Genomic DNA, 71811 nt, shown 5'->3' with positions numbered 1-71811 from the left:
AGCGGACGTCCGGACCCCCTTCTCATCCTTTTCTAAGGACTAGATCTGCTAGCATTCCAAAGTAAGCAAAGTAACCAAGGAGCTAACTTGCCGACCAAATAGATAGTGCGCTAAGTGAAACCTCAACCCTCTCTACCCATACCTTTTATCTTCTCTTGTCATTACCGCTGGACAAATTAGGTTCTTGATTAGTACACTTCTCGTTCCCCGTGGAAATCGATACTCTGGAATACTCCCGGGTGAAAGCTACATCGGTATCCGTACACATGCAGATTTATCTGTTAGGCTTAAGGAACGCCAATAGTGAACATCCTCTACAATTCCACTATCGGAGCCAACATCATCTCCAGCGAATGCGCGATGAAACTTTTTGGAGATGAGCTGTTGGGTTCCAACCAACAAAACTTTTCGGACCTCCTCTGGAGAACTCCTGAAAGGAGTTGGGATTCTACAGCACGTATTTGTTAGACATGAAGATGTCAAATCCATCCTTAACTTTCATGTTTTCGATGTCCAAAACTTTGATCTCATGATCGGGCATCCTATCGAGAAGTTGCTCATCGATGCCCCGACTCAGGATAAGCTCGATGTCCAGTTAGGGAAGGAAACCTTTTCTATCTAGATCTCTAGAGCCAAAACTCCATGATAGATCCTTCTCTTGATTCTGAACTGATCAAAGAGGTGATGGGTTGTTGACTCACCGAAATTGCTCCTTGAAGGAGACGCTGAAAATTCATCGAAGAGGAGGATGACCCTGATAAACCCATAGACATATCCAAGTTTGAGACTCGCCCTAGACCTCCGATTGAGTTAAAGCCCTTACCTGTAGGCCCCTGATACGCCTTCCTCCATGGTGACACCGAGTCTCCCGTAATCATTAGTGACAAACTCTCAGAAGAAGAATCCGCGAGACTCATCACCGTCCTAGAGAAACATCGAGCCATTCTTGGATACTCCCTCCAAGATCTCAAGGGAATTAGCCCAACTCTTTGTACACATCGCATCCCCCTAGATTCTACCATCACACCTTCTAGGGAACCTCAAAGAAGGTTAAACAATATGATGAGGGATGTCATTAAGAAGGAGGTCCTGAAACTCCTACATGTCGGGATCATCTACCTCGTGCCATATAGTGAGTGGGTTAGTCCCGTTCAGGTAGTGCCTAAGAAGGGAAGGATAACGGTCGTTCCTAACGACAAGAATGAGCTAATCACCCAATGTCTCCCCACGGGGTGGAGGATGTGCATTGACTATAGGAAGCTCAACAAGGCTACAAAGAAGGATCATTTTCTGCTGCCCTTCTTGATGAAATGTTCGAACGGCTCGCAAATCATTCCTTCTTCTGTTTCCTTGATGGGTATTCTGGTTATCATCAAATCCCCATCCATCCCAATGACCAAAGCAAGACCACCTTCACATGCACTTATGGAACGTATGCCTATCGTAGGATGTCATTCGGGTTGTGTAATGCACCCGCTCCGTTCCAAATGTGCATGATGTCTACATGATCGAGGAAATCCTTGAAGTTTTCATGGACGACTTCTCCATCTATGGAAAAACTTTAGATCATTGTCTTGAGAATTTAGACAAACTCTTGCAACGATGCCATGAGAAGGATTTGGTGCTTAATTGGGAAAAGTGCGATTTCATGGTACGCAAGGGCATTGTCTTAGGGCACCTTGTTTTTGAACGAGGGATAAAGGTCGACTGAGCCAAGATTGAAGTTATAGAAGGGCTCCCACCTCCTATCAATGTTAAGGGAATTCGTAGCTTCCTAGGCCATGCTGGGTTCTATCGCCGCTTCATCAACGACTTCTCTCAAATCTCTAGACCCCTCACAAGCCTCTTAGCTAAGGATGCACCCTTTGACTTCACCGATCAGTGCCTCGCTGCCTTTCACACCCTCAAAAAGGCACTCATCTCAGCTCCAATCATCTAACCCCCAGATTGGATGCTCCCGTTTGAGATCATGTGTGATGCTAGTGACTATGTAGTAGGGGACGTTCTAGGCCACACTAAGGATAAGAAGCATCACACGATCGCTTACGCTAGCAAGACTTTGATAGGAGCTCAACTCAATTATGCCACCACCGAAAAAGAGCTCCTTGACATTGTCTTTGCTATAGATAAGTTTAGATCTTACTTAGTAGGAGCCAAGATCATTTTTCACATCGATCATGCTGCATTGAAATATTTGCTCACTAAGAAAGATGCTAAACCCCGCTTGATATGATGGATTGTTCTACTCCAAGAATTTGACCTTGAAAAAGATAAAAAAGGGGGTAGAACTCTATTCCAGATCATTTGTTGCGTATGAATTATACTAACATGCAGGAGCTACGGATAAATGACTTCCTCCGGGATGACATGCTACTAAAGGTCATGGACTACACCCCCTGGTATGCAAATATTGTGAACTTTATGTTTACAGGTTATGTACCACTAGGAGGGAACAAAGAAGAAAATGATGTACGAAAGTAGACTTCACTTGTGGGATGATTCGTACCTCTATAGAGTTTGTTCTGATGGCTTGCTGAGGAGTTGTGTACCCGTAGCCAAAGGAATGAGGATCATTGAGAGATGCCATGTGGCACCATATGGGGGACACTATGGTGCATTTCGTACTCAAGCAAAAATCTGGCAGAGTGGATTCTTTTGGCCAACCATGTATTAAGACACCAAAGATTTTGTTCAAAAGTGCCGGAGAAGCCAACAGCATGGAGGAATCACCGCACGAGATGCAATGCCCCTACAGAACAACCTCCAAATAGAATTATTTGATGTATGGGGCATTAACTTCATGGGACCCTTCCCAAAGTCCTATGACAGCGAGTACATCTTGGTGGTGGTTGATTATGTGTCGAAGTGGGTAGAAGCAATACCATGCTGTGCTACCGACTCCAGGCATGCTTGAAAAATGTTCCAAGAGGTCATCTTCCCTCGTTTCGGAACACCAAGGTTTGTGATAAGTGATGGAGGGTCTCACTTCATTGAAAAGACCTTCTGGAACCTTCTAAAAGAGCTTGGAGTACAGAACAACATTGCAACTCCATATTACCCGTAAACAAGTGGCCAAGTAGAAATATTGAACAAGCAAATCAAGAACATTCTGTAGAAGACCGTACAACAAATGGGGAGATCATGGAAGACAAAGCTACTTGATGCCCTTTGGGCATATCGGACTGCCTACAAGACACCGTTAGGCATGTCACCCTACTAGCTAGTGTATGGGAAAACATGCCATTTACCCGTCGAGCTGGAACACAAGGCACTTGGGGCATCCGGAAATTCAACATGGACTTTATGAAAGCTGGAAAACAGAGGAAGCAATAGCTAGAAGAGCTAGAAGAATGGAGGGACAAAGCATACCACAATGCCAAGATCTACAAAGAAAAGACAAAGAAGTGGCATGACAAAAGGATCAACCAGAAAGAATTCAAGCCAGGAGATAAGCTTCAGAGCAAATGGGAAGGACCGTACACTGTCATTGTCACTTCCCTAGTAATTAAGAGACTAAATTAAAGAAACATCAAAGTGATTAAGGAATAAATCAAAGCTAACTCTAAATGACCAAGTGTTGAAAACACTACTAAAAGGCACTTTCATTGGGTCAAAATTAAAAATAAAATTTTACACAAGAACTTAACTTTTGTCCAATATAGAAGTTGTAGAACTTTTTAAAAAAAGCAACTTTTGTTATTTGAGATTTCTTTGATTTTGAGTGGAAGGTGTCCAAAAATTGAGTAGAACTTATGCACTGTTAAGATCACATAATTATTGTTTATTGTCAAAATTCAAACTTGTGAAGAAACTCAAATTTTTTCTATTCAAATGTGACTCTTATTAATTTATTTAAATGCTAGATACAATTTGATGATTTTACAATTTTTTTACTTAATTTTTCAGTGATGTTTCCTTGTGTTAAAAATTCATTTAAAGTTCAATTTTGGCTGTTTTCTTTTGTCAATCGTGTGAAAATATGAGCAGCTCTTGAGTTGATTTCTATGGCATTGTGTTCTTTATGTTTTTATATTTCAAACAAGTATTTTTAGGAAATTTTGGGACGTCTGTAGCTGTGTCAATTGAAGTGGAAAAGTTGAATAGTATAGGCATTGGGCCCACGCGTCAGTCATCTTCCACCTCTCTCCACACCTGCACGCTACTAGTTGGGCAACACCGGCAATGTTGCACGCCCATTGGCTAGCACCAGCCACTCGCCCGCCGGTTGGGCTCTACCAGTAGGCCGCTTGTCACCAGTTGGCCTAGGGACGTCGCCCACGCGAAATCCCCTTCCTACCCTCGCTTCCTCCTCGCCTATAAAGCACGCATCGGCTTCTCCTGGAAGCTTTGGCCCTGATTCCACCATTGCAGCACCTCCAAATTTCACAGTTTGCTGGCAAAATCCGCTACCATGGTGAGCTCTCAGCTTGATTCCTCACAGCCACGCCTTCCCCACGACGCTGCACATCCGTTTTGCCACTTCCCGACCGCCTCCTCCGCCGGATAGGGCCCCCCACGGCAAGCCCCTCCGCACCATCTTTTGTTGCCATGAAGCTCCTGCTGAGCCGCCCCCTCCTCGTCGCAGCACCGCTGGTGAGCACCCCGTGGCCCAAGGCACCGCCCTGTCTCTCCACCACAGCCACCGCGCCATCCCCCCCTCTGCCGCCGTTTTGCACAGGGCAGTGGCCGGCCTTTGGTTCTGTCCCACGCGTTTGTTCTGTCTGTGTACGCGAGGGTGCTGTTAGGAGAAGAAGGAGAAGTACAAGAGGTTATGGGGAAGAGTCCAGGGACCTTTGCACGAGAAAACTTTGGATCTAAGGGTGGTTTTGCAAAATAGTCTCGGTTTTCTTTATGTTTTTTCCTAGTTTAAATAGCTGCAAACTTTGAAAAGGCATAGAAAAATGTAGAAAAATAGGAAAAATGTGAAACTTATTTTGCTAGGTTCCTGGTGATGTCTAGTTTTATTTAAAAATATCCATGTGCATGTTACTATGATAATTTTAGCACTAGATATTATTTGGTAAGCCTTTTAAATGCATAGTAAATCATAGAATGCTCTGAAAAATGTGAAACCACTTCTATTAGTTTACTTTTGACATGCATGTTCTAGATCTGAAATTTGTGCTACTAGAATCCCTGATGTTCATACTATTTTAAGTCCAAACACTTAAATGCTAAGTTGTGTTGGTTTAAAATTCAGAAACAGGATAACTTTCCAAATGAATGTTCAGCAACCCCAAAATAACCCCCCCCCCCACCTTTCTTAGTGAAGTCTAAAATTGTTAAAACCTTATATGTGTCCACAATCACCATCAAGTCAAGCCCGAGTTTTAAATCGCAACACACTTTATTTTACAAAGAAATCAGAGTTTAATTCTTGTCTAAGTGAATGTGGTCAAAATGCAATTTATACCTCTGTAATAGATCATGAAATGCAACCTGCATGTGAAAGCATGGAAAATTGAACTCTTATATATGCATCTCATGTAGAAGCAAATCTCACTGACGGTACCTACGAGCTGATCCTGGAAGCTGAGGAAGAGTCGTCTGAGGAGGTGAACCAAATGGAGGCCGCACAAGACCCAAGTCAAGCTTCGAGCGAGCCACAGACTAACCTAGTATAGGAAGGCAAGCTTTGGAGTATAACCTTGGTTTCTAAAGTTATACAATATCTTATTTCTTATGGTTGTGCATTAAGTTTATAGGCGTTGCTTGAAACCTTAGTTGCATGATCCTAAGTACCTATGTTGTGAATACTAGCACGATAAGTCGAGTGATTTCCTATTACTCGCGAGCTATAGGAGTTGCCTGTTTACTTATATTGGAATCATAAGGTTGACGGGCGGGGCTTGGTGCTATGTTCTGCAATTATTGATGCCCCATCTGTATAGAGTAAAAATTGCTAAGGTCAAAACATGTGGGAGTCTTGGTCAAGTTTTTGAACATACTAAGCACATGTTGAGAGTATGGGGAATCAGTAAGCCTAGTACCTAATTGAACCGGCGTGGACCTTTACCACGCTCTCTCTTGAACTAGATTCCCATGCGGCCTCATGTGGGTAGAAGTGCAGCCACGGTACGGTGTCGTTCCGGGACCGTGGGGCATTGTATCCAAGGGAAGTAAGCTCTGGACAAACACCGCGAATTGATGGGAACCGTTGATATATGTGAACCCGTCACGGCAGTAACATATGTCGTGTGTTTAGGTCCACCTTGCAAGGTTAAAAAAATTCGATTTGAATCATCTGCTTCTCACAGTTTGGGACTGCTTGGCCTCTTTTCCTGCATTGAGTAAGAAGGTGAACAAGGATGATGCTTAATATTGATGCTTGATTAATTTGCTTGTTCTACCATGCTTGCTTAGAATAGATGCTTACCTAGAATGGTTAATCAACTAGAATTTGATGCCAAAATTTGAAAGCAAGGACCTATTTTAGAAGCTTTTGGCAAAATAAACCCCTCAGCCAAAAAGCCTTGCATGTCTAGGAGTCAGTGGATTAAATAACACCTGACGGGTAAGTCTTGCGGAACATAAGCATTGCAAATTTGGTGGATGCACTGTGGCACTAACCTTGCAGCTAAAGCCTCAATGACACATCAACAATTGGTGGTGACAAGGGAACGACATCGCTGACGACAGCTGCAAGAGGATGTTTGGTCAAGCTTTTGACCATAAACAAAGCACTGCCAGGAGATAGTCCAGATTATCATAGATTGTTCCCTTTGGAATAAAGCAAGAGCTTGTCTTTAGGATAAACTCTCCTTCAAGTATTTTTTTTTGTCGCTAACCATTTCAGGTGGAGATTAAAAAGAACGATGGATAGGTGAATTGTAAGAACATGGGAGCTACATTGACTACAACACATTGGTAAGTTTTGGTGAGGGAATGATTTCGAAAGGAAGCTTCAACACCACACACTTGAGTTGTGTTGCCCAGCAATCCAAACTCCAAGTGTGGGGGAGGTATGTGAGTATCCCGAGTAAGTTCCTTTCATGCCAAATCTTATCTTGGTTTAGAGATGGTGTTAGTTCTTGCATCTTTCTCTTTAAAAAATGAAAAAAAAAGAGGGAGTTACCATAGCGGTGATTCAGAATTCTCCATCACCCGAACACCATGGTAAGTACCTTCAGGTATGTCATGCTTTTGACTTTAAACAAAGCCCTTCCGGGAGGTAGCTCGAAGTTCACCAATCTTATACTCCTGCTTATCTCCCTTTGAATATATCTTGATTATGCTTTCATTCTTCCTTTATCTATGCCCGTATGCCATGGTTTGTATGTATGTTTTGCGACGTGCATTCATAGGCCTTTTAAACTAAGCATGGTGCTTAGGCTAAAATGTCTTCTTCAATCAAACAAGACATGGTGTCAAGTTTCATTGATGGACCTTGGAGTTAACACTTTCATAGATCTTGGTTGTATATGTTGACTAACCCCTGCAGAAAAATCTTCAAATCTGAATGGGTAAGTCATTGAGCTTGATTCAAATGGAAAGATAAGCCAAGGCATCGGATTCATGTTGCACAATATACAAAGGAGGAACATATCGCCCTTCAAGAATCCACTGTAAGTATACCCTTTTTTGCTTATGATGATGCAATTTTAATTCAAACTTATTTGAGTTAGGCCTAATGGTGAAAATAAAATAAAAAAATGCATAATTTGAAAAATTCCAAAAATATTTAAGTTCCAATAAAGTAAGGCTCCCTGGTTCTCGAACCAGAAGAGTCCACCTTTTGGTTCCACCTTTTTGTTTGAATAAAGCACCAGGTACAAGCACAAGTGTGGGGGAGACCTCTCAAGCTCATGGACATACACACACTCGAGAACTCCCACAAAGGTGTTGCACAACATCGATTGTGCCAACATGACAAGGGACAAGGCCAGGGCACCAGAAGGAGTCGGTCACCCCCGTGGGTTGGCCGAATCACCACTGGTCCACCTCGTTCCCCATCTACTTCAAGAGCAATGGTATGTGCATTCTACCTCTCTACTCCCTGGTTCATGAGCTTAAATGAATCTCGTCTCTGATCATTAAAAATTAAATGCAGAATTAATGAACCTTGGCTGAAAACATGCTCCTTATGGTTGTCATACATGTTCTATATTCCTTGCTTGCAATTGTTTGCTTGTCAACCTATATCTTTAGGAAAGCATGCTACCTAGGTTGTTGATGTTTGAGAAATTTATCTTAGGAATCAAATAGCCTAGCTAGCTCCTCAATGATATGCCTCCATCCTACCAAGGCCATATGTTGATCTTATTGAAAACCTATACACATATGCTGCTTGTTATCATCTTGAGCTTTGCCAAATTATTGTGACCCTTGTGGAATATTTTTCATACTTTCATGATCAAGATCACGTACACCCCACTTCCACATACTAGACTTCTACACTAGAAGCTAGTAACATCCCATCCATCAAATAAAGCTCCACATGTGACATCTCTCTCCAAAATGTATCCTTGCAAAGGAGACATGTTCTATGCAAAAAGAAATAAAGCCATGCTCAAAGCATGATGAAAAAAAAGAGAAGAAGAAAAAAAGAAGAGAAAGAGAAAGAGAAAAAGATAGCCCATGTCCAAAAGAAGAGAAAAAAGGACAGAGATGGAATCATACAAAAAGGAGTCCATACACCTTTCCACCATATTCCATCCACACACTTGCACATCTTGATCAGATTGTATGACTAGTATTCTATGATGATCTGGTCATTGGCTTTGCAACATATGTGATGCAGGTATGCCTCATCTTTACCCCTACCTTGTGCTCCACAATAAGCCCTATTAGAAGTAGGGTAAAGAAAGGCAAGTGAATACCTTGGTGAGGATTATACACATTGAGCAATCTGAGAGAATCATTGCAAGAGCTAGGTAAGGTTTTCTTTTGAAAAACATTGTCAAAAACCCGAGTTACTAAGAAAAAAAGAGTGGAGGGGATTTGAATTAAGACCGTTCCAGGAATCAACCGCCCAAGGTAACATGATAGACACTTCAAAAGTTCACAAGAACAGGTATGGCTTTGATTAACTTACATGTTTGATCCTTACTATAAGAAGTTATGTTCCATCTTAGACTTTGCCCTTCACTCGAGGACGAGCAAAGGCTAAATGTGGGGGTGTTGTTGATGCTCCTTAAGTACCACATTTGACCATCAAATCCTGCATAAAATCTATTAAGATCAATCACCAAACCTAGTGATAGGGGTTTATTACTAATCATTTCCACAAGTGTTGGTGAATATTTGTATGCAGGTGACTTATCCATAGAACGGAGGAGAAAACACACCCAAGAGGCAAAGAAACACAACTCCAACCAATCAGCGAAGAGCACACGGATCCAAGGGCCCACATTAGAAGGTTAAATTGCATTAACTTGGTGCGGAGCACCCTGAACTGACTTGAGGGCCCACCAGGCAGCATCCCAAATGAAGGGCGGCGTGAGAGGTGGTCCCACAGGTTTGGCCGAACCAACGTTGACTCTGCTCGTGACCAGCTTCCACGTGTTGATGCTTGGTGACTTCCTAAAGGCGGTTGTGACCGTTTCGCTGGGACTTACCACCTTGAGGCCTTGGATCCTGCTAGATGGCACAAGGAGAGGAGTTGGAGGAGAATATTCCCTTAGGATGCTAGGAGCATCTCCACTCTCCCAATGCACCTCCAAACTATAAATAGGACCCCCTACCCTCACTCTCAACACACCATCCAAGAGAAGAATTAGTGATCCATTGCAAAGGGGAAGCCCTACCTATCTAGTGCTTAGAATAGGGAGAGAGTGAGGGGTGTTCGGAAGGAGTGCTGTGGTGAGGCACTCTCCTCCTAGCTTGTACCTTTACGGATGTTGGTTTCCTTCAGAGTAAAGTAAGTAAGTATTCGTGATTCCTTCCTTTTCGTAGTACTTATATCTAAGTGAGATCAGTTCTCTTTGCTTGTGCGTTCGTCGCTCTATATTTATATAGAGTCTTGTAGTTTTCTACGGGGTACCAGATGTAGTTAGATTAAAGTAGTAATCAATAGCGTAGACATGGTGTAGGCTAGGGTTTATCCTTCATTTGCCTTATATCCCACGGATTACTAGAGGTAGGCCGTAGGTGGTCCATTATAATCCTGCATGTTCGGATATAATGTAGAGCCATTAGCCAGAGTCGCCTGGCTATTGACGCTCATTATTGACACACTTTTACCCCTGTTTATCTTCAATAATGACATGAATTTAATACCTAAACTATTGATCACACCTAATAAACCAGTCATTTTCACATGTGCAACATATTTTGGAGGATATTCTATTTTTGCAGGAAATTGGACTTAAAAGTATATTTTTGGATAAAGCACTAAACGAGCAATGAACTAGTTGAAGATGAAGGCCAACGGGCCCAGGAAGGGCCTAGGCCGATCAGCCCTGAGGAGCCCAGGCCGATCGGCCTAGGGTCCTCTGACGCCCATCTTTGGCAATCAATCCTCCGAGATGACTTAAGGGCTAAGTTTATGAAGATATGGCAAGGATCACTTCAGGATTAAAGAGGAATCAAAGAAAATCAAGTGGAGATTTGGAAAGTTATTGAAGATCAATCTCATCCTGAAGCTACCAACATGCCAGCCCACATGCAAGTGAAAATAAGACTCCTGAGCATCTAGACTTAGGGATTAAGCAGAATGTGAGAGGGCAAAAGGAAGGCCCAAGGCGATTGACCTGGACCCTCCTAGGCTGATAAGCCTGGGGTTTTCCTTCACCCCCTCGCCTTCCAATTTTTTCCACGCGCCCTCTAGATTATAAATACCCCAAAAAAACACTGAGCCCAATAATCGAAGATGATGTACTCGATGTGAAGTAGCAGAGAAGTAGAAGGAGCTTAAGGGACACCTCTCCAGAGAGCCGAGGGCCGTGCAGTTGTCGGGGGTTAGTGTAGCTCAACCCCTGCCAGCGTGATCACCCTGCAAGGAAGATCATGCTGGAGTTCTGGAGCTAGGAGTCATTGTTGGTATATTTAACGATCACGAATAAATCTACAAGCGCACGGATATACCGTTGTAGTATTTCACCCAATAATATTCCCAAGGGTATCATATTTCCCAAAGGAAGGCGGGTAGGTCAAAAAAGTTTACTATGCATATGAATATACCATAGATGGATAGAGACAATACTCAAGGTAAAGGTAAGATAGGTAGTGTGACACACACATGATTCATCTCAAGATAACTAAGCTAGGGAGAAGGACTAAGAGTTAGCTCTAGGTTCATATGTACTTCCTATATACAGCAAAGATCATACAAGCATCACATACATACACATTGTATAGAACTCAGGCCTATGTACCCAGGTACACATGGGGAGACAGTACTCGTACTGGTTCCGTCCAGCAAAGTTACTACTAATTTACAAACTCCTACAGCGTACCCAAACATGGAGGATTAAAAATGACCAACAGGGCTGTCACCACATGCGGCCTACCTCTGCAGCCCGTGGGGCAAACTCATATCCAATGAAGCTAAGCAATCCAAGCACCATGCTTGCATTGTTAACAACACTCCAGCCATACTGGGCTATTGTATCAATGGCTGAAGCCGCCATAGAAATTGCCATTGAATCGATGTCGTAGTATAGATCAACTAAGCTACACAAGGTATATATGCACACAAAGTATGTATTGAAGCATGGTATCAAGGCATACATGGGCGTATAAAAGCCTATACAACAATAGCAAGGGTATACAACTAGCATATGAGTGTATAAGCCTAGCACATCAACATAGCAAGGGTATATATCTAACTCATGCATATAAGAACTAGGCACAACACTATATAAAGAAGATGTATACTTTGAATAGAATAAAGTCAACTTAGGAATAAAAGATACAATAGCCATACCCTAGACTCCAAGGAGACCTGAAACCTAAAGGAGAGCTACTCTAGCCTAATGCCACTAACTTGAAAAATAAGAGGGAAAGAGTGAATCACTAGTTGTGTGTGTTCTAGAATAGAGCCCCTCCCCTCATATTTGTAGGCTCCAAGAGGCAGTTCTGCGAGGAAATCTTCAGGGAATTTCCCATAACCGACGTAAGGCAGCGCCACATGGAAGCTGGAGAAGAGAGGACACAAGGGCAGTTCGGCCGAACCATGGGTTCGGCTGATTCCCTGTGCGCCCCATTCGTAACTACCTTTCTCCGAGTGACTATCTAGTTGGTCCCAATGGCGGTTGTGTGCGTTATCCGATGGATTGAGGTGGTTGTGGTAGTTTGTGGGCCCTTCAATCCATGGAATGTACGTGTGGCAACCTCCCATTGGTCAAAAGTGTACTTCTTGGATCCATGGAGGGTGCCTTCTCCATCCTTTTGTACTTTTTCACCTGCAACCAAATATTCTCCAAGGACAACCGGAACTACATTATTCAAAACCAAATATGCATGTAAGAAATGTCAATCCTTCTTTATTCTTGAGTATATTGACGGTCATATTTGGTACTTAACGACCGTCAACAACTCCCCCAAGCTAGCCCTTTGCTCGTCTCGAGCAAATGCTAAGACTTAGGTTGATTGATTAGGAGTTGCTACTATATTGTATTCCTAACTTATGCCAAGCCTACAACAAAATATTCTACCAAGAATTGAATAAGTTGGCATTGATCTTACCTCTTACCTTACTTCTGTGGGGAATGTAGCTTCACCTTGTCTTGGACGGTTGAGAGATAGAATGGTTTTATAAAGCACCATTCACTCATCCTTTGATCAACTATCAATCTGGAGGTTTTGCAAAAAATTTCAAAAGAAATCAAAGTTCCTCAAATGATACTCTCGGATTGCTCAATGTGTATGATTCCTCACCAAGGCATAGGATTGCCTTTCTTTCACAACCTACTCCTAATAGGCTTATATGTGGAGCTGTAGGTAGGGAAGAATGAAGGCATACCTGTTTCTTATTTGTTGCTAATTCAAAGACTGGATCCTATGGAGAAGATGTGCATGTGTGTGTATGGTGAATATGGTGGATGGTGTATGGACTCCTTTTTGTATGATCTTTCTCTTTCCTTTGCTTTTTCTTTGGAGACATGGGCTATCTTTTTCTCTTTTCTTCTTTTTTTCATCATGCTTTCATGAGGATGTACTTTATTTCTTTTTGCATAGCCCAAGTCTCTTTTGTAAGGATACTTTTGGAGAGAGAGGTCATAGAACAACATGGAGCTTTATTTTGTGGATGGATGAAATGATGATTGCAAACTTCCACTGTAGAAGCATAGCAAATGGTGGTGGTGTGTACGTGATCTTGATCATGGGAGTATGACAAGTTTCTCACTAAGGATCACAACAATTTGACAGCTCAATGAGAGAACAAGCTGCATATGTGGAAGCTATGTAATAGGATCACATATGGCCTTGGATAGGAATTTCTCATCATTGAGGAACTTATCATTTTAGCATTTTCAAAAATAAAAATCCGGATATCAAGCATCACATAGAACAAGATCATAGTAACTCTATTCTACCATATCATATCTCACAACAACCTAGACATGGATCATGCTTTTTGCTACCCACAAGTTTCAAGCTAAGGTTTGATCATGCAAGCCAACAAACTCAAAAGCATGGGTAGGATAATAAGTTGTAGCAACACATATGAGAGGAAATAAACAGAGCAACTATTCATCATTTCAACCATGGAGATTTAAAACATTCTTACCGCGCATAAGAAAGCAGTAAATATTTTTGGTCTTTTTAGTTTTTTAGATTTTTATTTGTTTTTATCATGCATATTCTAAAAGCGGTAAAGATATAAGTTACCTCTCTTGTGGGGGTCCTCCCCCAAGCTAGCTTCAGGCTCACTACTGCTGGTTGGGGTTGTACCCCATCCAATGAAAGTAAGCCTGTAGCTCCTGTCGCTGTTGTTGCTGGAACTGTTGCATCTCGTGGATCATCCCACCGGTCTATCAGTGCCAATCCTGAGTGGACTGGAGGTGCTGGTTCAACGACTCCTCCATGTCGCTAGTATGCATGGTGAGCTCACTCAGCTGCTGAGCAAGGTCAGAGTCATCTCGAGCTGAGAACGAGCGCCAAGTGGCTGACATGGAAGGAACACGACCGAGCTGGAACTAGTGGATTGATCCCGATGGATCGGTTGGGCCCACTCATCACTGCCCGTGCTCTACCACACCGAGCTACTCGCCCTGTGCTGATAGGAGGGCTGGTCCCAACAAGGAGCATATCCAGGTGTAACCCTAGGCATGTACCCAATCGGAGCCCATCCTGCCGGCACTGTAGATACGGGAGGCTGTGGCTGTGGCTGTGGTGGTGGCGGCCGCTGCATGGCTGCATTCCTTGACATCCTCCTAGTCATCCTGCCACTAGAAACATTGCTCCTACGAGCTTCCTATTGTGGCTCAAGAGGCATGGTCAGCGACTGGCAATTATACAAACGAAGCCCTGGGTTAGGTAACGGGATCCCATTTGTATAGCCACGAAAGAAGAAAACCAAAGAATCATCTGGGTCCTTCTTGAATGTGTGGCCATAAACCAAATACACTTCGCTAATGTGAGGACGAGGTGTCTCAATGAAAGAAATCGTAATCCCTTCTAGAGCCCCGATCCTTGTAGCAATGCGAGTGATCAAAGAAGTGCACTCAATGGGACCCATCATCTTAAAATTCCCAAGCCATTGCTGAACCATTGCCTTGATGGGGGAGATATTGATCTTCTTGACCATGGCATATAAAATTATCAACTCATCATTGTGCACGGGCCTAACATCCTCTCTTGGAAAGAGAGTGATGGCCAACCACTTGTGCATCAATCGAAGAGTCGGATTCTGAATCTCATTGCACCAAGGTGCAAATTTTCCATAAACAATCTGACCAGAGATTTCACCCCAAAAACCATGTCGAGAAAAATCACGGCAAGCTTTGTCAAGAGAAATAGCGCAGCAAGGACAAAAATCAAGGTGATGGCTAAGTTCTTTCCAAGTAAAATGGTATTCTATCCCGTAGAGTCAGAAAGAAACACCATTCGTCACCTCCCGAAGAGTGCAAAGAAACTAGATGGTGAGGAGCCGAGAACCAAGCTCCTCAACCGGCGAAAACTCATCCCATCCAATAGCAGATCAAATAGAGGTGAAGTCAATATCCATACCTATTTTCTTCCGAGTCATAGGCATTAGTGTGACCGAAGGCTCGGTCCTTGAGGATGGCGTAGGCTTGCTTCTCTCGATCACCTTGCAAGTCGAGTTAGGGGGTAGCACTTGCGTCCACCTCCATAGCTTTGACTTTTGGTTCAGCTTGCTCTTCTTCATAGTCCATCGAGGTTGGGCTCGGTGTTGGTTCGGAGGAGTGAGGAGAGCTCGCGCTAGCCCACAAACAGGATGACCTCAAACCCATCATCCTCCTAAACGTACCAGCAACCCGCTTCATGCTTGCTACCGAAGATAAAGGAAACACAAGAGCAACTCAAAATGGGTTAGTGTAATTGACTGAAATCCTTACCTGAAGTTGCTCCTCCAATGCTTGCCCAATCTTGCAGCAAAGAAATCAAGAGAGAGAGATTGCTTGCACTCAACTTTGAGCAAAACTTCCAAGAAAACTCAAGAGCAAAGAGTGGAGAGGGAGAGAGTGAATGAAATGTGTTGAATGGATGAAGATCACCCCCTCAGCCCCTCTATTTATAGAGCAAAAATCGCAAACGGCCGAATCCCAACCAAATGCAATGGCTACTAGCCGTTGGCTAAAGCTGGGGCCCAGCAACGGTCAGCTGGGTTTGGCCAACCCCTGGCTGGCCTCACTTGCTGACAACTTTGGCCCACGGCTCCCCAACGGCTACATGACGTCATGCCTGGGTGCCTCGGGCAAAGTTTGCTCAATAAATGCTCAGAAGATTTTTCAAAGAGATTTAGCTCAAGAATCATTTTCAGAATTTTTTTATGAAAAGGGAAAATGTCTAGAAAAATTCCAGCATGCAAATGTGAGTTGGAAAAATCAAATATGCATTTGGAAAAAATCAAATGATAGGAAAATCAAAATTTTGAAAGGAAAATATGAGATAACTACCAATTTTACCTTTTGACGAAGGGCTCACCATTTTGAGTCCGACGAGTGGGTTTCTTCTCCATCGTGTTTTACCACTCGGCGTCCCATCCTGGAGAAGTGGATGAAGACGCTCGTTCCACCTTCTGCCACACCTTCTTGGTCTTCTTAGGTTTTGTCGGTGCGGTCAGTGGCTTCTTGGATTTGGGATGTGGCTCCGTCCACTCCCTGTGCCACTCATCATCTTGATGGATCAGGTAGCATTGCTCCTCCCTTGGTTGTGACTTGAATATCATGTTCTTCCTCCCAATACAAAAGCAGATTTCTCTAGCTCCAACATCGATCCTTGCTTTTGCGCCATTTAGGAATGGTCGCCTGAGAATGAGTGGCACTCCCAAGTCACCTTCCATATCGAGGGCCACAAAATCCACGGAGACGTAGGAACCTTGGATTTTTACCAAAAGATTCTCTACTATTCCCTCGGGGTATCGGATCGTCGAGTCGGCTAGCTGCAACCTTATCAAGGTAGGGGAAAGAGTAGGATAGTTCAATCTTTCAAACATTACCTTGGGCATGATGTTAACGCTTGCTCCAAGGTCACAAAGGGACTGCTCGATGTGACAGCCACATATTGAACAGCTGATCGCCGGGTATCCCGGATCTTCCTTGTTTGTCGCTACTAGTTCATCCCATGATTCTTTTCTTGGTGTATTAGCTTTTCCTGCATGGTTAGCAACAAATGGTTCTGAGATAGCTTACCCCATCTGACGGTCACTGCACTAACATTTCTCAAGAAGACTCGAGTTGCCTCGGGATCTTCCCGATCTCAACAGAAGGAACAGTAGCGGCCAGCTGAAATAACTGGGTCTCAACTGGTTCTTAAAAGCAGAAGAAAGACCATCAAGTTTTATGTGGAGGCTATCCAAGGTTTTCTCATTAGCAGCTAGCTTTTTAGTAAAATTTCCATTGATCTTAGCTTGCCCAAAACTAGATCTCTGAAAGAGGGTTGGTTAGGAGTGAAAGAATTACCGTTATTACCTCCTTGGTAAGGGCGTTGCTGATTCCACCCTTGGCCTCCTTGTGGACGACATCCGTTGTTGTTGCCGTTCATGTACAGCACGTCCTCCTGAGTCTCGGGGTAATTATTCCCTAAGTGTCCAGTATTTCCACAAACCTCACATGTCATGTGAGAATCCGTAGCTTGAACGGTGTTGGACGTGGCAGCTTTCTCTTTGGTGAAGTCATCCAATCTCTTCATGAGGAGGTCCATCTCAGCGGTAAGCTTGTCCGCTTCCTTGACGGTATTCGTACCTCTCTATCGGGGCTGGAGTCGTTCATCGCTCCACCCTCGATTAGAGATCATCTTCTCGATCAATGTTGTCGCAGCATCAACGGTTTATTGAGTATATTTATAGCATTAAGGTTTTATTTATTAAGCATTAAGATCCTTTTCTAACATAATTAAGAAATCATAGGAATTTATTGTTGCACTTCGTGCTGTGCATTGTTTTTGGTTGCTTGAGTTCAGATTCAAATTTAAATTCTGTTGTTTGAATCCCTTTTGAATAAATAGAAAATCATTTCTCTTTTTCTTTCTTTCTTTTCCCTTCTCTCTTTCGGCCAGCTTTGGCTTTTAACCCGCTAGCGGCCCAGCAGCCAGCAGCAGCAATCAGCCCAGCAGCTTAACAGAATCAGCTGGCCCGTAGCAGCCCAGCTCGCCTCGGCTCGTTTTTCTTCGCTGCAGCCTGGCGTCTCATGTAATGACTTGTCATTCCCCAAGGAGTATGAATGGTCTATTTGAGCCAGCACGAATGATTTATTAGTACCGGCTCATTTGTGGCACGAATGAACCGATACGAATGAGAATCTCTCTAATCTAATAGTATCAGTTTGTGAACCAGTATTGTCATGCGAACTTCTTGTTCCTGTTGATGTTTTGGACTAAATGGCCACATCTATATGTCGATCTTGGGACCAGAATGTAATATGTGTGCACATTCAAATGTTGAACTTGTAGTAGCTATGGTCCTATGGAATATTTCTGAACAGATGTTCAACTTGTAGTAGCACTTTGAAATGTTGACCTTGTGCCAATTAATGTCTGCCTGTTGACATTTTGCGATTTGTTCAAATATGCACTTGACGCCGTGAAATATGCTGAAATATTACCATGCAAAATGCCAAAATGTTGACCTCTAACAAATATGTGCATCTGTAATTTATGCATATTTTGGCTACCTAATACTTAGGCACTGTTCGATTTCAAAAATAGTTGTTTAAAAAAACTTTTTCCCCTCAGTGTCAGTGAAGGAAAATGAGAAGAAAAACTAGTTTCATGCTGATCAGAGGGGTAAATTGGTCTTTCCATAGTCCATTTCACAGCGTCTATGCAACAAACTCACAGCAGTGTCGTGGGAGGAACAAAACTAAAACCCGATGTCATATAAGGCACCAAAATAAAATACCAGCGATCCCTGAACTTGTCTAGTGTCATTCGGGTTCTTAAACTCTCAAAATGCATTTTTAGATGTCTGAACTTGTCTCAAGGTGTCATTTGAGTCCCTAAACTCTCAAAGTGCATATTTAGACCCCCCCAACTTGTCCTCGAGTTTCATCCAGGTCCCTAAACTCTCAAAATACACTTTCAAATCTTAAAACTTGTCACTTGTCGCTGATGGCAATGCTTCCTCCTCGCTTGTTGCCTTCACAACCACCTTATGCTAGTGATCATGCATGTGTTGCTCAGCGTTTGATTGGAGGATCTTAAAATGCACTTTGAGAGTTTAAGGACTCAGATGACACCCTAAGACAAGTTGGAGGACGTGAAAATATGTTTTGAGAATTTAGGGATACGGGTGGCATCTTGAGACAAGTTCATGGATCTAAAAATGTGTTTTGAGAGTTTAAAGATCTAGATGACACCCCTAGATGACACCCCATGATAAGTTTAGGAACCCGTTCACTCAAAAGTTTTTCAGGACTTATATTATCAAATAAAGAGTTTTTGTCTTCAAGTTTCCATTCACAACACCTCCCGTCTGGTCGATCTTTTTGTTCCTTCGGGAACGGACCGACCTAGAAATTTCGTGATGAGAATTTGGCAGTGCATCCCCGGTCTCTACTTATAGTATCAATTCCCTTTTGGATCTCGAGAAATTGAATCTTCAGTCACCCACCACAAACAGGACCACATCCTGCCATACTGTGTTATGCAGGTTGACTCATTTTTTTGTCCAAAGTCCAAAAAGAATCGGTTCCCGTAACCGTGGGTGGGCACATGCTCTGCTATCCAAAAAAACCACGTAGTTCCTTCGCAATTTCGCATATAATAGCAGCTCACGTCTGAGCGTTTTAATTGGATTCGACGCTGTCCAACTACTTCCATGTCCATCGCAAATATTATCCAACTTCTTTTTCATAATGAACACAAATCCGTTGCTACAATATAACAGTCTTGTGTCTCAAAAGCAAAAGAGAGGAACCAATTACACAAGATAGGCACCAACCAGAAGGGCTTATTAGGGCAAATCTTATTAGGGTTGTTCTTCACCTTCTTCATCGTCATCGATCCGACTATCGCCATCTTCACATTGTTCGGGATGTAGAGAGGAAATGGACTTCCCAGTCCATGTCAGTAGGGTCACACACATGCAACACCTACAACCAGGCGGCATTCTTGATAGGGGTGACAACGGCCTTCACTTGCAGGTAGTTCTTCAGGCTGTCGACGCCCTTCTCCCTCCCGATGCCACTCTGCTTGTACCCACCGAAGGGGATCCCGGCGTCGAAGACGTCGAAGCAGTTCACCCAGACGGTACCGACCCTGAGTGCCCGTGTCAGGGTGTTGGCCGTGTCCAAGCTCTTGGTGAACACACCAGCGGCCAATCCGTATTGGCTTGCATTTGCCCTCTCGATAACCTCATTCAGATCTCTGTTGAAGCAGGGCAAAAGGTTACAAACCTAATTGATTGCAGCTTAAGATTTATTTGCAATTGTTAATTGCTTGGCTATTACTCAGAGTTTCAGATATTAGACACACGGACAAGAGCATAATACTCACTTGAACTTGAGGATCGATTGGACAGGCCCAAATATCTCTTCTTGAGCAATCTTCATGCCATCCTATACCAGCCAGATCATGAATATTAAGCATACACTTTTTTTGTTTTTTGTGGAATATTAATCATATCTTGCAAGAGACAAAAAACAATTTTCCAATAGTACTTTGATGCAGTCAAAGCTTACCTGCACATCTGAGAAAATCGTTGGTTGGATGTAGAAACCTTTGTCACCCAACCTATCACCACCAGTGACAAGGGTAGCTCCACTGTCAACACCAGATCTAATGTAGCGCAAGATCTTGTTAAATTGCTCATCATCAATCTACAAATGAACAAAATTTGCAAGTTATCATCAGTCCCAATGTGGAGGAAATTTAGAGTCACAATAGTGAACATTGTCATCCATCTCAAACGAAGAAACTTCCAAGATTCTATTGTATGGTTTTTGTTGATTGAAGGAATGGTTAAATTTGCATGAGTTGTATTGAAGAATAATTGGCAATGTAATAGCTCACTAGGTGAACTGAGAAGTTGGTATGAGTTGGTTGGTGATGTAACTACTACATGAAGCAAATGTCAAACCTCCAGAAGCTCCAAAAAATTAATGGCTGGCAATGTGATTATAGAAGTTGGAAACTTGATAAATTATTAAACATGCTGAATCAGAACAATATGTACCTGAGGGCCCTGTTCTACACCTTTCCTGAATGGATCGCCAACGACGCGCTTCAATGCACGAGCTTTGGACTTCTCCACGAACTCATCATAAATACGTTCATGTACAAACGTGCGAGATCCAGCACAGCAGCATTGTCCCTTACAAATTCATAAGACAAGGAAATACGTTTGGTAAAAGAAATAAAAACTAACTCCACAACTATCATGCTAATTTTGACATGGTGCCAATAAATACCTGGTTAAAGAACAGGGCAAAGTGAGCAAGCTCAACAGCGTGGTCAACATCAGCATCGTCCATGATGACAAAAGGAGATTTGCCTCCTAACTCCAGTGTCACTGGCTTAAGGTTGCTCCTTGCGGCTAACTCAAGAACAATTTTTCCGGTGTCGGTAGATCCAGTGAATGCAAGCTTTGTTGAAGGAAAGAAATATATGATTACTCATAGTGTATTGTTGTTCTGGCCATTCTCTATAAGAAAATACAAGAAATGCCTACCTTATCAACATCCATGTGACTAGCAAGAGCAGCACCAGCAGTAGGACCAAAACCAGAGACGACATTCACGACACCCTCAGGAAGTCCAGCCTATATAACATCCAAGGTATGATCAGCTCGGGTTGAAAAATAAAATTACAGGCTATAAAAAAATTATTCCTTATATATTATATCTGTACCAGTCCATTGCATTCTCAATGTGCAACTAGATCTGTAAATGCTGTTATACTTGAAATACATGTGTAATCACTGTTTTTTCTGGTTTTTACATCTTGAAAACACTCAAGCATGGCTAGATCTGTAAATGCAGTTATACTTGCGAGACATACGTAATCACAATATTTTTCTTTTGAAGCAAAATCACAATATTTTTCTAATTTTTACATCTTGTAAGCAGGGGCCTGGCCCTCCTGTTTTCTAAATAATTCTGATTAAAATATAGTAGTTTTCATCCACAGCTCAAAAAGATGTTGCTTAACCTTATTAATCCACAGGTCTAAACTTTCGCAATCAATGCCTACCAAAGTAGGCATGCAGATCCTTTATATTTCTCTATATGAATAAGATATGATTTTCCATTACGGATTGCCTTGGGATTTTTAGCCCTCAAGATAAAATGAGGTGCATTCTTTACATTTTGCATAAGTTATTTAAACTTTTGCAGTCTGCGTTGCAACCATATCCTATATATGCATTGAAACAAGGATCCTGTATATGCATTGGAACAAGACCACATCAACAGAGAACTAAACAATTGACTCAGTGTACTGAAATTTGAAACATTTGGCTTAACATAATTTGTTTTTATTTCTAATATGTTACCCTCTTGGGAGTGGTGATGGTGCATAGCATCTCAAGGGAGCAAATTTAGTAAAATAACATTAAAGTTTAAGATATCACTCCATACATCTATCATATAATACATAAAAAAGAACATGTTTGACTAATACTATAGCGGCTTTTATTCCCAATAAAACACAACATAAATCAATGAAGCATGAAGCATAAAAAGGGGTTGACTGTTGAAATAAAGCCTATTCTCAAGGTAAATTCAATAAGTGCAATTACAATAATTGATTGTTAATTGAATTCCCATACTAATAAAACCAAATAAAACATGAAATATTATTTGCACGAACCTCATGCAACAACTTGGAGATATACAAAGCCGATAGAGGAGTTTGTTCAGCAGTCTTGAGTACAAGAGTGTTCCCACATGCCAAAGCAGGGCCAACTTTCCAGGCAAACATCAGAAGTGGGAAGTTCCATGGGATGATCTGACCTGCAACACCAATTGGCTCGTGCAAGACCTGTACATGGTGTGGACCGTCAGCCGGAACAACAAGCCCGTGGATCTTATCAGCCCAACCTGCAGACAAACAAAAGAAATTGAACCAAATCAGACATGTAAGTATGTTGTATTATTCTTGAAAATTTTCGTCAATTAATATAAAAAAGGCAGTCACCAGCATAGTAACGCATAAGACGGGCCACCATCGGTACTTCAATGTGGGCAGCTTGCTCGTATGGCTTCCCATTGTCCCATGTCTCCAAAGCAGCAAGCTCGTCATTGTGCTTCTCGATCAAATCAGCAAATCGCAGCAGGATACGGGACCTCTCCTGCAAAGATAAACTCCAACCAGCTGTGAGCATGGCTGAAGGTCACAATGACAAAATGGAAACTAAAATCTCAAGATGAGTATTTACATATGCTGTCATCTTTGGCCATGGCCCCACATCAAAAGCCTTGCGGGCTGCAGCAACAGCACGGTTAACGTCCTCTGCGTCACCTTCAGCCACATGAGCAATCACCTCCCCCGTACGAGGGTCCAGAGTTGGGAAGGTCTTGCCTGATGAGATGAAAAATGCATATCGCACATGATGAGTTTGAGTTATCATCAAGAACACGAAAAGCTACAATAAGCATGTGCCATGTAACAGGTTTACAGTTGCATGATAACTAATTGAACTGATGCTAACCAGCTGAAGTAGCATAATTCACTCAAATAGGAATGAAATGGAAGTAACATACCGGATGCGGAATCAACGAAGTTGCCATTGATGAGGAGCTTTGTGTAGTTCACTTGGACTGGGGGCGAGATGGGCTCCTCTGCTACAGCTGCCGTGCTGAACCTCTGAAGGACCCCTGGCAACAGCCCGCGCGTCCCAACTGCAGGAAGAATTCGTGCACTGCGGTCAGACGTGACAGTACTTTGCTCATAAATGTGTCAGGACTCAATGAGGTCCAGATGTACAGGAGCCAGATGGTCAGACGTGACAATACTTCTGCAATATGTAGAATTATGAAAGTGACTAGGCGAGCCTCACCACCAATAATCCAGGAAGCTGAGTAGTAAGCAAATAAGGTAAGGGTGTTTGGATATTTAGTTCGAACTAAAATTCATGTCACATCAAATATTCGGAGGCTAATTAGGAGGACTAAATATGAGCTAATTATAAAACTAATTACACAGACGGAGACTAATTCGCGAGACGAATCTATTAAGCCTAATTAATCCATCATTAGCACATGTTTACTGTAGCATCACGTTGTCAAATCATGGAGTAATTAGACTTAATAGATTCGTCTCACAAATTAGACTTCATCTGTGCAATTAGTTTTGTAATTAATCTATGTTTAATACTCCTAATTAGTATCTAAACATTCGATGTCAAGTATCTAAACATTCGATGTGACAGGAATTTTTAGGAGACTTAGAACTGCAGACATCGAAATGCTCTGATTTTCCACAGTACCGATAAGGACTGGAGGAAAAACTCGGCGTCTTATCATGTCCCGGAAAATCTTATCCCCAGAGCACACGAAACACAGAAAGTCCGAACTCCTATTCACTCCGTGACTCACTGATGACGCGCAAGGCCAAGAAGCCACACATCATGAGTCGTAAGGGCGAGGGCAAATATGGAAATGGCCCCAAAGCCTGTCCATGTTACTCCGGTACTCCCACTGTTCAGGTAGGCTGCGTCCGTCTCGTCTCAGCTGAGCAGAGCGGACACGGGAACAGACAGTGGGTGAAAGTAACGTGTGATGGCCGAGCTGCCAGGAATCCAGGACCATTTCTCCAAGTCCAAGAGATGAGGGCTCGTAGAGTACACACACGTAGTAGAGCGGTAGAGGGAGGGGGAGAGCCACGGGGGATCACGATGAGATGATCGTTCCGTTAATAGGATCCCCTTTAGTGGAAATTAGAGGCCAAAATCACATTTTTTGCGCGCTAAAAAGGGGGCGAAATCTACAAGATTCAACTTTCACATCAGCGGTCAGCTATGAACCAATAATTAAAAAGAAAGCAAACCAAAGGCTGTCACCAATCTAAAGGGATTCAGAAGCGGGGCACCTTTACACTGGGGATTCAGATCCATAGCTCAACAAGAAAGGGTGAACTCACAGCATCCCGGTCCCTTGAAGGTATCGAAGGGGAAAAAAAGAAAAGAAAAAACAGAGCTGCAGCCAAACGGTGATATCAAAAAAAAAAACATGGTGCCCTATGCTCACCAACCAAACCAAGATCAAGAACCCGTAGGAATCGGAGACTTCGTAACGAGCACGAAACAGAAGGCCACAGGATACGGAGCGGTCAACGAAATCATACCGCGACTGCTCGCTTATTAACATGAGCCTCAGGGATCATGTCATGCAGGTCAGGTCCAAGAAGCGCGGAGCGATACAAATCAAATGAAATCAATCGAGACGATACCTGGCCTGCGGAGCGCGGAGGGGACAGCGGGCGCGGCGCCGGCAGAGGCCGCGGCCCTGTTGGCGAGGAGGCAGCGGGAGACGAGCGAGGAGGCGGCCCTCCGTGCCATGGGTGCGTGGGGAATTTATTGCGCCCCCGGAATCGAACCCTCTGCTGGCTCCTGCTGCTGCTGACCCGCCGCCGCCGCTCAGTAATGGAAGCGGATATCCTCCTGTACTTGCAGGCGTCCCCAGCAGCAGCTGCTGCGGTGGTGGTGGCGGGTGGGAGTGAGGACTGGAGGAGTAATGGCTGCCGGCTGCCTCCCCTTTGCCTCCCTCTTGGATTTGGGCTTTGTTTTGGGGAGGAAAGCGAGCGAGGGGGATATTTTAATAGGGCCGGGATTTTTTTTTTTGATAAAGATAGGCCCGGGATTTGGTTGGAGTCCCGGGTGTCAAAACGAGGGCATTTTTGGCATTTATTGGAACGGGTATCATGGGCCTGGCTGCTGTGGATGTGATTGGAGTGGGGCCCACATGGAAGGGAGACGGAGATAGGGTGCGTGTGCGTGTGAGCTGCAGCCTGCATGGCGGGATGGGGTTGGTTGAGGGATCTTCTGCAAAGTGCTTGTCAAGTTTGGTCACTGCACGTGCAGTTGGACCTTTTTCAAATGAAGGAAATTTGAAAGTGTCTTTTTCCCTTTACCCCTTGTTTACTTCACCCCAACTCCCAACTTTCACGCTATGCAAAAAGAAGATTCCCCATCACATCAAACTTGCGGTACATGCATGGAGTACTAAATGTAGACGAAATTAAAAACTAATTGCACAGTTTTGTTGTACTTTGCGAGACGAATCTTTTGAGCCTAATTAGTCAATGTTTGGACAATAATTCATAAATACAAACGAAACGCTACATTGTGCTAAAGTGCTGTAACAGTAATTTGGCACGCAACTAAACAAGGCCATGAAATAGCTAGGGTTAACCTTGGAGAAACTCTAGTACTAGTAGCTAGCAGGACACTGGCATGGCATTGGCATGGGAGTGGGAGGATTCGTGAAAAAAATGTTTACAACCGGTCTGTTCGCTTCAGTTTATTCAGTCGGCTTATCAGCCACCAAATAGTATTTTCCTCTCACAACAAATCAGCCGTTTTAGCTTTTCAGCCGGCTGAAGCGAACAGGCCCGTTAACGTTACACCGACGACTAGCTAGCTGCTGATATATTGTTTGTGGATTCGAGACATTTTCTTATCATAAATTTCATGCACATCCTCGACAGAAAAAACGAAAAGTAACCATGGGAACTTGTTAGTTCCCTGTACGTCTTTCTGACTACACAACGAGCAGACCGACTATATCGTTGGTGGTCACGGAAGATCAAGTAGTGTCATACTGCAATCATTCGTTGTCATCTCGGAAAATTTTCTATTCTTTTGGCAAGGCTCCGGCTCAAGTCGGAGTAGCAAAAAATTTTCGACCTCTTCACTTCAGCTTATTCAGCCGGCTTATCAGCCATCAAATAGTGTTTTTCTCTCACAACAAATCAGCCGTTTCAGCTTTTCAGCCGGCTTATAAGTTTTTCAGCCGGCTCAACAAATCAGCTTTTTCTCCAGCTTCTTCTATGCTCCTTCACACGAGGAGTCATTTTTAGTCAAATTGTTTAGTAAAGCTCCAACTGAACCCGCAGCATGGGGAAACAATGCATAACCAACTGTAGCAGCACGACGGAAGGAGGTAGTGTCACCACCCCGCAGCTGAACTGAACTGTGCACGTTGATCAATCAACGGCCCGTAAGGTGCCACGACTCGGCACGTACGAGTTCGTACCGAACTACCAATCTATTTGAAAATTGACTCGTGCTCTGAAAAATTGCCGTTACCCCGTTCAGTTAGGTAGCGCACACACTTTTTGTGGTGCCCTGCCCTGCCATGAGGATTGACTATGGAGGAGTACGTGACAGGGTAGGCTGCTGCAAGGCGACGTGCGTCCGTGTCAGGCCGCGTACACAGTCACGGCGTCACAGACAGAGAGGACGCACAAGCACGACCAATGGCGCGGGCCAACAACAACAACCCAGCCGGCCAAAAAGGGAGGAAAAAAATTAAAAAGGACGCCACGGAATAGAATAGGGAATGACATGTCTACGATCTTAAACGGGACAGGGTCGAAGCACGGAGCGATCAGTTTGAGCGTTACCTTGCGTGCGGAGCGTGGCGGCGACAGCGGGCCGCCCGGCGACGGAGGACCTGGAGAGGAGGCAGCAGGACGCGAGCGACGACGCGGCAGCCCTCGCGGCGGAAGCCATTGCCAATTTGCTGCGCCTCTCGGACGGTGCTTGCCGGCGTCGACGCTAGCGGTGCTGGAGCTTCTACCCGACTGTCACTGCCTCTCCCGGATTTGGCCTTGGGTTTGGGGGTGGAAAGGGACAGGTGCCCTCGGGGTTAAATAGGCCCGGGGGTTGACTTTTGGTAAAACAAGGGCAGTTTTGGAATTACGGGAGTGGGTATTACTATACCTATGGTATGAGATGGGTGTGGGGGGGCCACATCCAAGTGGGGGAGAGTCCCGAGAGAGACTGTGTGAGTCTCTTTAGCTGCAGAAAATATTTCCACCATCTCGGTGGAATCCTGGACTACCCAAAGAAAAACATCCTTGGAAGTTTCAAAAGTTATCTAGAATTTTTACAAAAATGACAGCCTTTCTTTTTTTTCACGATTCCCGTGGAGAAAATTGTTTTAACTGTAATTTTAGTCAATGCACGAGCAGATGGACCTTCTACTGGATTTTTTTTTTACATGGAACCTTTTCTATGAACTCGGTTTCAGCGTAGTACTTTGTTTGGAACTACCGGTGAAACAAGATAATGACTGGTGTTAGAATCTCTAGAAGGTGGATTGAGTTCAAAATTATCTTTCAGTAAAACTAGAATTTCAGTGTGTTTGACTTAAGCCAACCGAGTATTAGTATGACTTAACAGAAACCTTTTAAGAAATGACAGTATATAGGTGTTCAACACTACAAACCTATTTTTAATTGTGCACTGTGCAGCGAGGAGAGTGATTTATATGCTACTCTGTTCCAAAATATATGTCATTTTAATTTTGTCCTAACTCAATCTCCTTTTAACTTTGACAAATTTTATCAAAAATATATTGACATCTATAATACCAAACAAATGTAATATAAAAACATATTTTATGGTTAATTTATTAAAACTAATTTGATGTTATATGTTATGAAAGTTTGACAAGTTTGACTTAGGATAAATTTTAAGAATCTACATTTTTTTAGATTATACAAACTACAAAGATCTTGGTGCATATATAGCCTATAGGTGATGGTTTACAGAGCCGACCACAGCGTCGATTGCCATGGAAGATTGGCAACCCTCGTCGCATGGAACCTTTTTTTTTCTTTTGTGGGTGCCGATGGGGGCATTCATTAACGATCATGATTGAGCTGCTGGCTAGTCGGATTTGTTTACAGGTGATCCGTATCACACTTTCTTGCCGCAACGTGCTCCTAATAATTCATATACGAAGCCAAAAATATGATATTAAAATGGTTACAACAGTGAAACAGACGCCCGTTCGAGCAGACGTACACTGACACCCACCGTAGCCAAAAAAAAAGAAAAAAGAAAAATCATCAACAATTTTGGCTATACCTTTTTCTTTCTCGTTGCTTTTCGTTCTCTCTTCTTTTGTCACAGGGGGCCGAGGGTTGCTGCTTGATCGTAGCCCACACGATCTCGTGGTGGCACCGACGGAGGAGCAGGAGGACCACACCGGCCACCGGAACACTCCACGAATTGAAACCTTGCAAAATCGTGGCGAAACCGGACTGCCTCGTTGACGAAAAGAACAGGATTTTTTTTAGATCAGTGAGATTTCACATTTCAGCAGCGAAAAAAAAGCATTGGTTGTTTGTACCTGTAATGATGCTGGCTCACAACTCCATCTCCAACGCACTATCGAGTAGTCCGGCCGCGAGACCTCAACGAACGGAGATCCTTCAAATCAGACGCCTGGCTGGCCGCCATGTGCAGCCTCTATATATCCTATTGAGCAGGCCTTCCATGGGTTTGCATATACAAACACATGAGCCTTAACGGACAGCATTCAGACCACATATAATCACATGCCATCTCCAGGTTTTAAGGTTAGAAAAATCGCAAGTTGTCGATCAAAGATGTTGCTCCTCTTCATTAATTCACAGGCTGACAGGCATGAGCCCCGAGCGCAATATTTTGGGGGCAGCGGGTCGAGATCACCACATGCTAGCTGCAGAAGTGAGTTAGTGACAGCCAGGCTGATTCAAGTTTTGAGTGAGTACAATGTTATCCTCCCCTCTGTTATTGCACAGGAATAATCTGAGAGATCACGTAGGAGGATCATAAGGAATAAAGAACGTACCTGTTTGTCCACACAACACAAGCACAGATATACAGGGGTTGTTTGGATACCAGGGCTAAACTTTAGCCCTGTCACATTGGATGTTCGGGTGCTAATTAGTAGTAGGATTAAATATGAGCTAATTATAAAACTAATTGCAGAACCCCTAGGTTAATTCGCGAGACGAACCTATTAAGCCTAATTAATCCATCATTAGCAAATGGTTACTGTAGCACCACATTGTCAAATCATGGACTAATTAGGCTTAATAGATTCGTATCACGAATTAACCTCCATTTATGTAATTAATTTTGTAATTGGACTATATTTAATACTTCTAATTAGTATCCAAACATTCGATGTGACGGGGGCTAAAGTTTAGTGCTCGTGAGCCAAAGAGGCGCATAATCTGGCCATGCACATGACATCACATTTAGTATGTAGCTGGTCAACTAGAGGGCATTGCACCTGTAAAGTAAACGCATCCAGCGTTTGGTACGCGTATCGGCGTATGGTCTGTGTTTTCAACAGGGATTCTTCTGCTGCCGTGCCGTTAGCATGGCACCTAAAGAATTGCCGCCTCCAGGCTGATACACATTGATCAACCCATAAGAGTGGCCGTGTAGGCCAACCGGAGTTGCATTCTGTAATATATGGAGAAAACTAATCTGAAGCTGGTTGGCAAGTAGTAATCTTACTGTCAGATGGGGCCTCTGAGCTTCATCTTATTATTAGATGGGCCCACCCATGCATGTCCTGTCAGTGGTAGATGCGTTTGCACTCAAAACCTGTTGTACCCATGCATGTCCTGTCAGTGGTAGAAGCGTTTGCACTCAAAACCTGTTGTTATCAAAGCAAGTTAGCAGGATTGGCGAAGCTGACGCAAATTATCAAGACCCTGATTTGCAATATGCAACATTCTCAACCAGCCACTAGCTATATAGCCTGCTATAGTACAAAGTACACGAACACAACTGGGTTGGTGGTGCAGTGGTGCCTCCCTGAAGAATGAAGAGTCTCCATTCGACAGAGAGTGGCGCGCGGTGAACTGTGTGAACAAGCCGGTGTAATGTTTGAATGTTTCTCGCGCCCTCTTCTCCTCTGTCCTCTCATGCCAAGCGCCAAGCGCTGCGTGCAAGGAAGGAAGCTGGAGTTCACCCACCGGGTGGTATGGGGACGGGACGCGGACGACGGCGCGCGGGGGACAGGTGCCGCGTGTGCCAGGCCGTCGCCCGTATCTTGGGCTCGCGGCCGTGGACTTGTGGTGTGATGGGGTGTGGTGCGTCCCCACGGTTGCGTGCGCGCGCCGGTGCGCGGGTTCGTTAGTTCACGAGGGCGGAGAGGATTGAGGAGGCTCGCGCGCGCTGCGGGCGGAACGGGACCACGCATCCACGTACGACACCAACGTGCAGCCGTGCGCACCGGTGGGGGTGGTCCGTGGTCGTGGGGACGGGGAGATCATCACGCGAGCCCGTTGCCGCGGAGCCGGCGGACGACGCGGACTGAACCTCACTACACTACTACAGTGCGTACGGCGGCTTCATTACTCCACGACGACCAAGCCGGTAAGCAAAGGAAAGTCTCCCGAGCCACGAAAGAGCCCGTTTTGACAAAGTGCGATCATCCTTGGTTGCACGGCAGGGCCTCGAAAATCAGCGCGTCGTTTACACCCTACCCAACCAGATCCGCATGGACAGGGACAACCCGCCCCCGTGTGTTGATAAGGACGAGTACACGGCGGCGCCGCCCCGCGCGCGTTTGACACTGGTAGCGTGATCCAGTCGAATGCTATGCTAGCATATCGTCCGATGGTGCGGCGCGCGCCTGCGTTTGCAGCGTGTATGTACACGCGCGCGCGGGTGGTGCGGCGGGTTAGTTTGTTCGCTCACGAGAGCCACACGTACGCGCAGGTCTGGAGGTGTGCGGAGGCTGGAGCGGCGCGGGTAGTTGGATCGCATGCCAAGCGAGTAGTTGGATTGATCCGCCTCGTTTGACCCTGTTGTCTCCACCCGCGAAGAGTATCTAAAGATAAATCAAATTATTTTAAGTTTGATCAAATTTACAATAAAAGGTATCAATATTAATAACACTAAATAGGTACGTTATAAAAATATATTTCATAACGAATATAATGAAATTTATCAGACATCAAAAGTATTGATATATTTTTATATGAATTTGATCAAATATAAGATGAAATGGACACTCTTTCGAGATAGAGAGAGTACAACGTAAGTACTACTTACGTAACTGTCTGTAGGCAGGGCAAAAGTGTCAAGCCGGCCTGCCGGGGGGCCTTTGGGTACCTTCCAATTTTGTTTTTGCAAAAGAATTTGCAGGTGGGCCGGGGCTGCCTCCGCATCAGGACGGCCCGCAAACTGCTGTCTGCTGTATTTTCGCGGGAAAAGTCCTATTTATCTCCCTGTGGAGTATGAGCCGAGTCCGTTTTTTCACTCTAGATTGAAAAACTGTCTGTTCTGACTCCTCAAACTTGCAAAACCGGACATACAACCACCCACACTTGAATCCAAAACGGAGGGACACTTCCTCATGTATATACAGTATAGGTATAGTGGTATTAGCAGCAGGCTGTACGTAGTTGTAAACTTCCGTTTGGACCAGATCCAGGCCCAAAAGACAGCACCCATCAGCATTCCATACGCGATGCATGCACACGTGGCCAGGAGCCCACCACATCACGCGCGCGAGTCGTCCAAACGCCGATTGCTCGTCTGTCGCGCGCGGCGCGCCTGATGCCCTTCCTTTGGTCTCTACGTATGATGCATAATTTGCCCTCTGTGCAATCTCCAGAGTTCAGACGTGAATCGATCGTCCATCTGGGGCATTTGGGCAGGGCATTACTTTAGGGCAAACAACGTAAACCTGATTGAACCATGGCCCATCATTATCGACAACTGCAGAAGACCAGAAGCATTGTAACTGGGTAATTTACTAAATTTGTTGAGTGGCAGTGCCTTTAGTAAATAAATTACTAATTGTCCTGTTAAAAATTTCAGCACCCTTATGTCATCTAGAAGGCATGCATCAGGCATTGAGAAGAAATTGTTGCATCAGATTAATATTGATGCCATCATTTAGTGACTTCGCATGTGAAATGTTAGAAAAACTTTTAAAATAAAATATGAATAAATTGCTTTGATATGAATGTTGTTTTTGATACATTTTAACTGTTTTACTATTACTACTATATATAGGCCCTCCTTTTAGTTTTGCCCTGAGCCACCAAAATCCCCGGGCCAGGCCTCTCGGCGCGGCCCGGCGATGGCTGCGCCAGCAAGGACAAGCGGATCCCCATCATGCGGCACTCTCGCGGTCAGCTCGATAGCTAATGCCCTCCCTCCCACACACCACTATCAGCGCGGCACAACACGGAGGCACAGCCGTGTAGGGGATGGACGTGAGTCCTGGTGCCCCAGCGATGGGCCAGCCGACCTCCTGATAGGTCCCATCCAGCCGCAGCTTGGAGACTCATCGTTGCTCAAGCTGTCAAGCACTTAAACCCCAGAAAACAATACGCTTGCGAACTCCATTACGGCGAGCATCTGTCAACCGATGAAGGACAAAACAAAGAAGAGTTTTGCTAAATATCTGTCAACAAATTTAGGGGAAAAATCTGTCAATTTTTTTACTCTGGGATTCAAGTTGAGATTCGTGTAGCCTTCTTCCCCGGCAAGCTCCTCTTCTTTTCCCGCAACGGCTTACTCCGGCGAACTCAGTTCAGGTTAGGGTTTAGAGATTTGGGGTCTGGGAGGTTGTGACTTCCCGACTGTAGAGGGATGCTTGGGGAGGATGCTGGCATGGTGGAGGAGGCGGGCGGAGGGCGGGACGGCGAGGCGGCGGGGGCGCCGTCCGCCGCGGTGGTGGAGGATGGCGGTCAGACGGAGATTGCTGCGGGGGCGTCCCACGGATTAGGGAGGGAGCGGTCGAGAGGGTGACGGATCTGGCAGCAGCGGCGCCGTTGGAGCTAGGTAGGGTGGAGGTGGAGGCGGGGGAGCGCGTCCTCGCGTAGAATGACGGAGAAGCACATGGCGGCGTGGGCTGCTGGAGTTTGCCACGATGTGGAAGGGGAGGGATAAGGTAAAAAGGAAAGAGGGAATTTGAGCCATCAGCTGTAGATCGGATGGTAAATAATTAGATAGATTTTTATGACTGAATCTGATAGCTAGAGGGTCCCAACAAAGAAAGGAAAATGGAGTAGGTCCGGGTGGAGGAACTCAATTCTGATAGCCAGAGCATGCAATTGGAGTAGGTCCGGTTGGAGGAACTCAATTCTGATAGCTAGAAGTTTGATTCGCGTGGAGATTAGATGAATCCTTGTGCGGAGTTGGAGGAGGCTTGGCCACGGCTCTAGGTCGGGACTGGGTGTGGCAGCTTGGTAGGGGTGGAAGGGGTTGGCGGCGTTGGGGTAGTCCGACCCCTTGCGGCCCTACGCCTGCGGCCTGCACCCATCCTCCGATGCATGGCCGACCTTCGACCACGCCACCCCCGCGACGAGGGAGGACCGCGGGGCTGGGGCCGGGGCCGCGACATTGTTGCCGCTCGGGTGGTACGAGGCGGCGGCCACGGTGAAGCAGCAGTAGTAGGCCGCCAGGCGGAGGGTGTGGTGGAGCGACAACAGCAGGCGCAAGTCAGTGTCGCCACGGGGAAGGTCGGCAGGAGGCACCTACTCAAGGTTGGGCGGTGCTGTTGGTTATGGAAGGGATCGGGAAAGAGGGTGGTGGAGAGGAGGGAAACTTGCCGATGGGTCCAAGCAGTCAGAGAGACAGAGATAGTAGGATAAAACCGGAGTGGATTCGAGTCGAGGAGGACTGGCAACTGGTTTTGTAAGTTTAAGGAGGCTGAACCGGATAATTTTCGAGTTCAAGTGAAAACTAGACTCGGCCCATAGTCGAAGGGGTGAATAGGACCTTTTCCTATTTTCACGCCTCCTCACGCCTCCCTCCTTCTTCCTCCTATTATGATGTTTATTTGGCTGGCCTAGTGTGTAGCTGGACCAGGCTATCTATGATGATGTAGCCCATGATCTCACCTAGCAAACAAGTAAAAAGCTCTATTTGGCCCATGAACTATTGGCCGGTTGGTAACATTCCATTTTAACCCTACTCACCTGCAAACCTGCCATCTAATTCGGTAACCTCCCTACCGATGTTAAATAAGGGGTACATGCATATTTTTTTAGGACTTACAGCAGACCCTGGGTGCATACATCTTTTAATTAAGTTTTAATCACTTATATTTGTGGATGGAGTAAAGTAATTTTTTTGCTGGAAAAACAAGTGACAACCTCGGCATTTTAATCACAACCAAACGGGCTTCTAGCTAGGGGAACAACCAAACGGGCTGCATTTGCAATCTAAGCGTAGCTGGAATTGGCAGGCTTGTCCAGATTCTCGGCTCAGCGAGACTACCAATACAAACCCTAGTCTTTATAGGTTTTGTTTGGCATGGCTTCAACTCTGGGTGGAGCTGCTCCACTCCAGAACTCCAGTGGAGCTGCTCCACTCCAGAACTCCAGTGGAGCTGCTCCACTCCAGAACTCCAGGTGGAGCCAGCTCTAGGTGGAGTTGGAACTGTTAAAATGGGATGTTTGGCTAGATGGGTGCCTCCAGCTCCAAAAGGATGGTATTTTTGGATGGATTGTCACTTTTACCCCAACCCATGACCCCACTTGTCATTCGGTCACACCTTATCTTCTTCTTCGGGACGCAACCAAGGGAGCAGGCACGGCGGCGTTCGGGACGCAACAATGGTGGCGCGACGGAGCATGACGGTGGCCGCGCAGGATGGGGGCAGCGACCAGGCTAGCGGCGCGCCCAACGGGGCCACGGCGGCTCCACGGGACGGGGTCAGCGGTCGCGCAGGAGGGGGCCAATGGCCGGCTGGCGGCGCGATCAACGGGGCCCACAGGGGAGCTCGCGTGCCCACTGGGGGAGTAGGCGCGGCTGCCCGCTGGGGAGCTCGCGCGGCCGCTGAGGGAGCAGGCACGACTGCCCGAGGGGAGCTCGCGCGGCCGCCACTGCTGGGAGCTCGCGTTGCTGTCCCTACGCGGGAGGAGGAGGAGAGAGAGGCGAGCGGCCGGCAGCGGGGCTGGACGGCTGCCTCTGGTGCGGGTGGCAGCGGCCGAACCCTAGCGACGGCGGGGTCGGGCACCAGAAGCCTAGAACAGAGCAATCGTGGAAGGGAGATGTGGCGTGTGGGGAGGGGGTCTTGGGAGAAAAAGAAACGGACCGTTTTTTTAATCAGTGGCATTGGTAGGTAATTACCCACCAACTCCACGAGGAGGTTCATATTGGGTGGTTTAGGAGCTGCAAAAGAGGTGTTCCAAAACTTCCCCCCCATTTGCACTACAACTCCATGAAGTTGGTAGGTCCATGGAGTTTTGGAGCTAGGGTGTTTGGCTGGAGTTGTTGGAGTTCAGCTGCAGAGCCATTCTAAACACGCCCATAATACCACGTTGCAGATTTGCTCGTCACGCAAAACTACTCCTGTACTTTATAATAAGTACTCTGGTTACTTTTTATTGTGCCTGTGTGGCTGTGAGCACTATTTTCCTACAAGAACATACACATTACGTAAAATCAAATGGATATATATAAGATCATCAAAAGTATTATCAAGACAAACGTACATCTATGATTATTGTCATGTTTATAGAACATAATTAAAAGTCACTGATAGTTAAAGTTTTGCCCGATCTTTATCTAAAACGCCAACTGTTAGTGACCAGATTGTAAAAAGGGTCATTGATAGTCAAAGGTTTGCCCGATCTTTATCTAAAACGTCAACTGTTATTGACCAGATTGTAATAAGTCATTGATAGTTCACATAATGCTACTACGTAGGTCTCCTCATGACTGTGGCAAGAGTAATTTGCTCCGTATAGCTATTCCGTTCCAAGTTGAAAAAGCTGGTGTAGAAGCACAGGTCAGTCAGCAAGACATGAACCACAGGTAAGATGAGATGGCTGGCTGGGCGCCATGTTCAGGCTCTTTTGCTTCCTCTGTTCTATCGAACAGAGCTTTCACGGGTTTGCATATTTAAACAGGAGGATAACCATAACAAATAGAATGCGGTGGCATAATCACATGAGCTATCCAGCTTTCGAGGACTAGAAAATTTGCATCTTGTCGTTGAATCATGTTGCTGCACCTAACCATTTGTTAATGTCCAGGCATGAAGCGCAAGCAATACTTAAGGAGAGACATCGATCTGGATGTGCCGAGACCGACATAGATTGTTTCCAGCTTTCTGTATATACTTGTTCACCTTTCGTAATCTGAAGAGATTATGGAGCAGGATAAAGAAAGGATTGGGACGCAAAAATGTGTCCCATGCTGCCATTGTGACATTCCCGGGTTAGGTGTTGACTGAAGTGGTTTGCACCAAACACATTCGCCTGTATATAAGTAGAGCAATGCAAGTCTCTAACAGCAGTTGAGTACACAGCAACTCGATCTTCTCTCTCTCTCCCTACCTTATCTCTCTGTGTGTTAATAATATGGATGGAAAGTGCCTTAAGAGCTTGGCCATAGTGGCAGTCATGATCTTTCTAGTTGCAGCACCACCGATCCAAGTCGAGGCCGCCAAGCAAGCTTGCTGCCCTAACGTGGCTGCAAGAGCTTGCTATGCGCCCTGCTCACCGTTTGTGATCAAGGAGACGTGTGCCATCTTTTGTGATTGCCTCATTAGAGACAAGGGCCAATGCCCGCCTGATCATAGTTGGTGACCCTTCTTCCCGGATTTGGTAAACGGAATTTATCGACATTGACTCTTGTTGTTTAACTCACTTGAACTTGGTTTATGTTTCTTTTTTGCTTTTGATTTTAACTCGACTTCAGTAGTTATTGTCTTCTATTGTTTTTTGTTAGGAATGATGTGGACTGAGAAAGAATTTATTATAGACATATGTATCACAAAAAAATCAGGGTTGGTGAATCCTAAATTAAGCAATAGATATAAAAATCTAAGGGAGACTAAAATTGTGTAAACCTTGGCAAATTAAGGCAGGAACATTGTTGGTAGAACATTTAATATAGTGGTGTTAAATTTTCAGCAGCTGAGATAAGAAGATCTGTAAGTGACTGAAAAGTATATTTTCTGTTGATTACTCTGCAACCTGCGAAATGACCACCTGTAGAAAAACATGTTACTGTTGCGTCACATTTCTTTTCCTGTGGTTTATAACATAAGCTGTATTTTACTCAGGTGCTGGTAGCGAGACTGCATACCGTGTAACAATGGTCTTGAAGCTTCACTGTTACCTGCGTTGTCCATTGGAGCACCCCGGGTTGTCAAGTGTATCGTCCTTTGTGTTCCTTTTTGTTTCCAATGTAACGATCTTGTGGGGTCAATATGCCACTTTACAGTTCAGTTTTATCATTGTCGTCAATGGATTAAAGATTATGGGTTCATTATTGTCTTTCCTTTCACTTTTGCAGTGTTTCATATTGTGCTGATTTCACTACGACAAGAAAATGCCGGTATTTAGAAGGAAAACAATCTAAGTATATACTAGTACAGAAACATCTGTACGTGATTCACTTGACACATTAATACGGATGTGATGAGTCACACGGCTTTGTCTAAAGGCTCAATAATAAATTAGATGACCCATCATTTAATCTTGATGTAAATCCACCGGTTTGAAACTGGCTAGATACGTACACTGCCAAAGGTGATACTGTCTCCAAAACCACCTGAGCCTAACGATTGGTTGTCATCCAAATTAAAGTCACAATTAACAACACGACCCAGCTGTTGGTTGTTTATTTTTATCATCCAATGCTGAAAAAGGATCACTACATGCAGACACAGAGAGACGATCGAAGGCCAACTTCTTGTGGCCTTTTCAGATCCAAGTTGTGAAATTGTCGCAGAACGATCAAATATTAAATTGAACAGAATCATACCCTTAATCAATTAGTAAACGGCACTTGTTGTCCCGTGCCATTAGCGTGGCAACTAAACAAGCGCCTAGTCTTTGTGAGCCACATTATCAACAGCACAAAAGACCAAGTAGCACTGGTAGAGAAGAGACTTTCCATCTAATGTTTTTTTTCCCGATTGTTTTTGGATCTTGAGTCCCGGGTTAAAAATGAACCATCGACGGGGGAGCTTTAGTCCCGGTTGGAAGCGGGCGGAGGCGGGTGGCGGAGGAGCGGAGGTGGGCAGAGGCGGGCGGAGACGAACAGAGATAGGTGGAGGCGGGCGAGGGCGGGCGGAGCGGCGCGGCAGCACCGTCGGCCCACTTTTTTTATTTTTTTAACCTTTTCAGTCCCGATTGTAATACCAATCGGAACTAAAGGTGGTCTAAAGAGGGGGACCTTTTGTCCTGAATGATTAGTCCCGGTTGGTCCTTCGGGAGCTATGTGGCTTACCAACCGGGACTAAATATGAGTTTTACACCAGTATAGGCTAACGGGAGTGTTGCCCTGAACAGGAAAACTAATGTCAAGGTTGTTATGATTTTCTTACTATAACATCATTATGGTGTTGTGATACAAGTCATCATGTTAACAGTCGTATAAAACTTGGTTATGACAATGGCCAAATAAAGAGAAAATTCCTTATTCGATACTGGGTGCACGATTTCTGACAGATAGTTTTCGTGTCCATGATGCATTTCACAATATATTGCTTCATTTTTCTTTCTTCTTGTATATGCGGCAAGACCTAAGTAGAGCCTTTTTTTAGAAAAATAAGAGAGCACCTAATTAGCCTCCCAACAACATAGGAAATTGAAACACATGCATGACAGCCAAAGGCCACGACCTTTCAATTCACCTCTCTGCTGCTTGACGGTAACAAAGGACGAACGGGCAATGTAGAAAGTGTGTGATCGCGTCGAACACAACACTGACCACAGTGCCAGGTGGTTAGGCCAGTGTTAATGCACAGTTTGCTAAGACTTCGAACTTGGTAACTGGACCTAGTGAGTGTCAGGCCATTCTCAGTGTAGGTTTTATTCTCATTAAAAGTGCCATGTCAGCATTTTTGATGATGTGGCAAGATGTTAATAAAGAGAGATGTGAAATTAGTTTCATGGAGATGAAACCCTATATACACAGTTTCCAAGATAGTTTGTATCTTGTATGTAATCTTGGAAACAACAAATAATGAAATTGTGCATTGTGTGAAGCTATTATTTCACCTATGAATTAAATGGCAACTTGCCTACGTGCCATCTTTGAAAATATAACTATGAAATGGCCATTGAGAATGGCCTCAGGCTAATCCTGGTAGGAGTTTCATATAGATTTCATGCACATATGGTAACACATGAGCATATGTGATGACATGGTACTGTAATTATAAAGAGAGAGAGGAAATGAGTTTCATCAGGATGGAATTGGGTATGCACTGTTTCCAAGACTATAAAACTTGACGAAACTAGCATTGGAGGCTAGAGAATTTCATTTCATCCGACCATATCCAATCATATACCTTGCAATTAAATGGTATACGCAGTCTATGAAATCGTGAAATGAAATATTGCATTGGGGGGATCGGTTTCGTTCGTTAACACAAACCTATTTTTGTGACATGTCACTTTTGGAAACCGTGAGATAAAACTTCCCACTAGGGGGGTGTTTGGGAGGCATGTGCTAAATTTTAGCACATGTCACATCGAATGTTTGGACACTAATTAGGAGTATTAAACATAGTCTAATTACAAAACTAATTGCACAACCCCTAGGCTAAATCGCGAGACGAATCTATTAAGCCTAATTAGTCCATGATTTGACAATGTGGTGCTACAGTAACCATTCGCTAATGATGGATTAATTAGGCTTAATAGATTCGTCTCGCGATTTAGCCTAGGGGTTGTGCAATTAGTTTTGTAATTAGACTATGTTTAATACTCCTAATTAGTGTCCAAACATCCGATGTGACAGGTGCTAAAATTTAGCACCTCTATCCAAACACCCCCTAGGAATAGTCTCATGGGGATAAAACTACTCTCACATCTGATGAAACTGTCCTTTCTCTCTTCTTAGAATGGGCTTGTCAAGTCAGCAAAATTGCTGATGTGATATATAATTTAATGCTCGTTAAACTACTACTGTAATAAGATTGACCTTAGTCGGACAAATACAGGGCCGAAGACAACCGCGGTACCGTGCGTCTCCACTCTCCACGATCGCCGGCCTAAGCAGTCAGGAATCGGGCCATGGCGCCACGCGCCGACGCGGGGGTCACGGTTTTCTTCTGCGTGTGTTCGCTCCTCCACAGCTACCTGATTTTTGACCATGCCGGCGGCCGCCTGACGCGGCTTCTTGAGGGACGTGTGATTGATGGGCTGGCCCAGTGTGGAATCGGGCCGGTGTGCTGTGGTGCGGTCCACGGCTTACTTCTTCGTGGAACATTTTGAGCGCCGGCGAAGAAAGAAGGGCCGGGAAGAACGGACGTGGCCCAATGGCAGCCCGGAACGTGAAGGAAGCCCATCCGCCTTGCGGATGTAGATCCACGTGGTTCCGCGGCCGGGCGTAGTACGAACCTGCACGAACGGCCACATCGTGACGAGCACGTGCCGGCATGCGCATCGTGTGTTTTCATGAGTATTTTTAGCTCTCTTTTTATATACTCCTAATCTCCTACTATACTGTGCAGGCAAAGCATATATTATCGTGTGTCCAGCTCGGTCTCTGCTCGTAACTAGTGCAAAAGGAAAAACCGCAAGAACGACCACACTCTGCCCCATGTGGGAAAACAAACGGGAGGACGGTGTCGACGACGAAATGAAGACCAATTTCACCCTCGATTTTGCGGATTTGTCAAAAAACGCAAGGAAGAGGATTTTCAAAAAATCTCAAAATTCAAGCTAAATTCGTGAGGAATTTAAGAGGGAATCACAGCATAGATGCTCACAAGGATCCTAGCAACAATTTTTCCAAACAAACCTCACAGGATTGGAGCTCAAACATGAAGACGAAAAATCTCAGAAAATACCTCTGAAAATACTGAAAAAGAAAAATGGGAGAAACAAAAGATTTAGGAATTTGACACACAAATTCGACTAAATCACGCGGACAACATCTTTACAAGATGAGGATAAGTCTCCTCCCTTCATCCACCCACTAAGATGAAGAAATCAAGAGAAAAGAACAACCACCCTCTCATTTCCCTCTCTCTAGCCTCTAAGCAAATGAATTAGGATTTTCTCAAGAGGTGCTGAACCAACCAGCCATCCACCCATATATATATATATATATACATATATATATATACATACATATATATATATATATATTTCATGGCAGATGACGAAACTACCCTACAGTTACAACTAAAATAACCGCCCATGCAGGAGCATTTTGGTCCAGTTTTTTTAGACGTATCGGACGGACACGCCACCTTTATGACTTTGCTTCACCTCGACGCAAGCTTCGCGATGATGCCATGTGCTCTCCTTCTCGAAGCTCCGGCTGCACCGGGCTCGCCCCCGATTTTGAGATCCAAACCTGGAAATCTGCTTGAGTGGTGGTTTTGAGGCCCAAACCACCCAAACCGTCCATCTCCGCTTGGCCACCACACAACCTCCTCGATGTCGACGCGTGTCCGGCCTCTACCGAGCCTCCTGCTCGACTCGACCGACGTCGTCTTCATCCCATCATGTTCTTTTACCCTTCCGTGCACCATGTGGACCGCCCATAACTCCACCCGGACTCCATCGGTTAAAGTCTACTCGCGCTCATCCTTCACCGCTCTTGGTCCATCGGCATGAACCTTTCACTTGACCTTCATTGCACGCCGTCGACCGCCATGTCGCATCCTACACCTGCACATCACAAACCAAGAGCAACATCAAACTACACAATATTGTCAATCACTCATCATCCAAGAGTGACCATTGGTGCTCACGAAATAAACCCATCTCTCAAAGCGCACGCAAAGTTCTGGTCGGCTACACACGTAGTACGAGCCTACTTTTGCCGGTACGTACGTGACAGCAGCCAGAGGCTTCTGTTTGAACTTTGAACATGTGGTGCTGGTACGTGGTCACCGATGTGTACGTCTGTGTCCGAATCACCGGCGCCTCATCACGTCATGATCACCAAAAGTGTTGTCCTACTTGGACTCGTTCTCTGCGCGCGGCGGCATCCATGCCATGCACCGCGTGTTGCATGCACGATAGACGGATAGAGTACGTAACAAAGCTCCGGCCAGCATCATCGTTAGGTACTTAGGTTTATCTCGGTTACGTGCTAGTTCCGGCCCGGATCCACGATCCTACATGTGTTTGCACTTTGCAGTTTTCGTGGCGCTGAGTGTGCCACCGATCGTGCTCTTTTCTTGCTTGGATGGACCGCTATCCATATCGTTCAGCCAAGCGTACGACCACCATTTTTTTTTTACCACAAGTGAGGTTTTAATTTGATTCATGCACCACAGCACCAGCGTTTTACGTCGCAATGTTAGTTTTGCGCGCGAGCGCTCCCAGCGCTTCCAGCGATCAACGCGCGCGGGACACGATCATCCAAACATTTTTTTCCTTTCATTTCACTTTCTCTTTTTTTCCCTGTACTTAACATATCCACTTTATTTCCGTATACTACAATCAAATATATGTGTTTAACTAGAAAAAATTATGTATACAAAATTATGTTCAATAAGTTGTGTGTACAAGTTTTCGAAGACATTGAATAGAGAAATTATAACATATATAAGTTATTTTTTAAAGTTATATTAGTACAATTACGTGGGACAAGTTGTATGATAATTTTGTCCGGTAAAAAGTTATGTGCAAAAGTTGTGCTTCGAAAAAAATTATGCAAGAAAGTTACCATGATAACTTTGTCTACTAAAATTGTGTCAAAAATTATATAAAAAAAAGTTATGATCAGAATTTTTTTTCCTTAAAATATTATACGCAAAAGTTACGTGCATAGGTCCATACTTCAAAAAATGAGAAGCCGCGGGACTGAAATCTTTTAAAAAAGGAAAGTCGCTGGTTGGTCGGAATCGATCGCTGATTTCCATCCGGCGAGCGCGCGCTGATTAGATGCACCCATTTTACGTCGTCGCGCGCACGTTGCTAGGCCTATGCATGGGAACCAGGTGATGAGATGAAATGATAAATTCAATAATTGGATGAGCTCCGCCTGCTGCTTAATCCTGCTGGATCCAGACCAGGCCCGTGTTTACTTCCCTCCAAACTCCCAACTTTGACACTATGCAAAAAGAAGATTCCCCATCACATCAAACTTGCGGTATATGCATGGAGTACTAAATGTAAACGAAATCAAAAACTAATTGCACAATTTTGTTGTACTTTGCGAGACGAATCTTTTGAGTCTAATTAGTCAATATTTGAACAATAATTCACAAATACAAACGAAACGCTACAGTGTCGTATTTATGGCAAATTGCCAATTTTGCAACTCCCAACAAACAAGGGCCAGGTCTGAGATTTTTTTGACGAAATACCGGGTCTGAGCTTGATATTCACGATCGCTATATGGGCCGAGGAGGATAAAGATTCAACTGGATCGCTGTCGCGCGAGCAGTACAGCCGGCCGGCAGCGCGTCACGTCAGTCAAGTACGATGAATCGTGCAAATATCAGGACACGGTCGGATCGAACCAAGCAAAAAGGATGCTGCCGGAGTGCCGGTCCCGATTTGTTTCAGGCTCGCGGAAAAAGGTAGTAACCAAAGAAAAAGGATTCTTTTGCAGGGAAAAAAAAGGTAAGAAAAGGGAGATTTTTCGCCATTGCAGACACGTACGAATCGGATGATTTGCCGTTGAGTTCGTTCGCTCTTTGCCTTTACGTTCCTGGCCCCACAGTTTCTGTATTTGGTCTCTACCTTATTTGGATCCAGGGACTAAAGTACATTGATGCATATGAACAAAGATGATAATACTCCTAATCGATGCACGAAACTTATTTTTGCTTAGTTTATTGTGTGTAACCATCTGTTGTGAAGATGAAAACATCCTAGGACGCTATGCCCGGCGTCAAGGTATGGTGGCCGGTCGCGTCAAGGCAGCCATGGGCTTCCAGCAGAGCCCGACGCTGTTGCAGCTGCCTAGATCCGCGGTGGTGGGAGCAGGCTAGCTGGAGACGCTGCGGCGGAGCCCAGCCACGCCCATGCCTTCCTCCTCCTCGTCCGCGCGCAAGGTGCAGGCACCGCCGCCATTGCAACTGCTTGGATTCGCGGCGGCGGGAGCGGGCCAGCCGGAGATGTCGCGGCGGAGCCCGGCCACGCCCAGGCCTTCCTCCTTCTCATCCGCGCGCAAGGCGCCGGTGTTGCAGCTGCCTGGATTCGCGGCGGCGGGAGCAGGCTAGTTGGGGCAGAGGTCCTCTGGCTTGCCGGCGTCGTCAGGATCGGGGTCCAAGGTGGGGCCGTTCGCGTGCTACTTCCCATGCTCATCGGCGCAGGTGCAGCCGGTGCGCACGGCGTCCGAGCCCAATGAGCTCGTCCGCCTCGTCGAGGAGCTGCAGGAGTGGGAGTCGCGGCTGCGGACCGAACTCGTCCCATGGCTGCCTTGACGCGGCGTGGGGAGGAGAGGGGGCGGTGGCGGCGGGAGGAGGGGAAGGGTGGGTTAGGGACGGGAGGGTGTGGTGGCGGCAATAAATGAGGAGCAGGAGTGTCCTCCAAGCCTTTTAGTCCACTCCAAGCCTTTTAGTCCACTTTAGTTCACCCCCAATGAACTAGAGGATTAAAGGGTTTAGTCCATATTTTAGTTCACATGTTTGGCACTTTAGGAACTACTAGCATAAATGTCCGTGTGTTGCTACGGTTTCTTACCTGCTCCCAAGTTATCATCCGCTAACTCCTAGTTCACTTGCTTCACTTCCTAATCTGGGTTAGGATGTTTCATAATATTTGTATAATAATAATAATGAGCGGACAACTCCTTTGAATTCTACATGGCCTATTTGAACAGTGGAATCTTAATTTTTATACATATGTAATGTGTTCTACATCTGGTTCAAACATGCATTAAAACTTCTGCTAAGATTCAGTACTAATGTAACTCCTGTCTTAGCTTTTATAAATATGCAAGTTATTATGAACATAAGAGATTGTCCACGAAACTTTCAACCTACAAAAAGAAAAAATTGCAAGACTAAAATAAATGCTCAGTCCTTAATTATAATATGCTCAACAATTCATCCCTGAGTGTATACACCCTGACATCATGGCCTACTTGCTCGTCATCCACGCATCGGTTCCCAGTTGTGAATTGCCCTCCTGTTGATGCAGCAGTGGGTAGTGGAGCTTCTTACTGAGGCCGAAGCGGCAACCCTTCTAGCAGGTGGCGGTGAGTGTTGCTGACAAAGACGACATTAGTTAGCACTGCCTCTGGTTGAGGACTATTGCTGGGCATGCAAGCCAATCCACACTGGTGGGTGGTGGCATACATCACTATGGCCATGCGAGATCTACTATACGTCATGGGGGCTCCTCCACCACTATGCTATGCCTGTGATGCCTCCCCCGCTAGGATTAGATTCAGGTTCCAGCAAAGGGTGACGGCGATGCGACGCGCCGCCACTGCAGGGAGTCCCACCGCCACTGCGGGGAAAGCTGCCAGTCTGCCCTCGTCGGAAGCCGTGGCACCCTCATCCCCCACATGCGGTAGCGTAACGCCAGGACCACCCCTCGGGCCCGGCACCGGCCATGCCTGCGCCGGCTGTGCTGTTCCGCCAGGCGCTCGACTGCTACTTCGTCCCCGCCCTCGCGCTCAGCGGCCATTACGAAAAAGTTGAGGGACTTTTTTTGCAAATCATCAACGAACCACGACTGTTTAACTCCTAGGACTGTGGGTGGATTACAAAAAAGTTGAGGGACTTTTTTGCAAAATAACCACGACGGTTGGAAGAAACAACCGCACTTTAATGTTATTAGGTACATATAAAAGGGGTAAAATGGTCAAAATGGATGGATTAAAGTTTAACCAGGCACAAGTTTTGCTGAGTTTAATATTCACTGTTGGGACGCTTGCATCTTGATCCAGAACAATCAGACCTAGCCTTAAGATTTTTCGAAGGGGGTAATTATATTAATAAGTTGACAATACGTCCCCAAATTAGAAACAGGAAACCTGAAGATTACGGAAAACGATATACCATCTTCCGGAGTCTTATTCGTTGGTGGCCTTTGTCAGCGTACGTGGTGCTCTGCATAATTAGAGCTATTGACGCCAGAGTGCAAATCCTTGTGCTCAAACCGTCAACCAACGCCAAAAAGGTCATAGTTAGTACCGGGCTCTTTACATGTGACCTCAGACTACCCGCCTCCTATATACACATGTAATTCAATCATCCGAAGAGCATATCTTGCCTTTTCTTTTATTTTTTTAATAAAAAAGACGGTTCCTAACATAGTATGGCACACAAACTCTCCCCTCATGCGTTCAATTGCAGCCTGCAGGCAAGTATCTTTGCGCCTTAAGATACGGAGAAGAGAGCTCAGAATTCCGGCAGCCGTTAGAAACCTGCGTGCACATACAGGGATTCTTGGACCGATCGATACGGTAGACGTTGACCTGCGGCCAGCCAGCGCCAGCCCAGCCGACGACGTGACGGAAGCCGAGAATTCTTCTTCTTCCCTCACACGGGGCCCGCCAGAGACAGCGACGTTTACATTCCTCGCCAGAATAAACTAACAACGGGAAAGATTTCAGTAGTAAATTAGTTGAGCTCGACACCCATTTCGATCAGAAATATTTTGTATCCGGCCTCTTGATGAGAGAATTGTTGCATCAGGATGACACATTGCACCCCTGTCGTACATGTGTAGGAGTGGGTACTTGTAATTTTCACGAGTGGTTGCTGAAGTTATTAACTAGTACTATTTGTTGATACGATGGCTGAAAGTGCGTTTGACTCTTTTTTGGTAAATTAAATATCGTAAGACGTTAGGCCGGAATTAATGAAAGAGGGGAAACCGAATGAAATTTTTGCCTGCTATAGATGGAAAATGGGTGCTCGCGTGTACGTTAGGCCGCCACGGATATGAGCTGATTCTAAATTCTATACCACTGCGGGCTAATCATGACGTGGATAGGTCATGTTAGAATTAGGCTTCAACCATGCATGATAAGTCATGGCAAAAGGATTACTTGTTACGTACAGCATCCGGTCCAATCTCAAGCTTGATCATATATGTATTTTTAAATATGAAAATAGTATTATCAGGAGCTCACTCGCAAAAGATATATGAGGTGTCATGCCAAGAATATTTTTCTTTAATTTAGCTCCAAGATCTATGGCCGTTGGAATGTTGGATGCAAATTTAACGGTGGAGGCCTTTTGTTCGGTCCTTTTTACACTTGGGTCCCCCAAAAAATAGGTAGGAAGAGCTTTACCGCTAGAAGGTGGGAAAAAAAACAACCATACAATTCGACCTGACTTAAGCACAACCACCTAAAACAAGAAGACCACTACTACTATAAGTACCAAATAATCCTTGAGAAAGAAACAAAAACAACACGACTATAAAAGGGTCCTGCATTGCACGCAGAATCATTACATATTTTCGTACACATAGAGAATAGGATGCATGGGAGTATTATGCAGGGGCGAACTCAGAAAGATACCTTAAGAGGAAAGTGTAGCTAAGTTTTTTAATATTAATTTACATGGTGAAAATCCGTATAATCATTGGGTATGAGTAGTGGGGGCGCAAGCCCCCCTTATCCCCTTCATTTTAGTGTAAACTGCTTTCTAAACTTTATGAGGCATTTTGGGTGAAATCATTTTCTTTTGACCATTTGACAGGGTTTTAAAAAAATTGGTGGTGGATAAGACATTAGCTAAACTTTTGGTAAATTAAATACCGTACGACGCAACCTGGGATTAATGAAAGAGGAAAAACCAAATGAAATTTTTGCTTGCTGTAAATTGGAAAATGGGTGCTCGTGTGTACGTTAGGCCACGGATCTCCACGGATAAGAGCTGATAAATTCTATACCGCTGGGGGCTAATCATGACGTGGATAGGTAAGAGAATCGATCGTGTTAGAAATAGGCTTCAACCATGCATTAGTCATGGCAGAAAGATCTTGTTACGGCATCCGATCCAATCTCAAGCTGGGCCATATATGTATTTTTAAATATGAAAATAGTATTATCAGGAGCTCACTGGCAAAGGATATAGGAGGTGTCATGCCAAGCATATTTTTCTTTAATTTAGCACCAAGTATTAAGGTGATATGCTAATAGTAGGTCTCGCAATGTAGTTGAAGATCCATGGCCGTTGGATACAAATTCAACGGTGGAGGCCCTTTCTTCGGTCCTCTTTACACCTAGTTTTTTTAAAAGGCTGAAAGAGCTTTACCGCTAGAAAGGTGAAAAAAACAACAACCATACTTAAGCACAACCACCAAAAAGAGGAAGACCACTAATACTACTATGAGTGCCAAATAACCCTTGAGAAAGAAAGAAAAACAACTACACAATAGAAGTAGCGTTGCACGCATGTGTACCTAGAGAATAGGATGTGTAGAAGTATTAGACGAGCGACCTCAACGAACTCAGAAAGATGTCATAAGGGGAAGTGGAAGCTAAGTTTTTTAATATTAATTTACATGATCAAAACCCGTATAATCAACTTTAGTTAGGGATAAGTTTAGCCGGTTAAAATTTAGTTAGTGGGATCTAAATAGAAGCAAATTTGGATGGAAAACCCTGGTATCCTACCAAACAGACCGTGCATTTCGCAATCGAGAGAGCCTCTCCACAGTCCTAGCAAAAACGGGCCGTTTACTTTGGCACCGCCTCCCACGTCATGGCGTCCCCGGCGGCAGCGACAGTAGGCGACAGGAAATCCCGTGAAAATGAACCGGACGCACCTTATCGGCCAGCCACGCCTCCCAATCCGCAATATTTTGAGCCGCATCGGATGCCACTCGCAGCAGACATCCGGACACGTACCTAAGACCTAACAAAATCCCAGAGCCGATGCCGCTGACGCGGCCACACCTTCCCCACGGGAGCCGTCTCGTATCTCTCTATCTCCGTCCGTCTCGTCTCGCTGCCCTCGAGGCGTATTTCTCTGACGCTCCCGTCGCTGTCTCGCCCTCCGCGCGACGGTCTTCCACGAACGCCGGTGCACGTCTCCCGCGCGCGCGCGCCTCTGCCCTCTTGACGCGTTCTCACCTGTCACCAGCCGTGTGTGTAACGCAAGCAAGCCTTGGAGATCGACGCCTGTTCTGTTCTCTGGCGAGTGACGTCGATCCCGGCCGGCAAAATCTCTTCCGGTTTTCAATCCGCCGTGGACTTTTGATGTAGCAGTGAAAAGGGACGGACTGATCGACTGACTTCAGGGGCTCCAGGGTGTTCAACTTTTAACACTCGTCACATTGGATGTTTGGATGCTAATTAGAATATTAAACATAGGCTAATTACAAAATTAATTGCACAGATGGAGGGTAATTCGCGAGACGAATCTATTAAGCTTAATTAGTCCATGATTTGACAATGTGGTGCTACAGTAACCATTTGCTAATGATGGATTAATTAGCCTTAATAGATTTGTCTCGCGAAGTAACCATTTGCTAATGATGGATTAATTAGCTTTAATAGATTTGTCTCGCGAATTAGCACAAGGTTCTGCAATTAGTTTTATAATTAACTTATGTTTACTTCTCCTAATTAGCATCCGAATATCTGACGCGATATTATTAAAGTTTTATTAAAGTTTAGCACCTCATGTGAAATAGGTATGTATCGCATGTAAGCACCGAGAAGTTGCCCGGGCAGTTACCGGGCATTTTACCGTGGTGACTTTTTTACAGACAGATGACGATGGTTTCCCATTCTCTTTCCTTTCCGGAATGCCTGATCACGTTCCGACCAGAAAGGAAGTGTTTGGGAAAGGCCGCTTATCTTTTTGGCGGTGATAGTCGCAGCCGGAGATCCATCGATCCCACCACCCAAACGAGCAACCGCAGATCAACTTGGCTCTCTCTGTGATACGGCGGCCATACCTGAATACCTGCTGCTGCTGATACCTGACCCACTCTGTCTCTCCGCATCCGCAAGCTTTGATGTCTCCACCTGCTGACCTCTGCAGCTATAAGTAGCGGCGCAGGCCTCCCTCCAATTGTAAAAAAGATTGAAAAGGGGACCGGGGCAGGAGCAGGATTGCAGTACAAGCCAGTTTTTGCCTTTCCAATTCCTGGTCTTTTCTTCGTCGTCCTTCTTCTTCTTGTCCTGGTCTGCTTCTGGGATTTGGATTTGGATTTCCTACTGCAAATTCCTGCTTGCTTCGTGCCGTTGCTTCAGCTACAATTGAAGAGAGCGAGGGCGAGAGATCTGCTGGTAGTTGTGGTTCAGTTGTTCCAGGAAGCCGCTGATTGTCCCTGCTTGTCCTCTTCACAAGTCAAGTCCAAAGCCGGGAGAAATCTTCGCCGGGATACTCGCCTCTCACCGCTCTCGATTCCGCGAGCGGCGCGGCGAGCCTCCGCGCGTGCATGGGCGTGGGAAAGGCGGCACCTTGCTCGCGCGCAGTATGGTGACGCGCGCGCTAGAGGGCGGGCCCATGGATGCGGAGAGCGGCCGCGGCGCCGCGGGTGCGCGCAAGAAGGTGAGTCAGCGAGCCCGGCCGCCTTTTTCTCTTCCCCACTCCGATCCCGTCCCAAAGATTCGATTTCCCTTTTGTTTTGTGGTGGTGGTTTGATGGAGTTCTCTTGGTGGTGGGAATTGCAGTCATGGCGGTCGGAGCTGGTGCTGGCCTACCAGAGCCTCGGGGTCGTGTACGGCGAGGTCGTCACGTCGCCGCTCTACGTGTACAGGAGCGCCTTCGCCGGCGGCGATATCGAGCACTCGGAGGGCAACGAGGAGATCTACGGCGTCCTCTCGCTCGTCTTCTGGACGCTCACCCTCATCACCCTCCTCAAGTACGTGCTCGTCGTGCTGCGCGCCGACGACGACGGCGAGGGCGGGACCTTCGCGCTCTACTCCCTCATATGCCGCCAGGTCGGCGCGGGGCTCCTCCCTGGCGGCGACGGCGACGATGACCTCAAGGAGCAGCGCAACGGCGCGGCGCCGCCGCCCGCGTCGAGCGTTCGCAAGGCGCTGCAGCAGCGCAGGGGGCTGCAGTGGCTGCTCCTGCTGTTCGCCCTGCTCGGGACGTCCATGGTCATCGGCGACGGCGTGCTCACCCCTGCTGTCTCTGGTCGGCGGTCGCACCTCCCCTTCTAGCCTGAATTGTTACTGTTCATCGATCCGTATCAAGAGTCATGAGTCTGACCTGTGCTTCTTGCTCTCTTTTCAGTGTTCTCGGCGGTTTCGGGGATCAAGCTGTCAATGGTCAACGAACAGCACCAATGTAGGTCGATTTGTTGCTCAATACAGTTGCTCGATTGTCCAACTGCTAGTTCTAATTTAGCAGATTCTAGTTTCTGCATGGATTGTGACCATTGTGATGTATGTTTCTGAACAGTGGATCCCATTGTGTCATGTTGATTTGCAGATGTTCTGCTTCCAGTAACATGTGTGATACTGGTAGGCTTGTTCGCATTGCAGCACTTTGGCACGCACAGGGTCGGATTTCTCTTTGCGCCTATTGTCTGCCTGTGGCTTCTCTGCATCAGCATCATAGGCGTCTACAACATCGTCTTTTGGAATCCCCATGTCTATAAAGCCCTTTCACCATACTACTCGTACAGATTTCTGCAGAAGGCGCAAGTTGGAGGATGGATGTCACTGGGTGGGATCCTTTTATGTGTAACTGGTAAGGAAAGAAGATGGTGCATTGAACACCTGTTCGACTATGCCACTTTGCATAAATGATGATGGTAATTTGACCCTTGCAAAACTGTTGAAATTAGGTTCTGAAGCTATGTATGCAGACCTTGGACATTTCTCACAGTCGTCAATCAAGGTATGCAATGTGTCTTATAACATCAATCATACTACAAGATTATCTGTACATTTGAATTACCAGCTTTCAATTTCTATCCTTTATTACATTTTTGAACCAAATATAGAGGCATGCATTGTAGGCACAAAGTTCCTGACTTTTGCTGTCCGCATTTCATAATAAATGGAAAATAGTCATTAAGTCCATGGAACTTGTGTTGGACAAAGTTGATGAATTCAGAGCTGGAACAAAAGAATATGTATACTGGATAATGTACTGTGTCCAGGACTCCGGGGGATATTTAGGTAGTCTTTGACTGGAAACTTACAAAGAAATAATATTGGAGTTCACTGGAATTACTTACATGACTTGTTCTCAAAGGAGGCAGAGCGTCTAGCATCTGATCTGTCTCAAGCTCTCAGCAGAACAGCTTGTATGGCTTATATTATTAGTCAATTCGTTGTATTCCCAAGCTACAAATCCTGGAAACTGCCTTATGAACTAGGCTGCCTTAAACAGGTTTTAAATCAAAGCATGGCTTGTAGGTTCTAATCCAAAACTTCTATATGTAAGACAACCAAGGGAGAGTGTGCTGGATGCAACCTGACAGGATATGCTACAGTTTCTTGCCATATCTGATAAGGAACAGTGCACTTCTCAATTAAGAGATTAGATGGAATCACACTGATGCTAACTGCTGGTTTGGGTAATTTGGTGGTGCAGATAGTTCTTCAACATATATTCTGCCTGAATATTCTACAATGCTAATTAGTAATACAGCTACTTAGGTGTTGCTTTTTGAGGAACCAGTGGGAAAAAACTCTTTTGTATGAAATCATACTTCACTGGAAGAGTCCGTGAAAACAAAATTCAACAAATTTTATTACTAATTTGTACCAAAAGTTTTATTCAACACCTCTTGAAACATAAGAAAAAAAACCTTGCTTGAACAATGTTCAACCTAATTTTTCTTTGTCAATTATTTTATGATGTTCACCTATTACCTTCATGTAGGTGTCAGAATATTTGAGTGTCTGTTCTCTGACATTTATGGTTTATATATGAACACACATGTCATCTTTACACTGAGATTCGCTACAACTTGTATGATCTTCCAGTTTAGAATTATTCAGTATATCACATCATAATTGTTTGTTATATTCATCGTTATAATTCAGGGCTTGTGACGTGCCACCTTCCATTTCTAACTATCACCCGCCAAGTTTTATTTAGTCTAAATTCTGTAATACTCTCTTTCTTTCAACAGTTAGCTTTCACAGCGGTGGTTTATCCATCACTCGTACTAGCCTATATGGGACAAGCTGCTTACATTTCACAGCATCACAGTTTTGAGAAGAACCATCATATTGGATTTTATGTATCAGTTCCTGGTACTCTCTCTGTGTCTTTTTACACTCATGGAAAACACATTCTCAGTTATCCCTATCTTGGCTAAATAATTTTTTTCCCTGTCTTTGCTGTTTCCTGATGCAATAATTAATCTCCTTCTAGAAAAAATCAGATGGCCTGTTCTGGTGATTGCAATACTTGCAGCTGTAGTTGGGAGCCAAGCAGTTATTACTGGCACATTCTCGGTTATCAAACAATGTTGTTCCTTTAATTGCTTTCCAAGGGTGAAGATTGTGCATACATCCTCCACAGTACACGGCCAAATATACATTCCAGAGATCAATTGGATTTTAATGGTACTGTGCTTGGCTGTTACTATTGGCTTCAGAGATACAAAGCACATGGCAAATGCACAAGGTAAGAGTATGAAATTTCACTAACAGACATTTAAATTCCTCAGGAATAGCGAAATCATGAGACTTTCAGTTATTTATGTAACTTCAAATGTATTGAATATTAACTCCATGAGTTCAATCTTTTTTCGGTTTCAGGGTTGGCAGTTATAACAGTTATGATCGTCACTACTTGCTTGATGTCACTCGTCATTGTCCTTTGCTGGAATAAGAATGTTGTACTTGCTCTTGCCTTCCTTCTTTTCTTTGGTGCAATCGAAGCCATCTACTTCTCAGCGTCCCTCGTGAAGTTCCACGAAGGAGCTTGGGTACCTATAATTCTTTCCTTCATTTTCTTGATGATCATGTGCGTATGGCATTATGGCACTGCAAAGAAGTACGAGTTTGATGTGGATAACAAGGTGTCAATAAGTTGGCTCTTGAATCTAGGCCCTTCATTGGGTATTGTTCGTGTCAGAGGCATTGGCCTCATACATACAGAGCTTACGTCTGGGATTCCTGCTATTTTCTCCCACTTTGTCACCAACCTTCCTGCATTTCATCAGGTATCTTCTCATACTTTTTTGTGTTGTTTTGAGTAGCATTTTTCTAGTATCCAAGTTATAGCATTTTTTTTTGTACGACTGAATAATTTCGTACTGAACCAATGCATGCATCTCTCTATTTAATTACTGTAATAATCAATCATGTTTCTCTTTTGTTAGGTTCTGGTCTTCCTATGCATTAAATCAGTGTCTGTACCACATGTCCAACCCGAGGAGCGATTTTTGGTTGGCCGCATTGGCCTGAAACAATACAGGCTATACAGGGTAGTCGTTCGATACGGGTACCGGGATGTGCAACAGGACAGCCTAGAGTTTGAGAAGGCCCTAGTGAGCAGCATTGCAGAGTTCATCCGCTCTGGGGATTCCGACCAAAATGGTTATCTGGATGGTTCAGACAGTCCCTACGAGAGGTTGTCTGTCATCAGCAAAGGCCTACCATTTCAGGAGGAGGACGGTGAGCCTGACGGATCACCCGAATCATCCACTCGTAAGGAAACAAACCTGAAACTAGTATTATCCAAGTCGAGAAGGGTGAGGTTTGTGCTCCCAGAAAATGTGCAGATCAACAGCGAGGTGCATAGCGAACTGCAGGAGCTGACTGAGGCAAGGGAGACAGGCATGTCCTTCATTATGGGGCGCTCGTATATGAAGGCAAAGAGTGGGTCTAGCCTGATCAAGCGGATTGCCATAAACTTCATCTACGAGTTCCTGACGAGGAATAGCCGAGGCCCTGCCTACGCGGCTAACGTGCCTCATGTTTCCACCCTTGAGGTAGGGATGGTTTGCCAAGTCTGATGATAGTGACTATCAGCATGCCAAGTTGTATAGAGCTAGGTTGCTAGAAATAGTTCATCTTCATATACCTGTATATATGCATCCTAACAAAAGTGATAGATGGTTGGTGAAGCAGGGTATTATTGTGGCCTGCAGGTGCAGATCTTGGATACGTGAAGTGTGCATAGTTTTTTCTTCATATTCTTGTAGAGTTCTTCCTTGCTCTGGTTTTTTCAACTGCCGTTGTCGTTGTTGGTGTTAGCTATGGTGACAGAGAACAATGCAGGAAGGAGAGAATTTTGTGTACCTGAATTGGTGACCAATTAATTGTACATCTGTACTGTATCAGAATCAGAATCTGAATAAATTGAAGCTGAATTTGTGAATCTGAATCCAATTTCTGAGAGGAGACTGACAGTTGCCACTGGTCACCATCACAATGATATAAGCATACTCTGGCTATCTCAATATTCTTGAGATTGGTTTTGCTATAGCATAACAAGAGAAAAAAAAAGTGAGACAAAACAAATCCCATGGTTAAAGTGGTACACTCAATTTGCTTGCCAAAGTGCTTCTATGCTCTTTTAAGAAAGCAAGCACATATAATATTACTGATAGAGATAAGTAAGTTTTGTGCCTACTAACCTTTCATCTTTTCCTTTACTTTTATGTAGCATAAATTTGTTTTTTTAGGAGAAATGTAGCATAAATTTGTTGCTAGCCTGTATCATATCCGCCCACTGGTAGATCTTGAAGACGCATTATCTTGTACTGTGCTTCCTCTAATTGCAAATACTATTAAACATTGAATTTATAATCCAGTCTAACCAAAACCATTTTTCTACGAGCAACACTTCCTTAATGTTTTCTTACTCTCACTCTGTGACGGCCTTCGACTAGCTCTTTTGCCTGTTCATTCCAATCCCTGCTTTGGGCCCGGGTGAATGAAGATCACTGGCCACACGCACATCCGGAAGCATTTCATCATGCCGGAGGCCCACCAATGCAACAGCGCGCGTGCCCCGAGAAGCGGCACACGTCAACCAATCACATCTTAAAGATGATGGTTGGCGGGGCTGATGGCTGATGTGAGTGTGATCTGATCCTCTACACTGTAATCCCCTTATCGTTTTTTTTTACTTCAGGTTGCATATCTAGGAAACCAAAGAAAAGGGGTCCAGCTCCCTATCCTAAATTACTATTCATTTTAGCTTTTCTAGATACATAGTTTTTATTACGTATCTAGATGTACATACATCTAGATCCATATTAAAAGTTTTGTATCTAAAAGATTCAAAATGAATAGTAATTTGGGACGATGGAGTACACCCGATTCATGAGTGAGAATGAGATCATCCTAATTCTGTTTTTTCTCCTTCCAAATTGGCTAGAAACTCTTGCGTTCATTGAAGAAGAAAATTGTCACTCGATTTGGTTTTACTGCTCTAGGACTTGAAATTTGGTATATCATCCCTGGCACTAAGCTGCTGGGGATTTCGTGGTTTCAAGTTCACTTCGTGCAATTATTCTTGTTGTCGCGTGCTCCCCTAGATCAAGTCAAACTATAAGCTTTTGGAAAGCAAAATCAAAGACCAACTTTCAGCCTCTGAAGGATCTCTGGTTGGCCAAAATCGCAAGACAAGGATAAGAAGGGTATATATCCAAACACTTTGAGAAAAGGAGGAGCCTCATTGGCCGGTCAAGCTCTGAACGAATTAAGAATGAGCTAGCCAAACAGTAGAAGCATGGGTACGTCCCTATGATCTTTTGACTTGCAGATTTCATAATCTAGTGATGATCAGTTGGCATGCTGGTGAAGGCATGAGAAAAGGAGTTGTCAAGGAGAGCAATAAATAAGCTTCTTTGTCCATGGATCCCAGGAAGAAGAACCTGGATGCATGTCACATGAATGCTATAAGTAAAGGGTTGAGCAAGAGATTAAATAAAGGAGGTGACTAGCCGGAGGGGCTCTCCGGATAGCCATCCGCCGATAGCCCCCGCAGCACCGCCGCCCAAGCCCAACCTTATCCACAGGAAAAAAAATGGACGTGTCTCTCGCCTCCATCGCCCGATCCTCCCCTGCCGCTGCCACCCTCCACCTCACTGGTGTCGCCTCCCAACCTCCGCTGCTCCTCTTCCCTCCCCTCCCCGTACTTCTTCTCCATCCAGATATGCGGAGACGGACCACGGCGTCGTCTTCCTCCTCTCCGGTGAGTGTCCCCGCCGTCATCTTCCTCCTCTCCGGTGCCCCTCCCTTCTAGCCACCGCCGGCCTCCACCACCGCCCATGGCCGGCGACAACCTCGCCGCCGTGCCGTCCGCCCGCCTCCCGCCGCGGCCCCCTTCCCCGTCCTTCCTAACCACTACGGTGGCTTGACCCCACCGCCACCCCGACCCACCGGTTGTCCACCATTGCCCGGTCCGCGGCGCCATCGCCGCTTGGCCTCACCACCCACACCCCGCCACCTCCGCCGGGCCGGCCGCCTCCCACGGCCATCCCTTTAAGGCGCCGGCCATGGAAGCTCCCCCCACCCCACAACCCAAACCCGAACACCCTTAACCCTAATCTGGCAGTCTTCTTCTCCAATTCCGACCTCACGTGGTGATGGAATGGAGAGAGGAGATGAAGAGAGCTTCCAGATGTATGTTAGATACTAATTCCTCCCGTGCTCTCAACGAAGTATTAAGTAACAAGAGGGCTCTAGCTTTTGCGATAAATAAATGGTTCATGCATGCATGGACACGCGTCGTCGGCATGAATCTTGAGACACTACGCAGCATGTTTGCTGATGTATTATCTAAGAAACATTTCCCGTGCAGCTACAAATGAGAGGACAACATTTATATGCAACATAAAATTTTGACAAATTTTCTCTTAAGAATCTATCGATAGATAAATAGCAAATCTCAAGAAACATTTTCCATGTAGCTGCAGCATTACCTATACAGAACTACTGGACTACACATTTGAACTTTTTAAACAAGAGTCTACCTACCGGAGTGACTGATTACAAGAAGAAGCGAACAATTCAGAAATGTTTCATGCGTTGGAGCAGCGAGCCCAGATCTATGTCATGCACGCACTGGCTCCACGTTCTGGGTTTACAGTCCCTGCACCTGCGAAACTTGAGAGCCTTCTTCGTCACCAAGTTGAGCTGCGCAAGCCCCCCAAACTTCTTCGTCGAGAAGAGCACGGTGCCGCTCCTCTCCCCAATCCCCTCGAGCGTGATCGTCCCGTGCACCACGTCCCAGCCGGCAGCCGGGAGCTGCCTGGCGATCGCCTCCCTGCCGACCACCGCCCGCCGGCTCCACCGCGAGCCCTCGACGGAGAGCGTCCACACCGTGATCGCGTCGAGCTCCGCCGCCACCATGCCCAGCCGCCTCCCGTCCCCGGCGGCGTGCAGCAGGAGACGCCGATCTCTCTCGTAATATCTGGCATCACAGGGATCATCTCCTATCCTGCTAAGGCAGGCCTGTGGCAGCTCCACCTTCGTAGCCCGTGCCGTGTCGGCGTGCAGGGCGAGGACGATTCTGTCGCCGAGGGTGTACGCCTCGGGCCGCCGGAAGCAGAGCCAGTGCACGGTGCGCCCGACGGCGGCGGCGGCGCAGGGCATGAGCCTCCGGCCGAAGATCCAGGGGTGCGCTGGGGCAGGGTGGACGGCGCGGGCGGCGCCCCACTCGCCGGACTTTGACGAGACGGTCTAGGTCTGCCGGTGCATGTCCATGGCGATCACCTCGAAGCCGACGTCGCCGGCGGTAGTAAGCAAGGCGGCGTAGTCCTTAGTTTTGATGTTGTGACCGCTGCAGTATTTGAGGGCCGGTTGAGGAAGTGAGGCGACGACATGGCCGGCGAAGGTGTCGCAGACGCATAGGTTGAGTCGACTGGTGAGGTAAACTCCGTACCGTAGCCGGGTTACCCTTTCCTCATGGACGTCCCGGCGGAGGAGGAGTAGCCCGTCTGGTGAGGACTCGGGCAGCCACTCGGAGTCCAGGAAGATGCCGGCGTCGAGGCGGAGGTGAGGGGAGGTCACGGCGACGGCGCCGTCGAGCCGGTAGGAGACTCCCAGGAGGAGGGCGGGGTCGAAGCCGCCGTTGGCGGCGGAGCGGAGGGCGAGGAGGCGGCGGAAGACCGGGTCGAGGATGGCGCTGCGGAGGGGCTTGGACGTGGCGGCGCAGTACAGGACGGTCGCGGCGTCTGAGCGCGCGGCGATCTCGAGCAGGAGGTCGGAGGGAAGGGATTGCCACGGCGGCGGTGGATCGACGGCGGGCGTCCCGTCGCTGGGGCTGCGCTCGGTGGACATGGCCGGTGGTTTGCTCGTGTGATTCGTGAGGTATACGCCGGTGCATGGACTACGCCTGCACGCGCTGGACTCGTGGATGGCAACGGGCACATTGCCCGTGGGGAGAGAGTTTATGGACTCGCGCTCGCGAGGCAAACTCTTTATTCGTGCCTGCGCCCACTGCCATCACAGGCAAGAAGTTGTGCCAGCGCCCGTTACCCGCGGGTATAGTCTACCCGCGGACACACCCGTGCTGGCCAGGCATCGAGCGGCGGAGGCCGCGAAGCAAGGGAGCTGGGCGTTGGCACAGCGGCCTCGCGGCGGGCGGCGGAGTGGCGGGGAGGTGGCGGGGAGCGAGGGTGGGCGGCGGGGAGGTGGCGATGGCCGCCTAGACGCGTGGTGTGCGGGGTGCAGGCGTGCGGCTGGGCCTGGGAGGATTGGGAATGAAGAAGGAATCCTAGAAATCACTTATATAGTTGTATAGGGGTCCACATGTCAGGCACTATGTTGCGGGTTCGTGGGCGCGGGCAAGACATTTTTATACCGGTTAATTTTTTGCCTGTGGGCACAAACTCAAACCTGCACCATGCCCGTGGGTACAAAATAGAACCCGTATACTCGCCATACAGGATTTTTGCCCGCAAGCACGCGAGTGATTAGCTGGACTTGTCACGTAGGAGATGATTCCAGTGGTTTCCATGACATATCCATCTCGTGAATTACTTGGACACCTATGTGAGGTGAGAGAAGTAGAGTAAGGGCTCCTTTGGCTAAGGCTGGATGAAAAGCTCGTGGCTCGGTAGCTCGCTCGACTCGGTTCATTAGTGGCTCGGCTCGTGGGAATTCTTCACGAGTTGAGCTTAGCTTCTAGCTCGTTAGAGATAAGGAGCTGGCTCGCGAGCCAAATGAGCCCGCACGCAACATAAGCATCCAACAGACAACAAGCACCCCAGCGATGGAGCAAGCAGCCCAATATTCAAGTCCCCAACCGACCCTGATGACTCCACCCGGCCATACATTCCCTTTCCGCTCTCCTCCCATCGGTTCTCAATGTACAAAATAGCAGACTATAACGATGCTATAGCGGTTGATGCTAGCTGTCGCTACAACAGTGTTGTACTAATTAGCAAGCTATATTGACGCTATAGTGGGCTATAGCGGAGCTATAGCGTCAATATAGCAGTTGAGTACAGCTCTACGCTAAATTCCATAGCCCACTATTTTGTACATTGGTCCTCCTACCTCTCGTGCTGCCAGAAGCGAAGGTCACCATGGTCCCGCAGCGTCGCTGCCGCTGCTCAGGCGCCTCCACGGCTCAACTCCCTCCGCCTCCCCTGGCTCCTCCCCAAGCCACCACGCGCGCCGGCCGTGACCAATCACGTACCTGGCTCCCCATGGTACTCCGACACAGGATGTAGTCCCCATGCGACTACCTCCCTTGTGGGCTGCCGGCTGTAGCCCCACCGGTCATGGAGGACGAGATCCAGATGCAAGAGACACTACGGGCGTGATTTGGTTGTAGTTTGCTCCCCGGTTCAAGATGCTCAGGCTGTGCAGGACCGAAGCAACCAAGCTGAGCTTGTACAAGTGGTCGTGTTTAGCTGTCTTGCTTGATCATCATGTATAAGGCGAGTTCTTGTTTTGATTCATGCAAGTACCAAAGCTCTAGGTGACTAACACATGGGCTCTTGCACCATGCGTGCACCAAGCCATCCCGTCTCGCGAGGGAAGCTCAGACTTCACGTATGAGATGAACCAGGACAGAAGGGATCAAGTGAATGGGAGGGCGCAGGGAAAACATACAAGCAAAGCAACCAAACAAGCGGTCAACGCACCATTCTGTACTGGATGACGGATCGGACGGCCTCGTCTGGCCAACCAATCACGCCCTACCTGCACCTCCAAGTCACGAATGGAGGAGAAATTGCATGGAGAAGAAGTCACGGTGGCCGCGGTCGACGTTCTGCAGGCTCCGCAGCCGCAAATCGGCCAACGCATGAAATGGTTCCGTCAGCATCCAAAATACAAGTACTTATTTATATTAGATTTTGCTTGACGGCTGGATCTATAGGATGTATAGCTACAACAAACTTGATATCAGCTTTTTTTTGTTTGATTTAAGTCTGGAAGTGATGTATCGCTATTGTTCTTGTATGTTTAATGTTCATAACAAGCTGGCTCGAGCTGACAAACGAGTCGAGCCAAGCTGGATCTTTAGCTCGCTCGCTGAGCCGAGCTAGCTTGTTATCTTAACGAGACAGCTCGAGCTGAGCCGAGCCGGCTCGATATCCACCCCTACCTTTGGCTGGGCTCTTTGGGATTTCGGATCCTGCACTGCTATAGCCCTAAGGAGTCGGAGCCGGTGGAGCCCAAATTTGTCACTCCACCAGCTCCTTGTGGGTTTGTGAGGGGAGGAAGAGGTGAGAGAAAAATAGTTTCCATGAACAGTGTTGCTTGTGTCAGATGGAGCTGGAGCCGGTAGGAGCTGCGCCAAAGGGAGCCTAAGAATAACTCACTCATCGAGCTTTCCACCAATCTTGCATGGCAGCAATAAGTGGAGGGAAGACAAGAAGGCTTCTTCTACTGAATTTCATTTCTTTTTTCATTAAAAAAATCGTAATTCCAACGAAGTAACGAAGTCTGTGTTACCGGTTGAGTTAGATTCTTCTTGTTGAACCGGGACATTTCCCGAGATTAGAACTCCCCAATTCTTAGATTCGGGAATAAGGAAATTCGAGGATACACCACGATAGAAAAAATAATTACTACTCATCAACAAATTAACGAAAAATGGATTCTATAATCTTGAAATGCGGATTTGAAGTCCAATTAGTCTATTTCGTTTAGAGAAAAAAGCTATGTCCTCTTTCGCTAGAAACACTACAACAATAGAATAGAAGAACACGAGCCTGGTTGGCGCAAACAAATTCTAGTTCCAGAAATATATTAAGAAGAAGACTCTTCAAATAATCTTATCACCACAGCCCCTCCTTAGTCCTTACCCAAGTGTCCAGCCCGAGTCGAGACAACACGATTTGACTTTCGATAAAGATGCGCTCAACTAGCATGCTGGTGGCCCCTGGCAGGGGCAGAGTTAGAAAACTTAAAATTTTCACGGAGAGGGCCTTGTAGTGGGGCCTTGCCCTTGCGCCCCCGCCGCCTTCGCCACTGGCCCTTGGAACGAAGAGGACTGCTGGTTGTTACAGGAGGCAGTTAGGGAAGAACGAGAGAGCTTCAGTAAAGAGGTAGGTTCGGCCCATGGGATCCGATCGACCGTGCAGCAGATCCATCTCGGAAGGAGTTCGATGTGTTGGATATCAAAGCATCAGACATTCAGAACTGTATCTTTGGGTTGATGCAACTTTCCTCTCCTCCTTAATACTGCTATACCACATCACCCTACAATCCTACTCCATCATGTATTCATTATATTTGCAACACTGATTTGGCCATGACTAAAAAAGGACATGAAAGCCAGCTTATTAGGATTGCATTTAAATTGCAGATGTTTCTTGGGTCGTTGGCCTTTATAAACTCTCAAGGATGCGCCTTTTTGTGGTGTATGGGAATGAAGTGCCGGTGGAATGGTATAACCTGAAAAACAAAGTTTATATGGTAATGTATTATCCGCATCAATATATTGTACCAAACCTCTCTAGAAAAATAGGTAGAATATTTTTGCATACTTACTTTCACGTTTGCTTTCGAGCACTGGCTTGTGGCACTGGTGTGCAAGACGAACAATCTTCTCTAGGATTATTTTAGTCTCATCTTCATGGGTGATAATGCGACGCATGCAATTCATGTTAGATTTTTTCACGGCACGGGCGCAACGTCTGGTTGGATGGACGTAGGGTCCCAAAATTGTAATTGTTATCAGGCAGTTGTGTTTAACCCAATCTCTCTCTTTGTAACAATCTGTCTCACCCCAAACTTGTTGTGTTGTAAACATGGTAAAAACAAAAGCAAAGGCTAGATGTTGAATAACTACTTTCATAGACATCATGCACCGGTATGGAACTGGTGTGACATGACTTCCGTAATCTGTGCTAGCACGCTACTAGTGCATATGAAGATGGCATTGAACACTTCTTTTTATAGCACACCAGAAGCAAAGCTTGAAAGTAAATCAATGTCCAAGAATCCTCAGATGGATACTAGTGCATTAATTAGATTTGACTCACAAACGGGATATGAAATTTTCGAGCAAAATTAGAATCTCTTGCATTAGACCTAAGTCAAAAGGGAAATAAATTATTAGAAATCTTTGAACCAATATGCATACAAGGTGGATACAAGTTTATATATTGATTCTTCAACCGCAATCTTCTGAATGTTTATATGAACGCTTAGACATTATTTTTCCTTTTTTTACACATTTAAGAGCATCTAACATCAAGCAAAAAGGCGAAGAGAGCCTGCTAGCTATAGGATAATCCACAGCAGGATTAGGCGGTTTCAAAGACGGATTTGCACTTCCTTGAAATTAAAGAACTTCAATTTAATCTATAAGTTCATAAATAATTCATTATAAACAAAAAATGAAACCAGTGCCATAATGTTCTAAAAAGGTAACCGATATGTTGTGCTGTATTTTGAGTTATTTGGATGCAATTTGTTCATGTTCTTTATTTTTTATTTGATGTATTCAGAATGAGAACAAATAATATCCAAATAACTCCAAGTAGAGCACCAACAGATGTGATACATTTTTAGAAAAAAGTAGTACTGATTTCATATTTTTATAACCTAAAACAAATTATTTATGAATTTTTTACTAAACTCTTTTTTAAATATTTTTTTAGAAAATAGAAAACTACCGTCAAAACCACCCAAAGAGATTTTCCCTTTTTAAAATGCTAAACATGTGTTGAAATTAGAGAGTTAGATTAAAAAGTGATCAATGCCCACAATACTTTGCTATCACACCCTCTTGGGACTGACTTTGGTGGAGACCTTCCAATTGTGTAGTATGTTAATGATACATTACTAATTCTACTTGTTGAAGTCAAGCAACTTGTCAACTTGAAGAATATTTTGAAAACCTTTGAAACATTCACTGGACTAAAGGTAAACTATAGCAAATCCTTCTTGGTACCTATGAATGTTGATGATGGTAAGATGGCTCATTTGGCTCAGGTTCTTTGCTGTCAGATTGGTCAAATGCCCTTCACATATCTTGGTCTCCCTCTTGGTACAACTAGACCACCTGTATCACAATTCATGCCAATATTAACTACGATGGAAAGGGGCATCTCCAAAATGCTCACGTATGCTGGCAGACTAATTTTGGTCAACTCTATCTATCATCAATGCCAACTTTCTACTTGTGCTCAATGCAGCTCCCTATGGAGATTGTTGAATAAATAGACAAATATAGAAAACACTGCCTTTGGAATGAATGTGACTGATTAAAAAGGGGGGATGTATGGTTGCTTAAAAAACTGCCTGCAGAAGCAAGGAGGAGCGAGATCTTGGTATTATTAACTTTAGAACCCAGAATACTGCCCTTCTCAAATTCCTTCACAACAAAGTGGATTTCCCATGGGTCCAGCTCATCTGGAAGTGCTTATACAAGAATGGAGCACCCCCTCATGCCAGAAAGCATGTGGGTTCCTAGAATTTCTTTATAATAGCAACTTGCAATGCTCAGTATATGTGAAACAGTGATGTACTTCAATGGAAATACCCACGGCTCTACTCGTATGCCAGGAACGGGAACATCTCCCTCATAAAATTCTCTTCTTTGGATAATAGCTCTTTGTTCTGGCTCCCGTTATCCCACCAAGCCTCTGATCAGCTCTAGGACCTCCAGAACCACCTAAGCAGCCAGATCAGATATGATGGCCTAAATGATGAATAGACCCACAAATGGGGCTCTCTTGATTTCACTAGTAAGAAATAATATATAGACTTGCCTCCAAGGAAACTTGCTTGCATCTCCTCTTTTCCAATGGATGTGAAGTCCAAAGCCTAGAACAAACATAAATTCATTTTTTTGGCTACTTTGAAGAGATTGCCTGAACACAAGGAACCACACTTTGTCAAGCAATAGTGTTTTTTTCGACCAAAGGCAATCATGCCTAGCTTTATTGAAAGCCCATCAAGCAGGATTACATCTCAGTCGGTTACTGGGGTTACTATTTTTCCCGAAAGGTTCAGAATAAGACGACCCATCTACACCAAAGCAAAGAGAACAACATCTCCTTCTACTAGCTACTACCTATAACCAACCAAAACCACAAGGGAACTTGACAGCAGGAAACCCATCATATAGGTTTGGGAATGCTCCTCATCACAAAAGACATCCACGTAAACACAGAAAAAAGCCTTTCAAGCGAGACCCGAACAAGCTTCAGACAGTTTGTTGATCACCGCATCCATCTTCTCTAGATCCTTGGTCTTGGATAGTGGCTTCCACTGCAAAGGGAAAGATAGCATTCTACAGAGCACAACCATAGGCGACACGATGACCTTGTTATTGAAAACCCGGTCATTCCTAGTTTTCCACAACACCCACAACAAAAAAAAGAAATAGTTGTCTAGATTTGGATTTCATATCTCTCATTATCTCTTCTGTTAAAATAGAGTAGGACTGTGGAATTTTGCCTAGACATAGCATTTTTTTGATAAAGGTCCACAAGAAAGTCGCAATGGGACATTGGAAGATTATATGGTCAGTAGATTCTAGCTCTTCACAAAGTTTACATTTTTCTAGCTCAGACCAATCTCTCTTCTTGAGCTGGATCGCCGATTGGATTCTATCATGGAAGACCATCCACATAAAGATTTGAATTATTCATAGGCACTCTACATTTCCAAATATCTATTGCTAGGGTATCCACTACCCCCCAAAGGACATAGCCCTGTATAGAGATTTTATTGTGTATTTACCATATTTCTCAAGAACCCAACACATTTCATCTCTACTCTCACCAAGCTCAACATCATTTAGCAGCTCTTCCAGCCTGCCCCACTCTTGTAACTCTTCATAATTCAGAGATCTCCTAAACTGAATTTGCCACACACCATGTCTCTGTGGCGGAACCGCCTAAATTAACCTGGCTAAAGTGCACTTAAGTTGCCTAACACATGATCAAGCACCTTAAACAAGTCAACTTAGTCGACCGTCAGATTTCCTCCGATAAACCACATATACAGGATCGAGAAGCATTGCTCACACGAAGGTGAGTGGTTATAGAGATTACAACATTCCGTTCGTATTAAACATAGATCAACAATTTATTACATCAGAGTTTAGAAATTTAGACAGAGTTTGCACGGTTTCAAACAACCCAGAAGTAAAATATGCGGAAGCTAAGCATTGATACATGATATCATGATGAAGCCGATCATGACATCAATGACCCCTGTCATCGCCGTCCGAGGAGGGATCCCACTCAACCGTCCAACCCGGAGGGAGCTGGGTAGGCCAAGTGACGCTAGCAGCAAGAGCACTAACATCAAAGTTGGCTGAAAGTAAAGCCACAAGCAAGGCTGAGTATACTAATACTCAACAAGACTTACTCATCGAGTGACAACTACTCCACCGACTTCTAGACATGCAAGGCTTTTTGGCTGAGGGGTTTGTTTGGCCAAAAATATCTAAAGTGGATCCTTACTTTCAAGTTTTAGCAGCAGGTTCTAGTAGATTATTTATTCTAGGTAAGCAACCTGTTCTAAGTAAGCAAGTTGAGCAAACATTTAATTCCAAGCATCATCATCATTAAATAATCATTCTCTATTCCACTTGTTACTCAATGCGGAATAGTGATCAAGCAGTCTCAAACTGTGAGAGGCAGACGATTCAAATTGAGTTTCTTAACCTTGCAAGGTGGACCTAACCTCACGACATCCGCGTACCACAATGGGTCCGCTTCACTTGTCAGCCGTCCCCATCAATTCCCAGGCACGTGGCCAGGGCACACTTCCATTGGATACAAGATCCCACGGTCCCGTAACGTCACCATACCGTGACTGCACTTGTACCCACATGATGCATCAGGGGAACTCCATTCCAGAGAAAGCGGGGAGTATGCTCACGTCTCGGTTCAATCAGGTACTGGGCTTCCCTATCCCATACTAGGTATGAGATTAGTACTTTCAAACACTTGATCACGAATGCTGACACATTTCAGCCTTAGCATTTTCATTACTAGACAGACGGGGCAAACCACCAATCCACCAAAATAGAACATATAGCCCAACCCCGTCCATCATCCTTATGGTTGCAGCAGAAGTAAACAGGCAACTCCTATAGCTCACGAGTGACAGGAAATCACTTGACTTTTACCGAGTCCCTATTTAGCATTGCAACTACTCATCTTATCATACTAGTATTCAGCACATGGGTACCTAGGATAATGCAACTAGGATTTCAAGAACCTCCTATGAACGTAAATGCACAAACATAATCAATCATAAGTAGTGCATAAATTTAGAAAATCTGGGATATGCTCCGGGACTTGCCTTCCTGAACTATGTTAGTTAGTGGGTGTTGGGGGGAAATATTAATGACCTCCTAATACTCCTTAAAACAACAATCATGAAGGCCTAGGCCCGCCTGCGGTAATGACGATTACCGCCGACCCAGCATGGGCAGGGAATATCCCGCTCCGTCTCGCCCGACTCAGGGCCCGGGGGTCGAACCCTCCCAGCCCCTCGGTGGCGAAACTCCGCCTCGCCCGACCCCCGGTCCCAGGGTCGGGTGCACCTGACCCCTCACCGCAAGGCTCCGCCTTGCTCGACCCTGGGCGTAGGGGGTCAGACTCATCCAGGCCCACAAGACAAGGGTCCACCTCGGGCGCGGACCAGCAGACGAGGGCGCAGATCTTATGGGCCCCTCATCGATCTGACCATAAATGCGCCGCGGCTTTAGCGCGCAGAAAGGCGCTCGCGCCCCTCGACGTGACCCGCCACAAGTACCTGGGCGGAACACTGTAGCCACGATCGCACAGGCTACAATGGCCGCGGTTCCCCCTGATTCGCCATAGGGCACTCATAGCGTGCGTCAGCCGGCACAGAAGGGAGTGCCGCCCGTTGTCGCGCCCAGCGTATCCGGCGACAGGGACGCGAAGTCCGTGTTCCACGGGACGTAGGTAGGACAACAGGGGTCAGCCGTCTCCCCCAACGTGCACAGTTACTACGATCGGACACCATCATCATGCCTAGCGGCGACGGTTGCCCGGAGGACCGGCGATAGGATCCGGTGGCTGCGCTGACAGAAGCCGAAGGCCAGAGCAGGAGACGGCGACCCAGGGACTTGGTCCATCTCCTTGTATTTTACTTTACTTAGCTTATTTCTTTTACTTCTCCTGACACCCGGTCTCACCTGTAACCCTGGACCCTCCTTGCGCTATAAAAAGGAGAACCAGGGGCCTCAAGACCGGGGGAGGACCCTCAAGCAAATAGAACACACACACTCACCTCAAGAGCATCAGTGCACACCCAAGAGACTTGGGACCAGCTCTCTCTCTCCCCCATCTGTAACCCCTACTACAGACCCCGCGTGGGCAACACGAGCAACTCCTCATACTGGACGTAGGGCTTTCCTTGCCCGAACCAGTCTAACCCCGTGTCTTCCCACGCCACCATCCGAAGCCATACGCGCATAAAAGAAATTTACTAGCCGTAGTCTTGATCCGCTATTCTTGACAACGATAGTTGGCGCGCTAGGTAGGGGACCTTTGCTCGTACATCACCGGCTTCAGATGGCCAGCCGCGTCGCCAGCTTCACTCCAGGCTCCCTCGTCCGCTTCGGGAGCTTGGAGTTCCTCACCACGGGGGAGGGGATCGAGCTGATCCCTCTCCTTGTCTTGCTCGCTCGCCCCGTCATCTCTGGCTCCGCCGCTGGGATAGTAGCGAGCGGCCGGGCGCGCGCCACGGGGCCCCCTTCAGAGGAGTGGCCCTTCCGGCTGCGCAATACCGCGGCGACCTACGGTCGCCTCCTGGCGCAGTCCATGACCGTGTCACCCATGAGCAACGAGCTCGTGGGCGTGGCGAAGACAACCTCCAACGCCGGCTCGAACAACAAGAGCCACCGCCCCTCGCGCGAGTGCTTCATGGCTGAAGTGCACTCCGAGGGGTTCAACGACGACGACGCCGAAGGGAGGCAGCGCACTCCCCCACCGCATACCGCAGCTACGACTAGGGCCCTTGCCAGGGTCCCGATGCAGCCACGACAGCCAGAGGCGCACGCGGCGTCCTACCAGGAGGACGAGCACTGCCGCAACGAGGGCGAGGCGCGTCATCAGGCCCACGACGTCCAACGGCGCATTTGCGGGGATGAGGGTGATCCCCAACTCTTCGCACACCCTAGCCAGAACGTCGCCGCCGCGGCAGCCGTACTCGGACGACTCCCCGAGCCGACAACGCCCAAGGAGCGATAGGCCCACCAAGAGGTACGCGACTTGCTTGAGTGTGCAGCAGTCCAGCAGGCAGAGAGCTCCGCGTCCCGGCGACGTAGACACGGCGCCAGCAGGGTCACAACCTCCGTGCCTCTCGAGAGACATGGAGGATCTGTCCACCAACCTTCCTCCCATAAGGGAAACCAGGCCTCACCCATTCGACAGACTCCACCACGCGCGGGCGGTGGGGCTTCGTCTGTCCACCACCGCGTCGGCCCCATCCACGACGCCCGTGACGCCTTGGACGCGCGGAGGTGCTCCCATGCGGACGGGGAGGACAGAGCCGACCGTGGCTACCACGTACACCATGGTGGTCGCCACGACGGCAGACAAGATCGGAGCCCGAGCACCGACCCAGCGGGGCCTAGGGCCTTCTCCACGTGCATCCTGAACGTGCTGTTCCCAGCGCGCTTCAGACAGCACACCAACGTGGCCAAATACTCTAGGGAGATGAACCTCGGGCCTTGGCTCAGCGACTACCGGCTTGCCTGTCAGGCCGGCGGAGTGGATGACGACCTATTCATCATTCGCAACCTCCCACTGTTCTTGGCCGACTCGGCGCGAGCCTGGCTGGAACGCGTTCTGTAAGGTCAGATTCGTAACTAGAACGACCTGAAAGAAATCTTTGTAGGCAACTTCCAGGGCACATACATGCACCCCGGGAACTCCTGGGACCTCCGGAGCTACCGCCAGGGGTTGGGTGAGACTCTCCAAGAGTACATCCGGTGCTTTTCTAGGAAGCGCACCGAGCTCTCCAACGTTGTCGACGCTGACATCATTGGGGCCTTCCTGGCGGGGACCTCCTGTAGGTCTCTGGTCCACGAACTGGGATGTGTGGGCCCACGGACCACCAAGGAGCTCCTTGACATCGCCGCTGACTTTGCCTCGGGTGAGGAGGCCATCGGGGCGATATTCGATCGCTCCAAGGGCAAGGCAAAGCGGGAGGAGGATGCCGACAAAGGCGCCTCCAATCGTCAGAAGAAGAAAAAGGCCGCAGCGAAACTCTGAAGGCTGTGGAGGGGCTCAAGCACGGCAACGGACGAAGACGATGACAATGATGAGGAGGAGGAGGATGAAGAAAGCTCTTTCGCTTTATAAGGAGCGCGCGGCAAACGAAATACGAACCGACCGCATCTATTGCAACATCAGGTACATCCCGTCACCTCCACCTTTCTCCGGAAACCGTACGCACGATCTCTTTTTAACCGCAGGGAACACCGCGCCTCCTTACCCATGAGCTCGGTGTTTTCTGCTGCTTCGACTCCCGGAGGTCATATGCACAACTTTCTCTGCAAGCGGACCAGGGCCTGCTTCAGGTAAAAAAGGGATACAGAGCTGAAAACGCTGTTACAGCCCATTACAGTCCAGGGGTTTGAAGGCTGGCCCTCCGAGGGTTCGACAGCCGCCCCAGGACATCCCCCGAGCAAGGGGTGAGAAGGGACGGGTCCGCTAGCGGCCACCATCCAGGCGAGCGAAAGCCAAGGGCATCTCGATCTGACGTTCGAGTCCGGGCTGGCATCTAAGTTCATGGTTTTTCCCCGAAGAAAGGCAACGAGCCCCCGAATCCGATCGAACGGACTCGGGAACTATATGAACTGGTCAGCTGGATTCTGGAGTACGCCACCAGCTTGGCCCGAGCCGGACCCCCCCGAACGGGTACCGGGACTCCACTCGAACCGACCCATTCGCAACTCAACTAGCATCACGGTTCGTCCAACGAGGATAGCGTGGCATGGCTCACCCCCTCTGTCTCAGTGAACGGACGCTTGAGGGGTAACGATCAAAAGCCGATCTAGCCTCCCGATCGGTCTCCTGCAACGCGCGGGGGCTCAACGGCTAGCATCGCAACCAATGACTACGCGTGTGGTCAGGATTTGAGGT

The 71811-nt window shown here is 46.2% G+C and overlaps 2 protein-coding genes and 1 long non-coding RNA gene across 4 annotated transcripts; 2 read left to right on the top strand and 1 right to left on the bottom strand.

Moving 5' to 3' along the window:
- Positions 1-19387: 19387 nt before the first annotated feature.
- Positions 19388-27253, bottom strand: LOC117852750 (benzaldehyde dehydrogenase, mitochondrial). Of its 2 annotated transcripts, none has more exons than XM_034734989.2 (11): positions 27130-27253; positions 23268-23405; positions 22943-23085; positions 22702-22855; positions 22375-22604; positions 21236-21325; positions 20976-21149; positions 20741-20878; positions 20247-20384; positions 20062-20123; positions 19388-19932 (listed from the first exon to the last, which is right to left on the bottom strand). In XM_034734989.2, exons 1-11 carry the CDS (start codon positions 27236-27238, stop codon positions 19659-19661), a joined length of 1650 nt encoding a protein of 549 aa, XP_034590880.1. In that variant the 5' UTR covers positions 27239-27253; the 3' UTR covers positions 19388-19658. The 2 variants fall into 2 exon arrangements, with proteins under 2 accessions (XP_034590880.1, XP_034590879.1); XM_034734988.2 differs by lacking the exon at positions 27130-27253 and adding an exon at positions 24955-25295.
- Positions 27254-36592: 9339 nt separating this feature from the next.
- Positions 36593-37759, top strand: LOC117854169 (uncharacterized). The gene is made up of 2 exons (XR_004640188.2): positions 36593-37092; positions 37554-37759. It is a non-coding gene; the product is annotated as an uncharacterized lncRNA (long non-coding RNA).
- Positions 37760-50195: 12436 nt separating this feature from the next.
- Positions 50196-55631, top strand: LOC117853163 (potassium transporter 25). Its single transcript, XM_034735535.2, has 9 exons — positions 50196-50885; positions 51008-51476; positions 51576-51629; positions 51774-52034; positions 52132-52184; positions 53431-53554; positions 53676-53930; positions 54065-54471; positions 54631-55631. The coding sequence occupies exons 1-9, from the start codon at positions 50811-50813 to the stop codon at positions 55264-55266; spliced, it is 2334 nt and encodes a 777-aa protein (XP_034591426.1). The 5' UTR covers positions 50196-50810; the 3' UTR covers positions 55267-55631.
- Positions 55632-71811: the final 16180 nt, after the last annotated feature.

The sequence above is a fragment of the Setaria viridis genome, chromosome 4 (assembly GCF_005286985.2).
Source record: "Setaria viridis chromosome 4, Setaria_viridis_v4.0, whole genome shotgun sequence".
Lineage (NCBI taxonomy): Eukaryota > Viridiplantae > Streptophyta > Magnoliopsida > Poales > Poaceae > Setaria > Setaria viridis.
Note: the sequence above shows the minus strand (reverse complement) of the source record. Positions and strands in the feature narration are given on the sequence as shown.

Bases quoted from the DNA above. Each gene is read 5' to 3' on its own strand.
- LOC117852750 (XM_034734989.2), bottom strand. From the start codon at position 27,238: ATGGCTTCCGCCGCGAGGGCTGCCGCGTCGTCGCTCGCGTCCTGCTGC. The intron at 22,605-22,701 runs GTGACTGCCTTT...GTTTGTCTGCAG, and splicing joins TCTTATGCGTTACTATGCTG to GTTGGGCTGATAAGATCCAC. The intron at 21,326-22,374 runs GTTCGTGCAAAT...GATGTTATATAG, and splicing joins TCTCCAAGTTGTTGCATGAG to GCTGGACTTCCTGAGGGTGT.
- LOC117853163 (XM_034735535.2), top strand. From the start codon at position 50,811: ATGGTGACGCGCGCGCTAGAGGGCGGGCCCATGGATGCGGAGAGCGGC. The intron at 50,886-51,007 runs GTGAGTCAGCGA...TGGGAATTGCAG, and splicing joins CCGCGGGTGCGCGCAAGAAG to TCATGGCGGTCGGAGCTGGT. The intron at 52,185-53,430 runs GTATGCAATGTG...TTCTTTCAACAG, and splicing joins TCTCACAGTCGTCAATCAAG to TTAGCTTTCACAGCGGTGGT.